Source organism: Magnolia sinica, chromosome 10 (genome assembly GCF_029962835.1).
Source record: "Magnolia sinica isolate HGM2019 chromosome 10, MsV1, whole genome shotgun sequence".
NCBI lineage: Eukaryota > Viridiplantae > Streptophyta > Magnoliopsida > Magnoliales > Magnoliaceae > Magnolia > Magnolia sinica.
Window position 1 is genome coordinate 40,085,252 of NC_080582.1, and position 72,089 is coordinate 40,157,340.

The 72,089-nt window shown below is 40.4% G+C and overlaps 1 protein-coding gene and 1 non-coding gene across 3 annotated transcripts; both read left to right on the forward strand.

Annotated features, from left to right (window-relative positions):
• Positions 1-15,872: 15,872 nt before the first annotated feature.
• On the forward strand, positions 15,873-43,357 carry LOC131258322 (glutathione S-transferase F11-like). 2 transcript variants are annotated; one of them, XM_058259565.1, is made up of 3 exons: positions 15,873-16,113; positions 41,307-41,348; positions 42,706-43,357. In XM_058259565.1, the coding sequence occupies exons 1-3, from the start codon at positions 15,964-15,966 to the stop codon at positions 43,144-43,146; spliced, it is 633 nt and encodes a 210-aa protein (XP_058115548.1). In that variant the 5' UTR covers positions 15,873-15,963; the 3' UTR covers positions 43,147-43,357. The 2 variants fall into 2 exon arrangements, with proteins under 2 accessions (XP_058115548.1, XP_058115547.1); XM_058259564.1 differs by having other exon boundaries at positions 15,878-16,113; positions 41,307-41,355; positions 42,683-43,357.
• On the forward strand, positions 27,826-27,932 carry LOC131217863 (small nucleolar RNA R71). Its single transcript, XR_009157450.1, has one exon. It is a non-coding gene; the product is annotated as a small nucleolar RNA R71 (small nucleolar RNA).
• Positions 43,358-72,089: the final 28,732 nt, after the last annotated feature.

Below are 72,089 nucleotides of genomic sequence, written 5' to 3' on the forward strand. Positions count from 1 at the left end.
GCCAAATGGAAGCGAACATCATTCCTAAGAGAACTTGCCGTCTGGACTATCTGTAGGAGGGCAAATGTAGGCAGACACAATTTGTCTCCCTGTCCAGCTCTATACAGGAAATCCACCATTAAGCGAGTGCATTAGGTACGGTTGCCCCACTTAGGGTACATATTATATGTGAAAATGTGGTGAAGCAGGCATAAATCGTTTGTCAACTCTGTCGACGGAAGGCTCCTGCCTTCCTTCCAGTGAGCTAATCAGCTGCAAAGGTAACGTGTGCGGCGATCTCTTTCTCGCACGTTCTTGAGATCCTTATATTAGCATGCACCTCTCCACGCGGGATTCCCATGACCTGGGCCACCAAATTCACATAAACTGTTACTTCCCGCCTTCCTACGGGAATCTTGAACTACAGAGGCTCCAGCGATGGGTCCCGTATATGGGCGTAGAAGGCTCGAACAGTGTTCTCACATGCATGAGACTTGCTCTCAAATATGGGACCCCACCCGTTGTCCTACCAGGTGATCCATCATTGGATACGACCCAAACAGCTTCTCGTCTACATGAGCTTCAAGCACAAATCTATCGCCACCAAATCGATCATATTCAAAGCCCGCCGGTAGAACTCTCTCGACTGGGATTTGGGGATGAGATCCCACTTCGACCTCCGCTCTTTGGCGGCGCTTGTACTAGCTTCGGCACCCGCCTTCTTCCTTGAACGGGTAAGGCAGCTAGGCCCGGCTTCATCCGTAGGAACTCTCTTCTTCCCCATGAGGGAAAGAAGTGTGGAAATGGAGAAAATCGCCACCACAAGCTCGAAAAGAGCCATTTGAGCGAAATAAGATGGGAGGATTGAAGAGGTTGTTGAACTTGAGATTTTTTTGATACACAAGGAAGGGTTGGTGCACTCAAATGAAAGGAAATAGGGAAAATAGGAGATGGATTCGAAAGGAATAGTGGGAGGTGCGTTTATGGTGAAGAAGATGAAGAAGATGTGAGACTAGGGGAGAGATTCGAGAGAGAATGATGGGGTTTTGGAAGATTTAGAAAGCTTAGAAGGAGGTAAAAGGGAGAAATGAAGTAAATGGGGAGGTTATAGGGGTTCCACATGATCTGGTGGGCCCCACAGCCATCCACATGCATCGGCCCGACAGGCCCGGGCGAACCCGGGCGTGGTGCACCACGGTGCCGCCGCGGTCGGCTAGACCCGGCGTGGTGTCGCCACGGTCTGCTGGACCCGATGCGGTACCGCCGTGGTTGAGCGGTGGCCATCCCCCTCTCGGGGTGCCGTATGTGTGCAAGGTCTACTTTGGATCCCCTTGATTCGCACCGTTTGGGTCCTTGAGTTCGTTTGAGTCGTTTCAGGTCCCCCTTCGCATGTATTCACACTTTCCAGTTTTATTTGAGTGTGGAATGGGCTGAATCAGGGTCTAAACCCATTAATCGACTACCTGGGGGAAGGATTGGGATCATCCCACATGATCACAGGTGCTTATAAGTCCGATTTCAATAGTCAGTTTTGCTCGTTGCGAAACTGGGAATCCTACGACTGTTTCTATGTTTCCTCGCTCCCTCCTAGATCAAAGTACGTCAGTGTGCGTCATGTTACCATAACCCAGGTCCAGTTTAATCTAAATCATGCTTTGATACCAACTTGTAACGCCCTAAAAATCAGGGGTCGAGCAGGAGCCCAACTCCCGAGTTCCTACACATCACTTACGCAACATAGATAATGATGATTAAATGTTGTCTGTATTAGTGCCTTAAACATGAATGGGATTATACCAAATCAGTATATCATACTCCAGAGACAATTAAATTATGCAAGCGGAAGACTGTGATAGATATATAAACTGTCGTAAGTCTCCAGAGTGTGAACATGATACCAGGTTAGATATATACATGTATACTCCAAAACTGAATAAAATGAATATATATGGGTGTTTCAAAGTGCAAAATGACAAGTGCAATGACGTCTAATCAGCATCCTTATAACCCTGTCGATCAGAACATGGTTTACATAGACCCGCCTGATAGCTGCATATAAGAGAACTCCTCCTCATCATCACAAAAGTCCGACTCCACTTCATAAGCATCGCCATCATCTGTAACTACAACAGGGTCTGGTTGGTGTTTAAAACACCATCCCAGAACGTGGGAGTGAGTGATCAATTACGTGGAGCTATAAAGCAAAGGTTAATATGTTATCAATTTAGTCAAGTAGTAATGATAAAGCAGTACAACACTCATGTCCTAAATACTCTTGTTAATGCAAGGATGATATGCGATAATATGTATGCCCTCGCCTGCACTCTCTCTGTGACTTCATCTCATGATCGAGGCATGCAACAATCCCGCTGTGCTCAACTCCAACGCCAAAGGCTCATGCAATGCGGTGCATGTGCAAGATTAGCTAAGTTCTTAATTAGGCATATTCATATAGTAAGTTTGAGAAGCTAAGGTACCTCCCTTTATATCATTGACCCAAATATTAATCCATCTAGGGTCGTCAATCCTAGTTAATCACATACGAAGAACAGTTCCAGGTCACTACGGAGCGGCTCGTCACCTCAGCGCAGGCCTGGTTTATACTTAAGGTCACTATAGAAAGGCTCGTCACTTTAGCATAGTCCTAGTGCATACTCGTGGTCACTACGGGCTCGTCACATAATCGTAGGCCGACAACTCGAATACAATGTCCCATACACCACCATATTCAGCTCATGAGTTTAGGTTAGACACTGGTCACTACAGGGAGGCTCATTGCCCCAGCGTAGGCCGACAGCTCGACCACGGTGTCCCATACACCACCATGTCCGGCTCATGAGTCTTAGCGGATCGAGGTACTAAGGTTAAACGGGCTTTTCACTAGTGAGTTTGGTACCTTAGATTCAAGCAGTAGCGTCCATACATGGTGAACAAACATCGGGCTAATTGAGTTAATTAACAAGCTCGACTAGTACGAGCGTACGTTGAATTAGTCGACATGGAGCGCATACGCACTCCTCGTGGCCTAGCCACTGTCGATAATCACCATACGACTCGGATTCATCAGAAGTATCCATCGTGGCTAAACAGTTCGGCCACCGTTCGTAAACCTTTACCGATTGCCTGGACTATATCTTAGCCCCAATCACACTCCAAACAACAGTATTCGTATGTAATAGCCAAAGATAACATGTGATAGCTAAAACTAAATATAAATCTTACTTGAGCATTTTAACAAAACACATACTACACAGGTTACCATACACAGACATTTCATTCACGACAAACATTGTAGTAGGATGGGTTACTTAGAGGAAACTGTAACCATAGATAAGGGAATTGAGAGTCCCATCTCACCACCCTCATTACATGCCTTTACACAAGCATTTTCTCATTCAAGCATTTTATTAAACACTTAGGCTACACACATCACACATATGAAATAAATTAGTAAAACCCATATTACGGCAAATCCCTTCACATAGGGGTTGCCACATGCACAACAATCATGTATTTACTGTTAATAATCATGGCGAGTACAAATCCAAATTCCATATTCATTCAAACATTTCAACAAACACGTGGAATGCGTTATAAATCAACATAGTCTATATATAAGCAAAATATATGAAAAACCTTGTATCTAAGCACATGTGATAGCAATCAAGCCAGTCATAAATCATTACTGACATTGAAAGCCTTGAAAACCATAACCTAAATGTTTATAGTCTACACCTTACGTCGGTAGACTCGTAATGAACTCAGTTCGAACACTAACTCTTCATCTACGGCACAATGACAACCTATAGTATGAAATAGATTAACTATTTCTCTGTATACTCTATTTTAATCCCTAAAACAAATTAGGGTTAGGATTTCTTACCCAAGAATAGGATCAGAATCGCTGGTATAGCGATGTAGACAGGCCGATTCAGATACGTGGAGCGATGGGATCGAACCCCAGGAACTCTCTCTCGCTTTCTCTCTCACTCTCTCTCTCTCTCTCTCTCTCTCTCTCCTTCTCTTTTTGCTCTCTTCTCTCCTAGGTTTCCAAATTCGTATGGAATGAGAGAGGGGTAGGTTAAGGCACTTATATAGGCCCAGAACTGATAGGAATGGCCCCAGGGCCATGGTATACTTAGGTTATAATCAAGGAGTGGCTGTTTCGGTCCAACGGAGCACATCTGGAGGCCCATTTTCTTCGTATGGTCCAGAGTAAGTCCCCTGACATTGGATCTAGGTCAAGTTAAGTTTTCGGTCCGATCGGATTCACAGATCGATTACAGAGGACCAGTTTCAGTTCAACGATCACCGGTACTTGATCAGGGCCACAAGTACACTAACATGTGTTGAAAATTTTTCCTAATCCGAGGGTGTGATTGGGTCAGGTTCTGACGGTCTGAAACCTTAGATTTGGCCTGGAAGCGAACGACTCAATTCACTTAAGTTTTAGTTCATTTCCTAAAGATATTTGTGTTTCTCACACATTACGCTCCGGGCTCAAGTTGTGCATTTCAGGATACTATCTGGACTTGATTTTTGAGATGGTTATTAAGTCCAGCAAGGTGGTCATAACCATATGGTCTCGCGGTAATCAGACTTTCGACGCGCGGTCTAGGTCCGATACGGAGTTTCGCGATGCTCCAAGAGCAACTGAGTTTTGAGATTGATCCTAGATTTTTAGGTAATGTAGCGTTAATGATTCTACTAGTTTTGGGCCTTGCAATTCGTATTTAATTCTTTCCAAGGTAATTCAACAGGTGATTTGGTTTAACACTCAATTAATCCTCGTCTAACTTCTAAAGGATTCGGTTCTTAGTGATTTCTGCCTGAGGTGGTACTCGGGTCTTCGTACGAATTTTTCCGAGACGTTACAATCCAATAAGTAGTTAAGGAAAATCTTGTGATGTTCAATATCTCGAAGAGAGCCTCGATATCCTCAAGTTTCAAATTTCGATGATATCGATGGTCTTCGATGATATCGGATTAGGGATACAAATTTGTCCAGCAAGCATTCAGTAAAATCGTTTAATTGTTCAAAGTATCGAGGATCATGCGATGATATCAATATTCAAATATCAATCATATTGAGACCATGTCGATGTCATCGAAATAGGACATAAATTGTCCAGCGAGTTTATAGAAAAATTCCTTGAAAAGATCGATGAATCGGAATTGGTATCGATATCATCAATATTCAAAATCAGATGATATCGAGGGATGCTCGATCATATCAATACCTATTAAGTTTCAAAGGTAAGTTTGCTCTCATGTTTTTAAATGTGGAGGAATCGAACCATGCGTCAATGAAATCAGAGTTCGAAATCTGATGACATTGAAGCATCTTCGATATCCTCGATCAGTTGGTAAAAAGGTTCAAAAGCATTTGACAATTTGAGTTTGTGTCATCGAGTGACCATTCGACGCTATCGAGAGTATGCTCTCGATGATATTGAAGATTGCTCGATGATATCGAACTTTATAAAAAATATGACTGTTTTATTTCCGTTGGAACTTTTTGCCTATTTAATGGGAGCTTTCCTTAGGTTATTAGTAGAGAGAAGATAGATAGAGCTTTTGAGTGTTTAATTCAGATCACCTACCCTAAAGCTCTTTTCTCTCATGGGAGTTCATCCTCCAATCCACCCTCCTCATTGATATTCAATAGAGTGGATTGGAGAATGAACTTCCGCATTCAAGGATCATCCAACTACCACCTTAATGGCAAATCATTAAGCTGAGATACCTTGAATGCTTAGATGCTTCGAATCACTCTATTTATAAAATAGAAAAATATTTAATAGAGTAGGATTCCAACTTAACCTTGACCCAACCTGTCGCCTTACATTGGAGCATCATCTATGTTGCGGTTCAAGGGAGCTGAAGATTCTTCATCATCAAAGGAGGAGATCTTCATCAATGTGCTTAATGGAGCTCATCTACTTATCTGTAAGTCATTAGAGTCTAGAGACCCTTTTGATCATTCCTCTTGTAGGATTGGGTCAAAGGTTCTTCTCACCCCTTTCAAGTCCTCATAGGAGGCCTCCGACGAGAGAATACGTGTGGGTGCTGTATGTTGACCCTTTCTCATTGGGAGCATAAACTCGAGGTTCCTTGTGTGGATCCTTGGCCCGTGTGGCCTAAAACCTAGGTGCTGTGTGTTGACCTTTGCTCTTATGTAGGGCATAAACTCTAGGTTCCATGTATGGATCCTTGGCCTGTGTGGCCTAAAATCTGGGTGCTGTGTGTTGACCCTTGCTCCTGTGTGGGGCATAAGCTTGTGTCTCGTGGAGACATGTTAGGTACCTTGTGTAGGTTGTACTGGTTTGAGGTGAACCTGATTTGAAACCTCTGTTAGTGAGATCCGGTACACTCAAGGGTTGAGTGCGTCCACCGGAAGTGGAGTAGACCATAGTTGAACCACTATAAAAATAACTGTGTTTGGGATTGCTATTTACTTTTAATACTTGTGTGATTTCTCTGAATATTCTCATAATGCTTGCTTACATGATTACCTAGAACTTATTAGAATCACATCTCACACACAGTCACATTCATCATAAACTATGTTCCTCATCTTGTTTATGTTTTGAATAGTCTCATGATTGGATCCTCTATTTGGCTTGGAGGCCATTAGAGTTACATTGAAGATATCCTGATACTTGCATATTAATTCAGGATAGGGTTGATAGGTTTTAAACCATAATAAAAATTTAAAAAGTCCTATTCACCCCCTCAAGGACAACTTAGCATATTCCCACTTCTATTAAAGCATTCATTACCACAATTTCAGTGTGATAGCTAAATGGTCTTGATTTCTTTGGCTGTTGGACATGTGTCCTCTGGAGACGGCCATTTTGGTCTCCCGAAGTTTCCTTTTGTAGATCCTAACAACTCTTAAGGGTCGGTTGGCACCATAGATTTGGGGGGATTAAAGGGGATTTGAAATCTCCTTAGTATATTTGGCACCATAAAGTAACTGTGGGGTTTCAAATTAGGGGATTTCAAATCCACAAATCCCCTCAAATTTGAAATCCATGGTGAAAGCCAGGATTACATCTAAAATCCTTCAAAGAGTCGCATATGTAACATGTGTGTCACTAGGCTACTAATCTATTAGACACATGACTCATGCATGATATCTTAGAACAATCAAATTATCAACTGCATCACTAAAATTACTTTATTAGGTGATATTTATGATCCAAACATTGTCCATGTAAATCAATTATTAAAATTCATTAGTTAGTCACTTGGATGTGATCTTGTGCTTGTGGCCCATTCGAGGCTTGAAATTTCATTATTTTTGGCCAAAATATATATTTATATGGCTTATTACCACCATTGTGTCAAACATTACATAGTACACTAGTTATTGATATTAAAATTAATTTAGTAATTAAATTTAAACCCTTGTAAATATATTAAACATAACTACTTTTGAATTACATAAATTCTAAATAAGGTGATGTTATGGGGAAATCTGAATAAGGGCAATCAGGGTCATCCTAAGCTATCCAAATCAGTTATTAAGGCCTTGAAAGGAGAGCATCATGCCAAGTGCAGAGAAAAAATCCGTAAGTGAACCGATCCTTTAAGAGGGGTTTGCTCAGTATATGTTAAAAGGTCTGCAAAAATGACTAAGGGTCGCGCTCCATTCGTGGGGGGTTGACTCTTTAAAGGGTCAATCCTTAACATTAACAAATCACAACAATCAACACATGTGAATATGCCCTCTACCAAGGGTTAAAAGATCATCATTCATCCAAAAAGTTATCATCAAAAAATTACCCATCTCATGTAAAATATATATATATAAAATATCTCACTCCCTCCGAGTAGAGGGATTAGCCACCGAGCTGGGGGGCTGAGCGTCAGGGGGGGCTTCAACGACAGGAGGGGCACTCTCAGGCTAATCAGCCACGACCGGTTTAGCGTCCTCAGCCTCGTCCATAACAAGAGCGTCGAGGTCGATGGCCAGATGAAGCTTTCGGACCTCAGTGAGGCAGGTGTCAAAGCCGGTGTTATAACCGAAGAGATACAGCTTGTCCAGTTCTCTGGCCCTCTCCGCCGACACCTTATATGCTGCCATTGCTACAACAATTTGCGAGGCTGCTCGAGTCTCGAGTTCCCCTCACAGCCTATCTTGATCCGTAACAGCCACGGCCTCTAGAACGATCTGCTACTGAGTCAACCCCCCAGCAACCTTGTGCTTCACCCTTGTAAGGACTTGCTCCAGTCATGTGTCATCACAATCTGCATCCTCAAGAGAGACCTCCAGCCTCCTAATAGCCTCCCGTAGGTGCTTGACTTTGGGGTCACCACGTCCAAGTGAGCTTGGAGTTGATTAACCTCACCTTGGAGCGCTAGCTCCCTCGCTCGACCCTACTCAACAGGCCTTCTCAGCTCCTCTCACTCCGTAGCCGACGCCTCCTAAAGCCTCTCAAGCTCGGCCCTCCGTGACTCATGCTAGGCCTTTTGAGCCTCGAGCTCAGCCTTCTACGTCTTGAGTCGATCCATCTCCTTCAACCTCTCTTTCACTTCTACCATCATTGGCAACGATTGATAACAGACCGTTGCGTAATCATTCATGAACTTGACGTGGCTTCGGGAGAGCATGTCAGCTATTTTCAACTCCGGCACATGCTTAGCCGCCCAAGGGTTCAGCAGAGCCACGTGATAACTAGAAGGCAGAGTCTCTGGAGTGGGCTTAGAACCTCCTCTAACCCCACTAGCTGCAGAAGCTTGGGCAGCCGCCTTGGGCATGATGGCGTATCCGACCAGGGCGTAAGTTTGGCCTGCTAAGATCTCAGCCTCAACAGCAGCGTGGTGGGCTACGAATTGTGCGGGGGCGTTAGTACCAGGAGTCTCCCCGACCACCTCTCTCCCTATCCCAGGAGGACCTGCAACCGTTGAAGGCGAAACCTCGGGGGCTTGCTCCTCTGGAGTCGACGTCGAGATGGTGATGGGCTCGACTCCGATCGGGACCTCAGCGGCTCATGCTTTGGGAGCAGGGGTCGGGGCAGTGGCGGGAACGACATGGGTTAGGGCTATGGTAGGTACGGCTTTAGCTGAGGCCATGATGGGCATGACTTCAGCTCAGAAGGTCATGGCTGCAGCTAGAACAGGCCTAACCTAGGAAGTCTTCCTCTTCTTCAGCGTCACCTTCATCCTCAACTCGAATGAGAGGACTACGTCCATCGAGGGGCGTGGCACGACCTACCTCCTCTTCGAGCCGCTTGCCTCCATTCCTGCCCTAAAAGGAAGTCAGCCAGAGAAAAATCTATTGAACGTCAGTAAAAAATCTCAGAAGACCCTTACCCCGCTTACCCAAAGCAAAAAGAGTGGGTTGAAGTCTACAGAAACCAGACGACACTAGGTTCTCCCCATTGATGAGTTCGAACCAGACGAGTTGGTCCTCAGCAAGCAATCTAGCTTGGGCAACCTGATGCCTTTAGAGAGGAGAGAGGTCTGGGGCCCCTTTCGGCTGAACTGCAAGCAGAGATGGAGCTCGAGTTAGAACACAGAAGGACAAATCAAGCATACAGTGTGATGAAAAGGAGTGCCTAACCTAGGTTGGAAAACTTTGTGGGGACCCGAACCCGCAGTCCGCTGAACTCAGAGGCAGGGGCTTCCCATTTCCCCGAGGACCAAAACCACTTCCCTTTCCAGTCCTTGTTGGAAGAAAGGAGTTGGGTTACCAGGCCCGGGATGCATGGAGGCCTAGCCGAGAGGTAGTACTAAGATGGCTCTGACCTATCATACTTGGCCACGTACAAAAATAGGAACTCTTCTGGCATCAGCCTCTAGCTCTCCATCTGATGCCAAAGAATAAAGGTGGAGACAATAATCCTCCAAGCGTTCGGGACTAGTTGACCCGGTGCCACTCTAAGCCGTGCGGTCAGCTCACGTATGAACAGATGGATGGGGAATTGAAGCCCGCATTGGAGGGCATTTATGAAGATGGCGATCTCCCCCTCTGGAGAAAGGCCTACTTGGTCTGTGGGGGCAGGGGCTCGGATGTGCACCGAGTCAGGAATTTGATAATCTTTGCAGAGTTGGGCCATCTGGGACTCGACTAGAATCGAGCCCCCGAGGACGAACGGCTTCGGCTTGCCTCCCGATGGGCTTATCTTTGACCGCCCCACGGGATCTCCGAGAGCCCTCTTCGGCCTCTTGCCACTGCCTTTAGCCCTCTGACTCGCGGTTCTCTGGGCTGAAGTGCCAAGTGGTATGGCCTCAAAAAGGCCTTCGGATTCTCCGGGTCCTGAGGTGGTGGTCTCTGGTTAGGAGTCAGAACCAGCTCCTCGGACCTCTTCTACTTCGTCAGAGTTGCTCGACATGATGCAAGGAAAAAGTCTTTAAGTAATGGAAGACTCACAGCGCTACAGGCGACTTTTTGATAGAGATTTTCTCAACTCCGGTAGCTTCTTCCGAGCAGAATTCCTTCTTCGATGGTCGGAAACCCTTTATCTGGTGACAAAAATCCCTTTTCCGGCAGAGGGCGATTTAAAAGGAAAAAGTAAGGGAAATGGAAAGCGAGAGAGCGAAAGATGCAAAAGAAGTGAATAAATGAGAATGGGAGGGGTTAATATAGCTCCCCATTCCTCAGCGTCATCATTACAAGCAGTTGTCCCCAAAGTTGAGGCGTCTCAGTGCTGACACCAAGGGACATGAGGAGGGAGATGATACGTACGAGCCCGCGTTCTGAGGGCAGAGTCATCTAAGTATTAAATGTCATTCATGGTGCACGTAGTCTCTCACCTCCTCATGGGCATGTGGCACCGTCTTCTTCGTTCTGCTGATTGTGAATTGTAACCATCGCCACGTGTCATCTACCTAGAGGTCAAGATCTAAACAGGAGCAGCCACTGTACGACACAAGGAATCTGAAGCACAATCGTCGCAGTTATTGCACCCCAGTTATCCCAATCGTCATCATGAGCCGAGGCATGGAGGTGTCGTTTCATTTCCCTAGGCGTTTACTCTCCAAGTCCGAGCTCGGACCAAGAGAGTAGGGGGCTTCTATTATGGGAAAATATGAATAAGGGCAATCAGGGTCATCCTGAGCTATCCAAATCAGTTATTAAGGCCTTGGAAGGAGAGAATTGCGCCAAGTGCAAGCCGGCCCCTGGATTACGACTATAAACGAGCCGAGACGAGCTTTCGTCTTCGTTCTTGTCATCTGAAGATGACATTCAATGAACAACCGAGCCATGAGTACGTACAAGCCCGAGGCAAATTATTCGACTGACTCCAAATGCTAATACTTGGCCTCAGGTCTAGATAAGATGAGGCCAAGCCTGGGTGAGGATACTCCGAGTGCCAAGTCGAGAGGGTAGCCTAAATACGGAAGTAACCGAAGATCTCGCCCAAGGATACGCATCCTTAAGACACGATACGCCACACGACCCAAAGATTGTGGATAATATCTCCATGATTACAATATTTGCGTGATTGAATAAATCGTGCTGAGATTAACAGACGCGATCCTCTCTACCTATAGGTATAAATACTAGAGGATCTTATTACCACAATTATGCAATATCTCACACCCTCTCTCTACATTACACAACTTGGACCCAGATTCCCTAGCCCGACGTAGGTACCAGAGGGTCCCCCAGCTGAGCTAGGGTCTCCTTTACTCACCCCTTTGTGTAGGACCATGTTTATTAAAAGTTCGTAACATTGAGTGGAGGCTGGTCCAGATTTTAACCTCAAAAGGTTACAAACAAATATAATAAGAAGATTTATTTCAAATCCAAAGGTTTTTTAGTCCAAAGATATTTCAAATCCACGGTGCCAAGTGAGGCCTTAGGATCTTGTGTCCTGGTCTTTCAGTTGGTGGTGCTGCCATGTGTAAGTTTTTATAAGATTTGATTGTTGGGATTTTGGCCTGCGAAATCACACAAATCTAGATCTAGGATAGTAATCCAATGGCACCAAGCACACACAAGAGAACACACAGATTTAATGTGGAAAACCCTTTCGGGAAAAAACCACGGCACAAAGCGACAGATCTCCACTATGAAAGCATCAATTACAAAGAGAGAGGACTTACCTGATTCGAACAACCTCGAATCTCACCCTTACTGCACCCTTTAATAACCCTAGAACCCTTAAGAATACCTTTAGGAAGACTTATAATACCTTAGAATAGCCCTAGGGACCCCTATTTATAGTTTAGGAAACTTTCCTTTTGCACCCTTGCGAAATCGCCTTAGATTTCCGCAGTCCGTAACCTCAACCGGTCAAACCGAGTCCGTGACTGGTTGAGAGACCCCCTCGACCGGTTGTGCCATCCCCTCGACCAGTCGAGCATCTCGGACACCCAAAACATGAGCTCGCTGGACTTTGAGTCGAGCATGCCTTGACTAGTCGAGCGGCCCACTCGACCGGTCGAGCTAGGCTCTCGACCGGTCTAGCAGCGCCAGATTGTTGAAGGCTTTAAATCTGAAAATAATCTCTACTAAGTTTTCAACATTCAACTGTGTAGCTTCTTGACCTCTTCTCTTATCTCTGCATCACATCATAACATCTCTTGCACACTCCGTCCTTCTTTTACGCCATCGCCAAGCCCAGAGAAGTTACACGAAACTTGAACTTCTCTACAGAAATGATCTAAGTGAGCATGTCTGTCGGATCAAAATCCACGTGCTCAACCACCTTTGCTCCTGTCTTCTCAAAAGGAAAGACGTAGTCCTCTTACCATCTCACTGCTACCCAATATTGCTTGTCGGGGTACTTGCTCAGAACACTGATAGCCTGTGAAATAACCGATGTAATCCAGACCATGACATACACTGCGAACTGCATTCAAATAAGGCTCATGAGATATCCTACTTTTCCTCATCTATTTTGGGACATGTCCTAAGGAAAACTTGAGGAGAGATGCATAAGGAACGCTCTCCGGCTTTACCTAGCTCATCACATCCTTGATCAATACCTACACACAAGGTATTCCTCCTGTGATTACCAAACCCTACTCCTCTTTCAGTCTCAACGCCGAGAACCATCTTTACAGCCCACCGATCCTTCATCCTGAATATCCCACTTAATCAACTCTTCAGTACATTGATTTCAGACATGTCATAATTGGCGATTTACATGTCATCAATTCCTGACTCACCATGAAGGAATCAAAGCACTGCCTAGGCGACAGGTCGAACCACGACCTCCTGCAAAGTCTTTTCTTAGCCCTTTTAACTTCGAACCGCTCTGGTTGCTTCATGCAGATTTGCTCTTCACTTTCTCTTGCAGAAGTGTAGACTCCACATCCATCCTTCCAACTCAAGATCAATTTGGCCAACTAGCGCCAATGACGGATCTAATAGATACCTGTTATACCATCGACGTGAATATCTCTGAAAAGCCGATCCCTCCTCTCTGAGCATAACCCTTCGCTACCAACATCGCCCTGTATCTATGCTGTATCCTCCTGAAGATCCACCTGCATCCAACCGCTCTCTGGCCCTTTGGAAGCTCCACCCGCTCCCATATGTCGGTATGGTATAACGAATCCATCATATTTCCTATATCACCTTTCACTTCTCAGCACCAGGCTCACATAGAGCCATCTAAATAGAAGATGAATCTTCCTGCGATATTGGAGTCGTCCATGTACTTCGCCGATATCCTACAATCATGCCATGTGATTCTTCTCACAGGTGGCTGCTCTACTTACTCTGTATCCCTGTCCGCATGGCTCAGCCTTCCTGCCCTGCCTGCTCTTGTGGCCATGCCCAATATGCCACACACGTGCAAAAGTGGAATCTGCTACATCCACTGCGACTCCACCTTTTGAAGTGCTCCCGATCAACCTGTACAAGTTACTGAGTCGTTGCACTTTCATAATTACCCGTGCTCCCTTAAATACTTTAAGAGCACCATCAATACTTGTGTACTTACATCCTTTTGCCTCAAGTACACCAAGAGATCAAATTCTGCTTCAAGTCAGGAACGTGCCTGACATCAGTAAAGGTACGCTTCACTCCATCAAACATCTTGATGCACACTAAACCAACAGCCATAACATTACAGGCAATATCATTGCCCATAAATACATGTCCACTATCGCACTCCCTGTAGCTGGCGAACCAACTCTGATGAGGAGTCAATTTGAAAGATGCCCCCGTGTCTAGCATCCACTAATCCTTACGATTATCATATGATCGTCTGAGCGAAGACAAAGATAAAACATCAGCATCACATCTACTCGATCTATCTGATGTGGCAGCATTGGCCTCCCTGTACGAAGCCTCAGAATCTTCTCTCTTCGATTTGGGATTTTCACAATCCTTCTTCACATGTCTTTCCTTCCTACAGTTCCAACACTTTATCTTTCCTTTGCCCTTGCCCTTAGCTTTGGATTTAGAACATGAAGAACCCGTATCTTGTTCAGAATTCCTACCCCTGTAAATACTGCATCGGAAGATGTCCTCATGTCATCATTTAGCTTTCTCATAGCCTTCCCTTAAAGGTTGAGATAATGGTGTTGACACTCAGAGTTTTATTTGTGCTGCACACAGTGTCCTTGAATGACTCATATGACGCCGGAAGAGAATTTAGCAACATACATGCTTGTTCTTCATCTTTCATCACTTCCTCCACATCCAGCAATTTGCAAACTAATTTATTAAAGTTATTGATGTGAGCCTCCAGATCTCGACCCTCTACCATCTTGAAGTTATATCACTGCCGCTTCAAGTGTAGGCGATTTTCAGAGAATTTTTTCGCATAGACATCCTCTAAATTCACCCATAACTTAGCCGCAGTTTTCTCTCTCATGGCGTTGTAGAGAACCTCATCCGTGAGACATAAACGGATCGATGATAAAGCCTTCTTATCAAGAGTATTCCAACCATCATCGGTTATAGTAGACTTTCGCTCCTCAAGAGCACCATCTTTGCCTTGCTTGATTAAAGAACTCATCATCTTAATCTTCCATAACTCAAAATTATTTTTCCCTGAGTACTTCTTAATCTCATACATAATACTTCTCATTATTACTAATCCCTCAGATTCAGATCTATGCCCCAACGATTGCTCTGATACCACTTGTTGGGATTTTGGCCTGTGGAATCACACAGATCTAAATCTAGGATAGTAATCCAATGGCACCAAGCACACGCAAGAGAACACACAGATTTAACGTGGAAAGCCCTTTCGGGAAAAAACCACGGCACAAAGCGACATATCTCCACTATGAAAGCATCAATTACAAAGAGAGAAGATTTACCCGATTCGAACAACCTCAAATCTTACCCTTGCTACACCTTTTGTTAACCCTAGAACCCTTTAAAATACCTTTAGGAAGCCTTATAATACCTTAGAATAGCCCTAGGGACCCCTATTTATAGTTTAGGAAACTTTCCTTTCACACCCTTGCGAAACTGCCTCAGATTTGCGCAGTCCGCACAAGATCCAGACTCGAATTTGCGTAACCTTGACCGGTCGAGCCGAGTCCTCGACTGATTGAGCCGAGTCCTCGATTGGTCGAGGGACCCCCTTGACCGGCCGTGCCATCCCCTCAACCGGTCGAGCATCCCAGACACCCAAAACATAAGTTCGCTGGACTTTGAGTCACGCATGCCTCGACTAGTCGAGCATGCGGCCCACTCGACCGGTCGAGCGACCGGTCGAGCCAGGCTCTCGACCGGTGGAGCAGCGCCAGATTGTTGAAGGCTCTAAGTCTGACAACATTGATAATGTCAGGTCACGTGTAAACAAATTGATGGACCTAATTTCACACCAGGTCATGGAATTGGTGTTGCCTATATTTTGAACGGACCGGATGTTTCAACAAAAAGGAACGTTAGCAGGAAAGGAATGGGTGTATGTCGCTGTTCACATACAGCCGGGGTGCATGTGATTATTCTCCTTTCCAGCGAGCATGTTAAATGCCAAGATAAAGAAAGCGTAGCGTCTTCTTTCCCTTATCTTCTATTCCAGAGCTTGAGTGATATCTCTGTCCGTCTTAAGATAAATGGGGAGCGTGAACGTGTACGGACCAACATTGTCGACGGCGGTTTCCCGCGTTCTAGCTTGTCTGATCGAGAAAGAAGTCCAATTCCAGCTCATCAATGTTGACATGTCAAAAGAACACCACAAGAAGCCCGACTTCCTCAAAATTCAGGTCCTTTCTCTACCTTCTTATTTATTATTTTACCACTCACCGCAGCGAGCGCATCTAAGCAATACCACAGCGACAAACATCCTTATCGGCGATTTTTCCTCACTGAAATTTTGATGTTTTCCTCGAGATATTATCAGGAGAATATTTCCAAAAATAAAAATATGTAAAGGTATTTATTTTGAATTATTAAAATAAAATTTAAAATTTAAAACGGTTAGGGAAATTGATTTTCGGACATAACCGCTTATGGCATTTCTCTAATTTTTAATTTTTGCTAACTAAACAAATTACCTACTTAAAAAAAAAAAAAAAAAAAAAAATTATTTCCCCCTATTCGACCTGCTCTTTTTATTTCTCTTCGTCGGAATTTGTTTCCTATTTATTTATTTTTATCAATGCTCTTTTCTTTTCTTTTGCTTCTTCCGCACGTAAACAACTGTCATGCATTCCAACTCCAGCCTACGGCCTACCAAACCCCTTCTCTGTCACCCTGACCGTAAGGTCCACATCAATGCATTCAATGTATATCCACGCCGTCCATCTGTTTTTTCCAGCTTATTTTAGGATATGGTCTCAAAAAGGAAAGCCAATACAAATTTCAGTTAGACCACGTACAAGAAACATTGGTCATTGAACTGCCACCATTTAAATCTTCCCAGCGTCCACAGTAATGTTTATTGACCATCCAACTTGTTGATAAGGTCACACAGATCTGGATGAAAAAAAAAGAAGCAAATATTACCTTAAAACTTATGGCCCACAAAATATTTTCAATGGTCATTAACCTGAAATTTGTATCTGCTTCATTTTTTGGGAACATGGCCTACCACAAACCTGAAAAACAGATGAACGGCATGGATATACAATGCGTATGTGGAGATGGGCTCCTGTGGTCAGGGCCTCACCTGCATCGCTGCTTCGGGTCTCACCCAGGTTGCGCTGTTCACCTTATTTTAATTTTTATTAAGACTTGTTTGTTGGGGGACCGCAGAAGCACACAGAGATGAATCAAGTGAAGTAATCCAATCGCACCAATCAAACACAGCGCAAACACACGAAATTTAACATGGAAAAACCCTTACAAGAAAAAACCACGGCACAAAGTGACCAATAATCACTATGAAAGTAGAAATTACAAGAGTAGAGAGAAGACCTGGTCCGAAGAAGCCTCGAATCACCCCAAACTATACCTTTGAAACCCAAGGAACGAATTGGAAAAACTCTTATATACTCGTAATTCTGATTTCCACCCATATTTATATCCATGGGAAGAATCCCAAATAAAATCGGAAACAAATTCTGCAAATACGCAACTCTGTGCAAAATTTGTGATACATTCGATGGCACCTTTGATGGGACTTCGATGCCATTAACTGTAACATCCTGGATTTTTGCTATTTTAGATTGTAAAAAATCTTTAAATTTTTTTTAAAAATTATTTATTATAACTAGCCCACATCGTTACTTACTAACCCTTGACGCTTGAAGTGAGTGTATATGCGGTTCGTACCGATAAAAAATCGTACAAATAAAATTGATTAACCGTAGAAAACCAAAAAATCTGACCGATCACTTAAACATCGAGTTTAGCCCCATGATTTGTTCACGTAGGGCCCAAATCTAGCCAACCTATCACTGACCAATCGAGATAACCATAACCAAATAAAGACATACCTAAAGCCAAGACAACTATGGGTCGGATTTTGATTAATAAACCAAATCAACCTCGTCACTCATTTAGCTCAAGAACCAACGATCTAGAGTGATCATGACCGAATCACCATTTTTGCTAATTTCGAATAAGCCATATTGTGAACTTAGTTAATCCAGACCCTAACAACTGCGCCCAAAAAATATCCCTACCCAATTCATTCAAAAAATGCCCCGATTACCCGAACGAGCTCTAGACCATTCGTTAGTAGCCCACTAGTTCCGAAATTATAGAATAATGTCCATCTCACTGGGCTTGACGTCCATCGCAGGTGGCGAACTAAGAAAGTGCTCAGAACTGCTCAACTTGGACCAAAAGCCAAGTGCTTGAAACACGCAAATCTTATAGGCTGAAATCTAAAAACTGAAGTGAAATAGACCTTCTACTCTTTGGCAAATTTGTGACATTCCAACCGTTGAATTGTAATCAAACTCGGGCCATGAGCCAGGGATATTTCCCTGCTCGTATCCGTATAACTGGGATCATGATGGAACATCGGTGACCATTAATCACAAATCAGGCTCCTGCAATCAATTGACTCATCCGTTTGCCACTAAACTTGAGACAACCCTTCATCTGACTATGGGACACCTATTCCATAGCGCAAATGGGCCAGGGGGCCACTGGGATGGCCCCAAGGACTAGAAATCTACCCACTAGGGGTATATATGTTAAAACAAGAGTTCCTAGGGCTATTTAAACAAATTTTCAGACTATATAAGTCCTAAAATCTCTCTCCTCCACTCTCATACGAATTTTGCTGCAAGGAGAGAGAGAGGAGAGAGTAGAGAGAGAGGGAGCTCCAAGGAGCTAGAATTTGGAGAATTTTCCTATCCACCGCAATCCCGCGTCAGAGCTCACAACTCCGCCCCATAGAAGCAGCCCACTGGCGATAGAAAGGTAACCCTCCGGCCATCTCCAAATTTTAGCATCATAGAACCTTGTGCATGAGCCCTTACAAGTTAATTCCATCGTCGCAGGGCCTCGATACGCCAATCCATAAGACAAGTACTGTATGAGCGGCATTTCGAACCGTCAAACAATTTTTAGGTGCGGACCATTATCCTTAGGTAGCCATTTATCGAACCTAGGCTGGAATTAATGATTGTGTGTAAGAATTTTGCTTTGCATGTTGGTTTTCAAAGGATCCATTACTAGATATTTTGTCTTAACCTGATTAAACTTGTTTAGAGTGAGAAGTGTTCAACTCCAAGCCATTATAATGTTGCCTTTTATTTTGATTTCCTTTCTATTATGAGAAATTGAGTATAATTCATCCCCAAATCTGAGGTAATTTGGGGGAAATGTGTTGTATGTCTCCTATGCATTTAAATTGGGACAATTAATTGCGAAATTATTTACATGCATGTCTGAAATTTCTGTAATTAGAAGTAGTACATGATTCTCTTACAATATTAGGCAACTTGAAACTCATTTACATGCTTGCTTAGATCTTCCTTGTAATTAGAAGTAATTCATGATCTCTTATGATTTTAATTAATTGAATCTTATATTTATGCATGCTGTTCACTCCCCAAGTATAGGGTTGTGATGTAGTAATAAACTCGGTGAGACCGAGGTCGAATCCCAAGGGACTGATACCTATACGTTACCTGAAACTAGGTAGAAATAGGACTAGCCTAAGATGAAATCTAAATCCAAGATAAAGTGATGAATAATGGTGAGAGATTAATCTAAACTTAAGGAATTCAGAGGAAGGAGACTAGGGATTCAGAGGATCCACTTGTAGAGATCAGGGAGATCTACGACCAATTCATGAACTCAACTGGACTTCGAGTCCCATCTTCACCCAGTTGGAAGATATACCTGGAAATCAATTCTGAACTTCATTTAATCTAGTTTTCAAGTGATCAGACAGGTGTAAATTAGAATGGATTCCATCACAAAACCATGCCCATGAGACAAAGCAAACAACAGAATTAAACCAATTCATAGCCGATCTGACTGATGTATAAATGTCAGGAAGAGTTCCATCATCCAACCATGTCCAGGGGGCAATGGTGAACAATAGGGTTTCCTAACTGCATAGTCACAATAAGGGAATGGATATACTCAAAGCCATCGCAAATATATTGTAATTTAAGTCACAATAAATCATTAAAAACTGGAAGCATTCCATGAAATCAACTAGCATCAAATCAGTTTAACATGAATCAAGCCATAAGAATACTCCCATCACGCCACAAGCTTCACCTCTTAGCCCTAGCTAAGAGGTTTAGTCAACTATGATTAGGCTAAATCCAAAATAAACAAAAAGAAAAGGAAGAGAAAAAGAAAGAAAACAAATACTCTACTCTCTATCTTCCTTGTGATGCACATCCAACCGAGCGCCCGAAACCGAGATTTTTTCCTCCCTTCTTCCTTTGTTTCTTTCTTTTTTTATAACCTAAGATAGGACACTCCTTCTGGATTTACGCAGCAACAGATTGGAAGGAAATCGTGCATAAGGCGTATGCACGTTACGCAGTGAAAGTGCAAACCGCGCTTGTGTTTGGACTGAGTTTTGGGGCCAAAGATCGTCCCAAACTCTGATGTTGCTTCCATGGTTGGGGTCAAGACTGGCCTGGGCTCCACATGAATGGTTCAGATCATTCATCCGACCAAGGATGATGGCCCACAGCCATCCGAAATTTTTGGATTTCCCGGACGCGAAACAGGGTGCGTACGCACTTACGCTGTTCTGATGGTGGGGCCCACATCGCTTTTGTTTTGATAAATCCACTCCATCTATTGAATGCATGTCGAAAAAACAACTGAAAATAGATGGTTTTGGCTGTCTCTTGATGCGGCCCACCTGATCTATCTTACTGCCGTTCGTCCGATGTTTAAACGATCAAAACTAATCTTAAATTGTATTGTGAAATTTCTCCACCTAGGTGATGGTTACAGGGCCCTTTGGAGTCCACGGACGGTCCAAATCGGACTGATCACTTCAAAGGGTGGCCTACAACATTCCTCCGCAAGCTCTGTTGCGAAACAGAGCTTACGGACCGCCGTTCTGATGCTTGGTGGGCCCCAGGATGACGTTCCATAATAAATCCGCACCGTCCATTAGAATCAGAACAAAAACATACTCAGATATGTCTAGTTTTTGATCTGCGTTGACGTGGCCCACGAAATCTGTAAAGCCACCGTCCGTTATACATTTGAAATTGCATCCGTGTGTATACACATGCATGGGAAGAGAAGGACATCTAAGTGAGGGTTACGCCCCACCTATTGAGTGAATGGATGGTCCAGATTTATCATCTGGAGAACAAGTGGGGCCCACTATTGAAAAACGGACGGACAGCGTCCGTTCGCTGTTGCTGCGGAAGAAGGAGACGAGTCAGCCTGTCTTTGACCGGGCTGACCGTCCGGTGCACGGCTGGTGCGTGTACACTATGTACACACACTGTTCATGTAGGGTCCACTGTGATGTTCGTGAGACATCTGCTCCGTCCATTTTCTGTGTCACTCCATTTAAGGCGTTGAGAAAAAAATTGAAGCATTTTCAGATACCAGGCGGGCCCCAAATCACTGATTTATGGGCTAATCTATCTGTTGGGCCACTTCCAGAGGGATCCAATGGCTGAAATTTGACGTGTACGGTTAGTTTTTGGTCCTCGAGCCATGTATAAAGTTTTGAGCTGAACAGATGATGGAAACCCAGTGATCTTGCATTCTGGCTGACTTTCAGGTCGCTTGAACTTCAGTTTCTCGATTTTCGCGGATCACTGGCGTATAATTCCGTCGATCTGGGTTCCTTGGAGTCCGTCCCTTGCCTTGGTGATTCTGGAGCGTCAAATCCATGCATTTAGCACCCTTTTTAAGTCCATGCTCGTAAATACACCTTGCATCACAAACACGATTAAACTCGTGCATTAAATAGTATCATGTCCATAAATTCAGGTAATAACTGGGGTCTAATATGCAATATTTGACCCTCAACACAACCCCCAACCAGTATTTTGCTAGTCCCGAGCAAAATATGCGAAAATTACTTTCAGAATAAAAGACAATTCCTGTAAACCCGAGTGACTTGTGAACAAATAGTCGAGATGTGAAAATTCTAAGATTCATGAATATTGGGTATAATTCTCTCCTAGACTCAAGCACATGGTAACTTCATAATTAAGTTCAAAATATTAATCTGTCAATTAGAACAATTCTAAACATTGAATTCCATGGATGTATAGTCGAATCTCGACTTATCAACATTAAGATTCACCTCTCTATTTAAGGATATCATTGTTAACCAATAAGAGAAATCATGTCCACCAAAACCTAAACCCAAAACCTGCCCCATAGATCAACCTACCAACTTCTGATTTTTCCATCGATGAGCAGGGGAATCGAATCTGTACCTATAGGGAGCAAACCCATGGTGAAGACTGTACACCCAACTTTTTCACATATCATCCATGGGGAATTAAATCTACACCTATAGGGAGCAAACCTATGGTGTAGACCATTCGCCCAATCCTTTCAAGCTTAGTGATCACCAAGTTAATCCTTTAATATCGAACTGAACCCTTAATGTGCAAGCGAGATGTGTTTTGTGAAATCATGACTCAATCAATATTTAAAACCTCTAACCATGGATTAATAGTTCGAACTTAACTGCGAAATCTAACAAATAGCTGAATCCAAGAGTCATAAATTTCCAACATCACTTGTCTTGTAATACTAACTCCAAGATGGCCACCAAAATCACTTCAAATTCTCAAGAAATTTTAGAAAATTTTAAAAATTTTCATAATTTTTGCTCAAGACCAAGAAAATACGGATTAGGTAACCTAATCTCCCACCCCCAACCTAAAATCTACATTGTCCTCAATGTAAAAGAAATAAGCATGCAATGCACATGGGACAACGAAAGTACAACAGGAGTGATGGAAAGATAGTACCTGGACGAAAGAATCAAGAAGCTTTCCAAAAATATCTACGTAAAAGCGGGTCAACACAAGAGAGAAACCAACAGAAGTAAAATAAAAATAACAAAAAATAAAATCCTACCTACACCACTTTCGCAGGTGCTCTCGATTGCATTTAGCATATGCAACAAGCCTTTAAACCCCTAGGTTGCCCCTAGTGGACGAGTTGTAGTCTTGTGAGGGTTTGCAGCAATGTTACCCACAAACATTTGAACTGACTAACTAGGAAAATGAAACGGAAAGAAAAGCTGGGTTGGCTCCCAGGAGCGCTAAGTTTACCGTCTATCCTAAAACAGCATAAAGGAAACTGTCCTAGTCCTATGAAAACAGGAAACCTACCTATACCTCCATCAGACTAGGAGATCAATCCTGGTAAACGGGATTAGTCAGAGGTATGGACATGTCCTCTGAATCAAATTTCTCGACAAATGGCTTTAAGCGATGTCCATTTACTTTAAACTCCTTGCCATTGTCAGGATCTCTTATCTCAACGGCCCCATGAGGATACGCAGTGACCACAATGCAAGGACCAGTCCAACGAGATCGAAGCTTACTTGGAAAGAGATGTAATCGAGAATTATACAAAAGGACTTTTTGACCAGGTGTGAATGATTTCCGTAGAATATGTTGGTCATGAAATGCCTTCATTTTGTCTTTGTAAATTCTCGAGTTCTCGTACACATCGTTCCGGATTTCTTCAAGTTCATTTAATTAAAGTTTACGTAGCGAGCCAGCGTTGTCCAGATTGAAATTCAGATTTTTGATCGCCCAGTACGCTTTATGTTCCAACTCTATAGGCAAGTGACAAGCTTTCCCATAGACAAGTCTAAAGGGCGACGTTCGAATAGGGTTTTAAAAGCGGTACGGTATGCCCATAAGGCATCGGTCAATCGGATTGACCAATCCTTACGATCAAGGTTAACCGTTTTCTCTAGGATATGTTTGATCTCCCTATTGGAAATCTCAACTTGTCCACTTCTTTGTGGATGGTATGGGGTGCTCACCTTATGAGAGATACCATATTTCTTCATTAAGCTCTCTAATGGTCTATTACAAAAGTGTGAGCCCCCATCACTAATGATGGCTCGAGGCGTACCGAACCGCGAAAGGATGTTCTCTTTTAAGAATTTAATGACCGTGCGATGGTCATTATTTCGGCACGGGATTGCTTCGACCCATTTAGTGACATAATCTACGGCGAGCAAAATATACAAATTTCCAAATGATTGGGGGAATGGTCCCATGAAATCAATACCCCAGCAGTCAAATGCCTCGATGATAAGAATGGGATTCAAGGGCATCATATTTCGACGGGACAACGCTCCTAATTTCTAACAACGCTCACAAGCTTTGCAAAACTCATGAGTGTCCCTGAACAAAGTGGGCCAGTAGAAGCCACACTGTAAAATCTTGGCCGTGGTCTTTTTAGCAGAAAAGTGACCACCACAGGCCTGTGAGTGACAAAAGGAGATGACACTCTGATGCTCATTGTCTGGTACACATCTCCTCAGGATTTGGTCTGGGTAATATTTAAATAAATAAGGATCATCCCAGAAAAAGTTACGTACTTTGGTGAAAAATTTCTTCTTATCTTGCGCAGTCCAATGTGTCGGTATGGAACCTATGGCAAGGTAATTAGCAATATCAGCGAACCAAGGCGAATGGGAGACTCTGAACAATTGTTCATCAGGGAACATATCATTGATATGGGTCGCGTCAGGGGAATCAGAGGTATTAAGGCGAGACAGATGATCGGCCACTACGTTCTCTACTCCCTTTTTATCTTTAATTTCCAAATCAAATTCTTGGAGTAGAAGGATCCATCGTATCAGGCGGGGCTTAGAATCATTCTTAGAAAGAAGATACTTAAGTGCCGCATGATCTATGTAGATAATGATCTTGGATCCGATCAAGTAGGACCTAAATTTATTCAAAGCGAACACTACAGCTAGGAGTTCCTTTTCCGTAGTCGAGTAGTTCACTTGGGCAAAATTTAAAGTTCTACTTGCGTAATGAATGACGTAGGGCCTCTTATCTTTTCTCTGGCCTAGAACCGTTCCAAGAGCATAATTAGAAGCGTCGCACATAAGTTCAAAAGGAAGACTCCAATTGGGTGGTTGCATGATAGGTGCAGTGGTTAACATGCCCTTAAGCTTGGTGAAAGCTTCCTAGCATTGCTCAGTCCACTCGTATGATGCATCCTTTTGCAGAAGATTACATAAGGGACGAGAGAGGAGACTAAAGTCCTTTATGAATCGTCTATAAAACACTGCGTGTCCTAAGAAGGATCGCACATCTCTGATATTCTTAGGTGGAGGTAGGTTAGAGATAAGATCGATTTTTGCCTTATCCACCTCGATTCCTTTGGACGAGATAATATGTCCAAGGACAATTCCCTTATGAACCATGAAATGACACTTCTCCCAATTAAGTACCAAGTTCTTCTCTTCACATCTTTTCAGCACACATTTAAGACTCTCTAAGAACTCGCTGAAAGATGAACCGAAAACAGAGAAATCGTCCATGAAAACCTCTAGATATCTCCCCACCATGTCAGAAAAGATACTCATCATACATCGTTGAAAGGTAGCAGGGGCATTACATAACCCGAATGGCATCCTTCTGTAGGCAAAGGTGTCGTAGGGATATGTAAATGTAGTCTTTTCCTGGTCCTCAGGGGTGATTTCAATCTGATTGTAGTCGGAATACCCGTCAAGAAAACAGTAATAGGAATGACCAGCTAGCCTTTCCAAGATTTGATCAATGAAGGGCAAAGGAAAGTGGTCCTTCATCGTGACGTTATTCAGCTTCCTGTAGTCAATGCACATTCTTCAACCAATAGTAACTCTAGTTGGCACGAGTTTATTATTGGCATTGGCTACGATGGTGATCTCGGACTTCTTGGGAACCACCTGAGTTGGACTCACCCATTGACTATCGGATATGGGGTATATGATACCAACATCCAATAGTTTAAGAACCTCGGCCTTAACCACTTCCCTCATGTTTGGATTTAGTCTACGTTGTGATTGCCGAGCGGTTTTCGCATTATCCTTAAGATAAATGCGGTGAGTACAAATCGAGGGGTCGATTCCCTTGAGGTCCGCTATCGTCCATCCAAGGGCTCCCTTATGCTCAATGAGAGTAGATATGAGCATACTCTCCTGTTCTTTCTCCAGGTGGGTGGAGATCACCACCGGGTATGTCTCATCTTGACCTAAATAAACATGTTTCAAATCAGAGGGTAAAGGTTTTAGGTCAAGCTTCGGCGGCTTGAGGTTAGACGGTAGAGGCACTACATCAGTTTGGGGTAACTCTTCAAATTATAGCCTCCACCGGTTAACTTCAAGTACTGGTGCAGTATCAAGCAAGGCACACGTCTCCCTAATCATGTCATCATCAAAATAATGGGAGTGAGCCAGGCACGTCTCTAGAGAGTCAGAGGATAAGGTCAGAGGTGTCGTATCTTCCACTAAAGAGTCAATCATGTTAATGTCGTGGAAATCGTCATCATCCTCTAAGTTTCTGCCGTTATTGAAAAAGATATTTGACTCCAATGTCATATTCCCAAAAGACAGTCATGACACCATTTCTGCAATTGATAATTACGTTTGAAGTGGCAAGGAATGGGCGACCAAGAATGACGGGGATCTGAGTGCTCATGTTATTGATGGGTTCGGTGTCCAGGATGATAAAATCTACAGGGTAGTAAAATCTATCAACTTGGACCAACACATCCTCAATTATCCCTCTTGGTACATGAACAGAGCGATCAGCAAGTTGTAGTGTGGTTAGGGTGGGTTTTAATTCACCCAAACCTAACTGTTTGTATACCAAGTAGGGAATCAGATTGACGCTCGCTCCTAAGTCAATAAGTGCATGATCAATTCGATGGTCCCCGATTACACATGATATGGTTGGGCTACCGGGATCTTTGAATTTCTGTGGCACGTCTTGCTTTAGGATGACACTCACTTTCTCGGTCAAGAAGATCTTCTTTTGAATATTCTGCCGTCGTTTGGTCGTGCATAAGTCTTTCAGGAATTTGGCATATGAAGGTATCTGTTTTACGACATCAAGTAGAGGAATGTTGACTTTCACTTGTTTCAACACCTCTAGGATATCCTGAGAGTTAGAGAGAGGTTTTGGTGCGACCAACCGTTGGGGAAATGGAGCAACTGACTTTTCTAGAAGTTCCGGTTCTAATTTTTGTGGGGCCTCACTAGATCCATCATTGTTGTCCTCTTCTGGTTCTTGAGGCTTTTCGGGCCTAACCGGAAGGGTTTTATCAATGATCTTCCCACTCCTAAGAGTGGTGATGGATTTAGCGTGCCCCATTTGATTTGAAGAGCTGGAATCACTTATCGCGTATTGCGGTTTAGGATTGGGGAGTGGTTGTGCAGGAAGCATCCCCTTTTCTATAACCGTCATACGTGAATCCATCTTTTGCATAAAGTCTCGCATTACATGGGTCAGCTCTTGCATAGAATTTTGAACTGGTTTTTCTTGAGGTTTCCCTTGATTTGAATTTTGATTGAAGAAACTTTGAGGGGTAGCAGTTTGTCCATTTCTCCAACTAAAGTTTCGATGATTTTTCCAACCAGGATTGTATGTATTAAAGGTTGGTCCATTGAAAGGTCTTTGATAATTATTTACGGCATTGGATTGTTCATTCAATAGTTCTCAAAAGGCGGGTATCGTAGGACAATTTTCAGTTGTATGAATGTTGCAATCACATATGCCGCAAACACTTTCATTAACCTTTTCCTTCTTTCCTTCCATGGCCTCAACCTTTCTTATGAGCGTAGTCACTTTATACTTAAGATCATCCCCTTCTTTCAAAAGATACAATCCACCTTTCTCCTTTAATTGAGTCGGCCTAGACGTGGTGTTCGATTTTGTGTAATAATCCCATGATTATGTTTTTCAGCAAGACTATCGAGGTAATCCCATACCTCATCGACATTTTTATTAATGAATTCTCCATTACACATTGTCTCGACCATTTGGCGCATGGAAGATGTCAGTCCATCATAGAAAAAATTTGTAATGCGCCTTGTTTCAAAGCCGTGTTGTGGGCATGAACTGACCAAATCCTTGAACCTTTCCCAACATTGGTAAAATGTTTCATTCTCCTTTTGGGTGAAGTTCATGATTGCTTTTCTAAGGGTAATTGTTTTATGATGTGGAAAGAATTTCTTTATAAATTCCCTTTGCATATCATTCCATGTGCCAATGGATCTAGGACGCAGTGAATGTAACCACGTCTTAGCCTTTTCTTTTAAGGAAAAAGGAAAGAGTCTCAGCCTGACTGTGTCCTCAGACACATTTTGAAAATATAAAGTGGCTCTGATCTCATCGAACTCTTTCAAATGTAGGTATGGTTCTTCAGATTCAAGCCCATGGAACTTAGGAAGGAGTTGGATAACCCCTGGCTTGATGTCCATATGTCCTGTATTTTCAGGAAAAATCATGCATGAGGGCATACTCACCCCCGCTGGTTGTAAATAATCACGTAAAGTACGTGGCGGGGGTACTTGATACACCTCATTCTCATCCTGAATGTCCTCCACCCTAGGTTGGGGTAGAAGAGGTTGGTTTTCAGCCATCAATTCAATTAACTCAGGAGATTTCGAGTCGTGTCTAGTCCTGCGATGGATAGTCAACCCCTCAACCAATCCTCCTTGAGTCAAGAGACGTCGAGTGTTGTCACGGGCCCACTTGGGCATGAAACACTCGCAGCCCTCAATCAAATTCGAAACCTAATCCTAAGAAAGAAAATCTAAAAAGAAAGAGAGGGTTGGAAAGAAGTTACCAAATTGGAGTCCCTAAGTTAAAAACCTGCAAAATAAAATAAATAAGTCAGATTCTAAAAAGAGAAGAAAAATCCTTAAAAAGAAAGATAGCAGTAAACTGATTTCTAAAAGAAGGAATTCCTAGAAGAAAGTAAATTACTAAAAGAGAACTGAAAAATAGAAAGTAGAGAGAGCTTATCGAATTAGAAATTTCTACCTTAAAAGCCTACACAATAGGAAAGTTAGTTTCTAAACAAAAATTCTACAAGTAGAAAATTTCTAAAAATAAATTAGGAAACAAAGTTAGATTCTAAAAGAGTTAAAATTAGAAAGTTTCTAAAAACAAAAGAGGAAAGTTTCTAAAAAAAAACTATTTCCTACAAATAGGAGAATACTAGAATTAGAAAATTTTTAAAATTTAAACCCTAATTTTAAAAGTAGAAAAAGTAGAGAAATTAGGAAGGAATTACCAATTTAGAAACTTATGTCAGGATCCTACAAAACAGGAAAACAAGTTAGTTCTAGAAATCAAATAAAAACCTAAAACTAAAGTTAGTCAAATTCTAATCTTAAACTAATTCTAAACCTAATTAATTTTAGAGAATTGCAACCGTTAGTCCCCGGCAACGGCGCCAAAAACTTGTTCACTCCCCAAGTATAGGGTTGTGATGTAGTAATAAACTCAGTGAGACTGAGGTCGAATCCCAAGGGACTGATACCTGTACGTTACCTGAAACTAGGTAGAAATAGGACTAGCCTAAGATGAAATCTAAATCCAATATAAAGTGATGAATAATGGTGAGAGATTAATCTAAACTTAAGGAATTCAGAGGAAGGAGACTAGGGATTCAGAGGATCCACTTGTAGAGATTAGGGAGATCTACGGCCAATTCATGAACTCAACTGGACTTCGAGTCCCATCTTCACCCAGTTGGAAGATATACCTGGAAATCAATTCTGAACTTCATTTAATCTAGTTTTCAAGTGATCAGACAGGTGTAAATTAGAATGGATTCCATCACAAAACCATGCCCATGAGACAAAGCAAACAATAGAATTAAACCAATTCACAGCCAATCTAACTGATGTATAAATGTCAGGAAGAGTTCCGTCATCCAACCATGTCCAGGGGGCAATGGTGAACAATAGGGTTTCCTAACTGCATAGTCACAATAAGGGGATGGATATACTCAAAGCCATCACAAATATATTGTAATTTAAGTCACAATAAATCATTAAAAACTGGAAGCATTCCATGAAATCAACTAGCATCAAATCAGTTTAACATGAATCAAGCCATAAGAATACTCCCATCACGCCACAAACTTCACCTCTTAGCCCTAGCTAAGAGGTTTAGCCAACTATGATTACGCTAAATCCAAAATAAACAAAAAGAAAAAGAAGAGAAAAAGAAAGAAAACAAATACTCTACTCTCTATCTTCCTTGTGATGCACGTCCAACCGAGCGCCCGAAACCAAGATTTTTTCCTCCCTTCTTCCTTTGTTTCTTTCTTTTTTTATAACCTAAGATAGGACACTCCTGGATTTACGCAGCAACAGATTGGAAGGAAATCGTGCGTAAGGCGTACGCACGTTACACAGTGAAAGTGCAAACCGCGCTTGTGTTTGGACTGAGTTTTGGGGCCAAAGATCGTCCCAAACTCTGATGTTGCTTCCATGGTTGGGGTCAAGACTGGCCTGGGCTCCACATGAATGGTTCAGATCATTCATTCGATCAAGGATGATGGCCCACAGCCATCCGGAATTTTTGGATTTCCCGGACGCGAAACAGGGTGCGTACGCACTTACGCTGTTCTGATGGTGGGGCCCACATCGCTTTTGTTTTGATAAATCCACTCCGTCTATTGAATGCATGTCGAAAAAACAACTGGAAATGGATGGTTTTGGCTGTCTCTTGATGCGGCCCACCTGATCTATCTCGCCGCCGTTCGTCCGATGTTTAAACGATCAAAACTGATCTCAAATTGTATTGTGAAATTTCTCCACCTAGGTGATGGTTACAGGGCCCTTTGGAGTCCACTTGTAACGCCCTGAAATTTGGGGGTCGAGCATAACTCAGCTCCCGAGTTCCAAAACATCACTTATGCAACATATTTAATGATGGATGTACGTTGTCTGTATTAGTGCATAAAACATGGAATAGATTAAGCCAAATAGCAAATATGATTCAGGGATAAGTGAATAAAGCAAGCGGAAGACTTAAAGAAATATATGTGTTCATGTGCAAATCTCTAAAATACATATACATACTAGGTCGTACTGACAAGTGTTACTATCAAAATTACAAGTATCAAATTACATCATTTAATTTCCAAAAGAAATCCCAGCATCCCTCGCATCAGAACAAGGCTCACTAGACCCCGTCTGAAAACTGCATAAAAGAGAAAGCAGCCTCATCATCCTCGATCTCCCGCTCTGCCTCAGAAGTCTCATCAACATCTGCAGCTAAGACAGAGTCTGGTGGGTGTTTAACACCGCCCCAGAACGTGGGAGTGAGTGATCAACTCAGTGGAACAATAAAGCAAAGGTTAACATGTTATCAGTTCAATCAAGCAGTAATGATAAAGCAGAACAATCAAACATGTCCTAAGTACTCTTGTTAATGCAAAGATATATGCAGAATGATGCGTGCCCTCGCGTGTACACCCTCAGCGTCTTCATCTTACGTTACGCATGACATCGCCTCAAAGTGCGCCACGTCTACAAAGCACATGCAAATGCGGTGCATGAACATGATTACCAAGTTGTTATTTGTCATTTTCATATAGCAGGATTGGGAAGCTAAGGTACCTTCCTCATATCACCATCCAAACAGTGATCCATTCTAGGGTCGTCAGTCCTAGACATCTCATACGATCATATGGTTGTAGGTCGTTGCAAAGGGCTCGTCACCAATCAATGCACGCCTATCATACCTTCGTTACTACACTAAGGCTCGTCACCTCAATGCGGTATCCAGGTATGCTCGAGGTCACTAAAAAGGGCTCGTCACCATTCAATGTAGGCCGACAGCACGAATACAGTGTCCCATACCACCATAATCGGCTCACGAGTTTAGTTGCTCACTGGTCACTACGGGGAGGCTCGTCACCCCAGCGTAGGCCGACATCTCGACCACGGTGTCCCATACCACCATGTCCGACTCATGAGTCTTAACGGATCAAGGTACCATGGTTAATAGGATTTCATCGGTAAGTTTGGTACCCTAGATTCAAACAGTAGCGTCCATACATGGTGAACGTACATCGGACAATCGGGTTACTTGACGAACTCGACTAGCACGAGCGCACGTTGGGTTGAACGACATAGAGTGCGCAAACACTCCGCATGGCCAAACCACTGCCGACAACTCTAATACGACTCGGGTTCGCCTAATCATGTCCTACGTGGCGAAAGTAACCTCAGCCACGCACTTAAGGCCGATTACCGATTTCCTGAACTATTCATAGTCCCCAAACACATTCCACTATAACAGATATTTATATCAACAATTTAGAATAGTAATGGAACAACAACTCAAATCATATGGTACATGAGCATTTAAAGAATATCAACTTAACATGGGTTTAAACATAAGTAAGACTTGGAATTAAGCAACAAGGAATGTAACTTGCATGAAGGAAATCATACACACTAGTGGGAGAGTTGAGAATCGCTTCTCAACGCCCGCAAATAGCATAATAAATTACACTTTAGATCATTCAGGCATTTCTACAAACACTTAGAATACATAGTTCCACATACATGACGTATGTTGAAATACATACATTTGGACAATTCCTTTTACCAAGGAGTTGCCGCACATATAACTAGCATAAGTACACGACAAATAATCATGGCAACCACATGTTCATATTTTATACGTATACGGTACTTTATACATACACGTAGAATACACAAATCTCAATATATCACATGCATATCAGGAACGCAAAATAAACATAACATTTGGCATATGAAATCTCATCCATAGAAAGAATAAACCATTCACTGGCATTGAAAGCCTTGAAAACCATAACCTATACGATTAAAGTCCGCACCTTAAACCAGAAAAGAACACCGAACTGATTTCAGATGATATGTCTTCGTCAACGGCGACAAGATAACCTAAAGCAAGAATAAAAATGAGCTACAACAACACAAAGACTATTCTAAGCTCTAAAACAGATTAGGGTTAGGTGAACTTACCCAAAGATGAACTCAGAATCGTCGGAATAATGATTCAAAAGTGAAGGTTTAAGGATGAAGAAGAACAGGAAAGAATCTAAGATGATTCACCAACTTCTCTCTCAGTTTCTCTCTCTTTTCCTCTCTCTTTCTCTGCTAGGGTTAGGAAATTCGTATGGAAAAGAGAGCTAGGGTTTTAAGGTCTATAAATAGGCCTAACATTGATGAAAATAACCCCACGGCCAAGGTATACTTAGGGTATAACCAAAATAGGCCTCTCTCGATCCAACGAAGCACTTCCGGTGGGCCTATTACCACGAAAGGTCGGACTTAAGATCACTGACCATGGATCTAGGTCAAGCTGAGTTTTCGTACCAACCAGATCTTCAGATTAGCCGTGGCGGACCACACTCAATTCAACGGTCACCGAATTTCGATCAGGTCCACAAGCACAAGGACATGCCTGGACCACCTTCCCTGATCAGAGGGTGAAAGTGGGTCAGAATCCAATGGTCAGATTGCTTAAAATCGTCGCGCAAGTGACACGACTCAGATTTCATAAAATCTTATTTAATTTCCAACCGTTCTCACACTCTTCACTCCGGACTCAATCAAATTGGCCCAGAACATCATCTGGACTTGATTTTTGAGGTGATGGTCAAGCCCAATATGGTGACCGCAACAGCCTACGATCATCGCTATCGGACTTTTGACGCGCGGTCCAGGTCCGATCCAGAACTTCTAAAAATTCCCAAGAGCAACTGGCTTTAGCGATGAATCCCAGATTTCAGAGTAACCTAGCGCTAATGATTCTACAGATTTTGAGTCATGCAGATCCAATTTAAAGTGATTGATGCAAATTTCACAAGCAATTGAGTTCAGCGCTAATTACCCCAAAAAGCTACTAAGGAAAGAATAGAGGTAGTACTCGGGTGTTGGCACAAAATTTTTCGGGTCATTACACCACTGGATGGTCCAGATCGGACTGATCACTTCAGAGGGTGGCCCACAACATTCCTCCGCAAGCTCTGTTGCGGAACAGAGCTTACGGATCGCCGTTCTAATGCTTAGTGGGCCCCAGGACGACGTTCCATAGTAAATCCACGCCGTCCATTAGAATCAGAACAAAAACATACTCAGATATGTCTAGTTTTTGATCTGCGTTGACATGGCCCACGAAATCTGTAAAGCCACCGTCCGTTATACATTTGAAATTGCATCTGTGTGTATACACATGTATGGGAAGAGAAGGACATCTAAGTGAGGGTTACGCCCCACCTATTGAGCAAATGGATGGTCCAGATTTATCATCTGGAGAGCGAGTGGGGCCCACTGTTGAAAAACGGGGGACAGCGTCCATCCGCTGTTGTTGCAGAATAAGGAGACGAGTTAGCCCGTCTTTGACCGGGCTGACCGTCCGGTGCACGGCTGGTGCATGTACACTATGTACACGCACTGTTCATGTAGGGTCCACTGTGATGTTCGTGAGACATCTGCTCCGTCCATTTTCTGTGTCACTCCATTTAAGGCGTTAAGAACAAAATTGAAGCATTTTCAGATACCAAGCGGGCCCCAAATCACTGATTTATGGGCTGATCTGTCTGTTGGGCCACTTCCAGAGGGATCCAATGGCTGAAATTTGACGTGTACGATTAGTTTTTGGTCCTTGAGCCACATATAAAGTTTTAAGCCGAACAGATGATGGAAACCCACTGATCTTGCATTCTGGCTGACTTTCAGGCCGCTTGAGCTTCAGTTTCTCGATTTTCGCGGATCCTTGGCGTATAATTTCATCGATCTTGGTCCCCTGGAATCCGTCCCTTGCCTTGGTGATTCTAGAGCGTTAAATCCATGCATTTAGCACCCTTTTTCAGTCCATGCTCGTAAATACACCTTGCATCACAAACACGATTAAACTGGTGCATTATATAGTATCATGTCCATAAATTCAGGTAATAACTGGGGTCTAATATGCAATATTTGACCCTCAACACATGCCTTTTGTTTGCCCATATTAGTTAGGATATCCTGAGGTACTGATGAATTTGGCTGCTTATTCTTGAGTAGAATTGTTCGTGGCATGCTATAACATTTTAGTCTAACAGTAATTGGGTTGGCTAGCAAAATCAGAAAGATTCGCAAGGGCAGCCCTACTGGATCGGTAGCCTTGGGCCAATCCGACCAATTCAGGCCGAAAACGAACAACTGACAGTAGTTGGACTATGCGAGATGCTTGCACCCAGTGCCGATTGCGCCTTACTTCACTTGAGTCAGCTAAATTAGTCCACCACTTGGCCAATCATGTGTGTTCACCATGTATGGTCACGCCTGCCTGAATCTAGAATACCCCCATACCCTGGAAAAGCCTACTGATAACCGTTAGTGATACGATCCCACTAAGACTCATGAGCCTGACATGGTAGTATGAGATACCGTGTCCGAGCTGTCGGCCTATGCTGGGGTGATGAACCTCCCCGTACTGACCAGTGAGCAACTAAGACTTGAGAGCCAGGCATGGTGGTATGGGACACTGTGTTCGTGTTGTCGGCTTACGCTGGGGTGACGAGCCTTCTCGTAGTGACCAGCAAGCATAGGAGGTGATAGGTCTTTGTTCGAATAGCTTCTGTTAAATTACCCGGCCGATGGTTCTATGCCAGATTACCGTTCGAACGACTCGGGCATGAATGTAATTAGGCGACGAGCTATTCTTTGTGGTGATTTGGTTATGTAACAAGCCCGCACCTCGGAACTGAGTGATCATACTTAGTGTTTGGGTGGCGACCCATATCGAGTTAATCCTCATACCTTTGGGTATTATGCCTTACCTCTGAAATTATTGATTTGTGAGATAGATGGATGATACCTAAATTTGGATCATGGATCGCAGGCTCAGAGCCCTAGGCCAAATGATCTGGATAAGGCCATTAATTAAATGGAGGTGTTTCAGCTTCTCCAATCTTGTTAGATGAACGGACTTAATTAAATACTCGGCCAACATGAACATTCATAGCATTATATTAGTTAGGTTTGCGACTCGGTAGTCGAGGTCGCCTTACGAGGGAGTGTTGGACATTGTGAACGTAAGATGGCGTCACTCGAGGGAGTCTTGGATGGTGAGGACATGCATCATATCATAATAACATGCATATGCATTAATAAGAGTAGATAAGAACTGTGTATTGGATGCTTTTCATTAATTACGCCTATGGAATTGATAACATGTGTAACTTATTGCTAATGGAACCCACTGAGTTGATTACTCACTCCCAGTCTGGGACGGTGTTTTAAAACACCAACCAGACACTTTTTTTGTTTTATTTTTAGATGTAGGTATTATGGAGTTTGATGCGTCAGAGGAGGAGCTCTCGTATTTCCAGCTCCTGGGTGGGCAATTATAGGTTGCCTTAGGGCTAGCGATGAGACTTTAGGGCCGAGACATCTCATATTTTGGAACCGTATGTATTTTGCTGGGATGCGGTCCCGTATACTGGATATATATATATTCTTGTTAGCTGTATTTTGAGTTTAAGTTACATTTATTTCAGTGTATGTTGCATGATCCATTTTAATTCCTCAAATGCTCACATGCCAAGTAAATTGAACCATAGAACTAGTTTCCGCAAAGCTTAAGTGACACCTGGGATATCGTGAGTCAAGTATATACTCGGCCCCCGAAATCCGGGGCGTTACATTGACAGACCGTCGATGTTATCGAACTATCACTAAAATAGTCCAGAGACAAAACATGGAAAATTAGATTTTCTCGATTGCACTTCGATGGGTCTTGATGGCATCGAACTTAAGTTTCGATGGCATCGAAACTAAGCTCGATGGCATCCAACAAACAACTGAAGAAATTTCAAATTTCTTGATGGGATCAAGCAGTTGTTCAGTGGCATCGAACAATGCTCGATGGCATTGAATGGTCTGTCAATGACATCGACAGACCTTGTTTCTGAATTGATTTAAGACATCAAAAACAATAATCTCCACCATGTCTTCAATCTTCAATCATGTAGCTTATTGTCCTCATCTCTTATCTCTGCCTTGCATCATAGCTCTATCATTGCTTCTCTTGAATACTCTCTCCTCATTTTATGCATTTGCCAAGCCTAGAGAAGTTGCACATAACTTGAACTTCTTTGCAGGAACCACCTTAGTGAGCATGTCTGCTGGATTCACGCTGGTGTGAATCTTCTCTAGAGTCATGCTCCTTTCTCAGGCACCTTTCGGATAAAATGGTGATGAACATCAATATGTTTAGTACGTGAGTGATAAACCAAGTTTTTAGTCAAATTGATAGTGCTCTCACTGTCACAATTAACCGGCATGACATCTTGTTGAAGCCCCAACTGATTTATCATCTATCTCAACCAAATACCTTCCTTGAATGCCCACCACAGATTAAAGCTTCGACATCCAACTGATTGCTCCATCCGCTAGCACAAACGAGTAACCTGAAGTCGACTTTCTAGTATCTACACTACTCTCGTAATATGAATCTACATACCCAACTAACTTGGCCCATGTTTTCGCAAAAGTTAAGACGTAATCTTTTGTACCTCAAATGTATCAAAGTAACCGTTTTACTGCTTCCCAGTGTTACTTTTTAGGGTTATACATGTATTTTCTCACAATACCAACCGCCTGTGAAATATCCAGTCTAGTGTAGACCATGACATATATCAAACTACCAACTATATTCGAATAAGGCACACGAGATATATCCTTCTTTTCTTCATCTGTTTTAGAATATTGTTTTGAAGATAGCCTAAAGTGAGCCGCGTGGGAAACGCTAACCGGATTTGCCTTGTCCATCTTATACTTGATCAATAACTTCTCAAGGTATTTTGCTTATGATAACCAAAACTTGCTCATCTTCCGTCTCTGTGTATATCAATGTCGAGAACTTTCTTTGTAGCCCCCAGATCTTTAATCTCAAATGTCCTTGATAACTGAGTCTTCAGTACATCGATTTCAAACGTGCTATGACTGGTGATCAACATGTCATCAACATACAATACTAGGATGATGAACTTGCCATCACTTAGTGTCTTGTAATAGATAAAGTGATCGTATTGACTCATAGTAAACTTCTGACTCAACATGAAAGAATCAAACTTTTTATACCACTACCTAGGTGACTGTTTTAGGCTGTATAACGACCTTTTTAACCTAAAAACCTTTTTTTTCCCCTTGTATTTCATAGCCCTCTGGTTGCTACATGTAAATCTGCTATTCCAATTCCCTGCCCAGGAATGCAGTCTTCACGTCCATCCATTCCAACTCAAGGTCATATTGGGCAACCAGTGCCAACACGAATATGATAGATACTTATTTTACAACTGGCGCGAATATCTCTGTAAAGTGATTACTTCTCTCTGAGCGTAACCTTTCGCTACCAACCTTGCCTTGTATCTATCATGTTTCTTCTTGAAGATTCATTTGCACCCGTTCGCTTTCGGCCAATTGGAAGCTCCACCAACTTCATATTTCGTTCTTGTATAAGGAGTTTATCTCATCATCTATCGCTGCTTTCTACTTTTCTGCATGAGGCTTTTCAAGTGCCTCCTGAAGAGTAGACGGTCCCCCTCATCTGTAACAAGGGCATACGCGATATTTGAATCATTCCTGTATCTTGTCCGTAGTATGCGATCCTACGGCGGATTCATTTCCATGGGTGGCTGCTCCAATTGCTCCTGTACCTCTGTCTGCACATTTGTCTCAACCTGAGTAACATTTATGTCAACCTGAACGTCTACAATCAACCTTTATGGTTCCTCTTGCTCATCTTAACTGAATAAGATCCTTCTTCAAATTTAATGTCCCTGTTAATGATGATCTTCCGTGTGACCCTGTCATATAGCCTGTATCCCTTTACACCACTACCATAGCCAACGAAGATGTACTTTTTGGCTATTTAGTCTAGCTTATCTTTCTCAACTGACGGTACATGGGAGTAAGCTTAACAATCAAACACACGCAATCCTGAATAGTCTACCTTCTGACCACTCTATACTTCCTCTGGAATTTTGCAATCAATCACTGTAAAAGGGCACCGATTTACCAAATAGCAAGCCGTGTTAACAGCCTCAGTTCATAGGTCTTTGCCCAACCCAATATTACTAATCATGCATCGGGCCCTCTCCAAGGGAGTCTGATTCATCTGCTTAGCCACATTGTTTTGCTCGGGCATGTGTCGCATTGTGTTGTGCCTTGTGATCCTTTCATTTTGCAATATTGATTAAATCCAGTTGAAGTAAATTCTCCACCATTATCTGTTATTAGAACTTTCACCTTTCGCCCTGATTTCTTTTCCACCATCGCTTTCCATTGCTTTAAATTGTTGAAAACATCGGATTTATTTTTCATGAAATAAATTTATACTTTTCTGGAGTAGTCGTCAACGAATGTGATAAACCATGACGATCCTCCAACGAAAACTATGGGTGCCAGCCTCCATACATCAGAATGCACATAATTAAGCACACCTCACATGCATGTTTTTCAGATTTAAAGGATAATCTTGATTGTTTACCATATATACAATGCTTGCATATATTTAAATAAAAGCTTTTTAAAATTTAGAATTAAACATTGATTAGATAGTACCTTTATCCCCCGCTCGCTCGTGTGGCCCAGACGTGCATGCTATATACGTGTAGATGTGAAATCCACTACAACCACTGTTGCTCCACCCATTGAAGTGCTCTCAATCAATTTGTAAAGATTTTTGTGCCTCTATGCTTTCATCACTACGAGTGCCCCTTTTGAAACATTAAGGACACCACTGAAACATGTGAATCTGCACCCAATCGCCTCGAGTGCACCAAGAGATATCAAACTTTTCTTCATGTCAAGAATGGGCTTCACCTTAGTCAAGGTACACTCCATGCCATCAAATATCTTGATGCGCACCGATCCAACACCCACCACATTACAGGCATTATTGTTGCCCATAAATACCTGGTCACCATCACACTCTTTGTAACTGGTGAACTAATTCTGATGGGGAGTAATGTGATATGAAGCCCCACTGTCCAAAATCCACTCGTCCCTATGATCATTGTCTAAGTTTTCGACCATGGACACGGACAACACATCACTTCGGCTTATACCTTTATTAAATATGGTGGTGTTGGCCTCCCTAAAAGAAGCCTCTAAGTTTTCTTTCTTAGCTTTAGGATTTGTATAATCCTTCTTGATGTGCCCAGCTATCCCACAGTTCCAACACTTGAATTTACATATGCCCTTGCCCTTTGATTTGGATCTTGATCGAGAAGATCTAGTGTATTGCTCAGAATTCCGCCCCTTCGTAAACAATGAATCGGTAGAGGCCCCCATGTTACCATTTTTCTTTCTTATCGCCTCTCCTTGAAGGGTTGAGATCATGATATCAACATTAAGAGACGTTTTACTGGCGCACAAGATGTCTTTAAAAGACTCATACGAAGCTGGGAGAGAATTCAACAAAATACATGCTTGATCTTCATCTTCAATCGTTTCTCTACATCCAATAATTTGCAAATCATCTTATTAAAGTTTCTAATGTGGACTTCAACATATCCTCCCTTTGCCATCTTAAGATTGAACAACAAAAGTTTCAAGTATAGACGATTTTCAAGGGATTTCTTTGCATGGATATCCTCTGTAGTAGGTGATGAAATCAATGTCTCCTTAGAAAAGAGTAGTGTGTGTGTGTGTGTGGTCATGCTCACCTGAACACCAGTTCTCACGAGAATTCGTGAAAACTTTTTGAGAACTTATCTCATATGATGTGAGACTAAAATCTGAACGGTCCACGTGATGCAACACCTGCATGTTCAAGTATAGACAATTTTTAATGGATTTCTTTGCATGGATATCCTCTGTAGTAGGTGATGAAATCGGTGGCTCATCAGAAAAGAGTGGTGTGTGTGTGTGTGTGTATAGTCATGCTCATCTGCACACCAGTTCTCCCGAGAATTCGTGAGAACTTTTTGAGAAGTCATCTCACGTGATGTGAGACTAAAATCTGAATAGTCCTCGTGATGCAACACCCTATGAAAACCCGGGGCCCAACTTTTACCTCGATCCAAAACTCTGGTATATATATGACATGCATGTGCACACCCTCACACCTTTTTTTACACACGCACACACACCCCACACACTCATGCCGTAGTGGAATTTCACCACCTATGGGTACTCGAACCCTTGACCAGGTGTTGAAACTCTTGAGAGTCTACCACCGGAGCAAGAGTAAGGATCCCACACCCTCCTGCCTACACAAGCCACAATGGGTACTTAAACCCATTACCTTACCGTTGAAACTCTTTTGAGTCTATCACTATACCATGAGTAGGGACCTATATATATATATATATATATATATATATATATATATAGTGTTAACACGTTGATGTTATCATGATAAAAACACGATATTTTAAAATATTCTGACATTTGAAAATATCACAATAATATCATCTAATGTATTTCTCCTGATATTATTGTGATATTTTCCAAATCTTCGTGATCTTTGTCTCACTTAACCTCTCCTTTTTTCTCTCTCTGTTGCAGCCCTTCGGCCAAGTCCCTGCCTTCCAAGATGAAAACATCTTCCTTTTTGGTAACTGATTACAATCCTGCACTCCAGGTTTACTTGAAATTAGGGATATAAGATGTCGAAACTTTAGCCATTGGATATGAGTTGTTTTCACTGAAAGGAAGCATTTATATGACAGGCCTTATCATGGATGGGATACCAAAAAAGAGTAGTTCTTGGTTTAAGTATTTAACCTTTTTATTTTTCAGGGGTTGAAATATTCCAATACAAGAGCTTTCATTTTTGGCCAGCCTCCATCTTAGGAGAGGCCCAACAGTTAAACGGCTGGGATCACTCGAAGATGGCCAAATCCAAAGAGTAAAGTCACCTCCCATGCCCTTGTCTTTGACTCAATGACTTGTGACAGTACTTGCACAGGTCGTGGCACGTTTGGATACATCTCGGACATCCATCAAGTGGGGCTCACTCATGGTCATACATGTATGGAAAAGAATTGAACGGTTAAAAAGCCTGCATTGAGAATAAATGCATGGTCCACATGACCTGATTCCTTGAGCAGGCCATCTCCATGGAATCTCCCATCTATGCTAACACATCGCACAGGAGGCCCCCATTTCGATCTTAGATGTGCAGTGTTGACAATTAGAAAATAGTTCATATATGTTTCCTCCTTTTTTTTTTTTTTTTTTTTTTTGCATTTAAATGCAATGCACCCATTTTATTCATAATTGTATAGAACCAACCAAAAAATATTTCTTTAGATATTAGCACCACATTTTGAGGAGTCTATTGATTTTACCACTTTCTGTCCAATCCAGGTCACTTTCATTATCTATTTTTGAAAAAGTGACAAAAATACCTTTAAGAAGTGATCATATATATCTTTGCATATATTGCAGGATTGGTTCAGATCGTTATCCACCATCTTGGAACAGTCCACATTACTATCTACCTACTTTTGAATGGTCTAGATCGCTTTCCAATGTCTTGGAATGGTTCAGAGTGTTGTCCACATACTTTTGAATGGTCTAGATAGCAGTCCATTTACTTTTGAATGGTCGAAATTGCTAACCACTTAATGTTGAATGGTCTAGATAACTGTCAACCATCTTGAAATAATTCAGATAGCTCTCCACCTACTTTAAACAGTCTACATTGTTGTCAATGGATACCACATTTTAGTCATTTTAAGAAATAGGCTAATGGCTGTTGTTTAGATTTAATGGAAAGTGGTAAAATAAAGAGCGCATCAAAATGTGGGTGGTTGGTTACATCTAAAGATTTATTATTATTATCATTATTTTGCACAATTCTGTCTAATTAGGCAAAAAATGGGTGGAATTTCATAAAGTTTCCTTTATAAGTTTTTATTTTTATTTTTAAATTATAGAGTCTCGGGCGATATGTCGATACGTTACGGAGAAATACGCAGAACAGGGGAATAAGGCCCTGTATGGGACAAACTTGTTAGAGAGGGCATCCATTGATCAATGGCTGGAGGCTGAAGGGCAGAGCTTCAACCCACCAAGCTCGACGTTGGTCTTTCAGCTGGCATTTGCACCTCGAATGAAGCTGAAGCAGGACCCGGCTGTGATAGCGCAGAGTGAGGAGAAGCTGGGGAAGGTGCTGGATGTGTATGAGAGAAGGCTTGGAGAAAGCAAGTTCCTGGCAGGGGATGAATTCACACTTGCTGATCTTTCTCACCTGCCAAACACACAATATCTTGTCCACAACACTGACAGGAGTGAGATGTTTGCATCGAGGAAGAATGTGAGTAGGTGGTGGGAGGAGATATCGGGCCGAGCTTCGTGGAAGAAGGTGGTGGAGATGCAGAAGAACCCGACTCCTGCTTAGCTTCTATTTCTACCTGCATTTTGTTTGTTATGTTTTTAGGTAAAGGTGGTTTTATTGCTCTGTTTTATGATTTTGAAGGATTTGTGTTTCAATGGTTAGATTGATGCATTTCAATTGGTTTTTATTTCTTGAACTAAATTGCATTTTAAAACATGATCCTGGTTCCTCTACCAAGTTCTAATAGCATAGGATTGTTCTGCCAGTGATTCACCTGTTTGTGAAAAATTGCTCACCTTCCAATTCAGCTGTTGGGCCATTTATGGTTGCAACTTGGGTTCTGGTCAAGCTGAACTGATTCACCCAACTCGAGTTTAGGTTGGGTTGGATCACGTTGCCAAGGTCCTTGGGATGGGTTTGGGTTGGTTTGGTGGAATTAGGAACAATAACATGTATTTGGGTTGGGTTTATTAATTACATTGGATTGGAATTCGGGCTGCTCGCTCACCTTTGGTTAGAATGTGGTTTGGATTGATTTCTCTTAAGGTTGGCTTGGATGGGGTTTACCCTCAAACCCAACACAATATAACTGAGCTGCAACACTTATTGCCACCACGTTTTGTAATCCATTCAAACTACATGCAATCCATCATGATAATGGAATAGTCCAAAATCAGGTCTATCGAGTAATTGGGTGGGGCCAAAACAATCAACAAACACACCTTGGCAGCCATGATGGTTGGATCAACCTAGTCAACTGGGTGTCTCTACTTTTCACATTGACGTGACCCTTTTAAATAGGTTGGATGCCAGAGCGAGTGCGCGCGCGCGCACACGCACACAAACCTGATGGGGCATTATAGAATAATCTTATTCTATAATAAGATGGTAAATTTTGGAAGGAGGCAATGGACTACCGAATCAACCCTTTTCCCCATAAGATCTCACTCTCACCTTTCTCTTATAAACAAAAATGTCTCCTCTACAAGAATAATAGTGAACAAACAGAGATTATCTTCCATAAGATTAAAGAAAGAAACGGCAATAGAGGCTGATGTTCCTTTTGTTTGTACCGTTGATAATGCTTCTCTGCTTTTGTAAAGCAACAACGAGAACAATATCACAAGGAAATAGTAGAGAGTATGGAGCAGTGGCAAACTTTTACTCTTCTAAATGGATGGATAGTAAGGCATTTTTGGATCCAACAATAATTTTGTCTAGAATATTAGGCACATGTGGCAATGTTGAAGATGGATATTGGCATTTGCTAACTGCTTGCAGATTGATCGTAGCATATGTGGCACATGTGAAGCTTTTAAAGATAGACTGATACATGCATCACATATGGTACATGTGGAGTGTTTAAAGGTAGACTGACACATGTGGCACGTGTACCGAATGACATATATTCCAAAAGGATGCTAAAATAGAAAGACAGCTTTAACAATTTTATTTTATTTTATTTTTTTATTTTATTTTTTATTTTTTATTTTTTTCATTTAAGAAGCTATTGTTAAGAAAACAAACAATGGAAGGTTAGAACAAGGTATGCATCTTTTTGTTAGTCTCTATGTAAGAACTATGATGACAAATAAGAAACAAGCAGTTTGCCGCGATAACCTATTAGGGACACAACTCTGCTTGCAACCAAACAGCCTCCAAGTCATTTCTGACCATGATGAACTGAGAAAACATTTCTCATATTTACTCATATTGCATCACTAACAAAATATTATATATATATATATATATATATATATATATATATATATATATATATATATATATATATATATGGGAAAAGGTATTATGCTTTCGACCTCATGATAAGCTCCCGTGAGGTCGAGCTGTGTGGGCCCCACCGTGATGCGTATCGACCATCAACACCGTGCATTTGATGGGTACCCTTTAAATTATGGGATATCCCAAAAATCAGCCGTATACGGAACTCAGATGGGCCATACCATCTGAAATCATGTGAAGACACCGTTAAAACATATAAAAGCACTTGGTGGGGCCCACCTGAAATTTGCATGCGCTGAAACTTGGTCTGAACCCTCATCCAAGTGGGAAACACATAATGGATGGGCTGGATTTGCAAACCACATCTCGGTGGGACCAAAAAATGGTTATGAATGTTTTAATGGTGCACGGCCCTCTCCACTTTTGTATGTGGTGTGGCCCACACAAGTCACAGATTGACTTGATTTTTGAGACCTGAGCCCATGATGGAATGGTGCATCTGACTGATGGGGTAGATGTTCGAAACGCATCACGGTGGGGCCCACACAAGAGAAATTTCAAAAATAAAAATAAAAAATTAATAAGTTCAAAATGTTCATATTTTTTTACTTGAAAACGATGCTCTGTTTCAATCATTGAACTTCCAACAAGAAAAATTTTAAAAAATAAAAAATAAAAAAATAAAAAAAATAAAAAACTCCAAACCAAGTATAACAGAATGAAGGAAAAACCATTCCAAAACTGGAAAGGATCGGCAAATCCTCTCAAGCTCTCATAATCAGCTCTGAAAGGGAATACAGCATTGAGTGTTCTGCAAGCCATACTTTAAAAAAGTACAAAAAAAGAAGAAGAAAAAAGTAAAAAGGAAAAAAGAAAAAGAAAGACAACTTGATGTCTAGCCACGTTGAGTAGACTTGAAGAATCTAACTACTTAGCACTCTTTAGTTGACTCAACTCGATATTTAATAATTAAATTAAGCATATTTTCATTTGGAATAAACAATTTGTAGCTACTTGTAACTAGAATAAATAGAATAGATAAAGTTAAAAGATTTCTATATGTACATTTTCTATGGTAGTTCTCCTCTCTGATACGGGTCAAGGGTTTAAAACTTGACCCTTTTATTTTATGAAGAATCACTCTTTGGCAATTGACTCAGTTCGAGTTAATGTAAGTTTCATTGAGTTGATCAAGTCAGCATTTCAAGTGTTGACTCAGTCCAGTTTAGATTCTAGTAACTGAGTTTTCAAACCATGCTACATCCATTAAATCCTATTCGCTTGAAGCAATTAAATTCAAACATACAGTTGGACTAAATTCTTTCTCTTGGTAATCAAAAGAATCACTTGAAAGTATGTAGATCTCTAATTCCTTCTCTTCTTGCTCAAGAACTCAGACCATGGGTTAGGGAAAACTACACCTTAGGCTAGGGACAATAAAGCGCTCACACAGTAGGTCTGGAAAGACTCCTACATTAAAAATATGAGTATCGACTAAGGACATCAAGGCTGGTATAAGGAATATGCACAAGCTTGGCAACAACTTTTTTATGCTATGAAGAATTAAGAGAGAGGCTTGAACTCTAAATAACACGCTTTTTAGTAACTCTGGCTTCAAGGTGTAGCTTGTAGAGATAATCCAAAGGAATCATGATGATTTTTCTTCATGTCAGAGTTGGGCACTTCAACTTGGTCACCTGAAATATTAGCTTAAAGAAGTCTTGTCAAAACCAAGACAAATAGAAAAAAAGAAAGAAAGAAAGATGGGAAAGGGGTAGGTATGCATTTCCCTCCATCCTTCGCGATAATACCCTAACTTGCTTTAAGAAAAGGAGGGTAAAAACAAAGAACACCAATCCTGAAATTGGAAAGAGGAGCACAATAAATTGCATTACTTTTTTTTTTTTTTAACAGTATGCAAGATGGTAGGGGGAATATTCCAATAAGCGGCAATAATAGTGGGCAAATCACTAACAACCCTCAAGAGATAATACACTTCATATTATCCTTAAAAATAGATTTAAGTTGAATTTCCTTACAAACTTCTTTTTTTTCCTTTGCCCTTCCCTCTGCCTTTGTTACCAGCAGGGTTACTTATCCTTTTGAGGTAACTATTTCTGCCATCACGATCGCTGTCCCTTTTCCACTTGTGAGAATTGGACTTGGCACTAGAGGAGCGATCATCTAGCTACTCTACATGCCTCTTTTGACATATCATATTATTGTACTTGTAGAGATCTCTAATTGTGTCAGCAACTTCAACTCATTTTATTTGAGTTTACTTATATTGTAGTTACCAATGAACCTATCATACATAGTTGTTAATGACATGAGGATAACATTTATAATGGTATCATCCCCTTTGCATGTCTAATGGTCTTAAGTTCATTGGCAATCTCTACTATTTTCTTTACATGCTCACTTACTTATGCACCCTACTTGAGTTTCATGTTGTAAAGTTTTTACTTAAGGGTTTGGACTTGAGCATCAATTTGGGCATCAAACATTCCCATCAAGTGTACATAAATGTCCCTGGCATTGATCATGTTCTGCAGCTGGTTGCAAAGTATATCTATTATGGAGGCCATGATGTACACTTTGGCCACCTTACTGTTTCTTTCCCACTTAGCGTATTTAATGAAGATGGCTAGGGTTCATTATTGACCTCAAAGTTCGGCTTGGGAGGAGAAGGCTTATGAATAACATACAAAACTCACTCCAAGATGAGTACTAAATCAAGCTTCTTGGTCCAATTAATGAAGCTCTTCTTAGCGAGCTTCTTAGATGCAACAATCTTGGATATTGCATTGAGTTTTGACATATTTTTATATGAACATCTAAGCCTTATAAATTATCCATGTGTCTCTTTCATATTTTTGCAAAAAATAAGTATGTTTTTAGGTACATGGACTCAGAGTCATTCTAGTCATGTCCCCAACACAATTGATGACTCTCACTACACTACATAGTTATTCCTCAGAATAATCATCCATCCACCTGCTATGATTCCATATAAAACATGCAACAAGGCAATGTGCCAATACAATGCCCTCCATTAAATACAACACAATCATATTTCAGAATAAATCAACATGTACCATAATCATATTCACAATCTACAAGGCTTTTGTTCAAATTTCATTGTCCTCCCTCACACATTGCGTAATACACCTAAAAATGTGATTGGGGCACCTTTGACATTTGTGAGGCCTCATAATACAACTTAAATAAACATTTACGGGACTACAATGCTAGGGTCTAAAACCAAATAACATGCACAATTATGAGCGAACCTAATAAAAGCACATAATCAGGCCTCCCACTGTTCAATTTAGACCAACAATAATGTTCAACATTTAGTTCCAGATAGATCTAATCATCGATAAAACTAATGATAGTAAGTTAGACACACACCCTCCAATCGCATGCTTACATGAAATAAATCTTCCCTGTACATTTTCAGGTCAAATGGACCTTTAGTTGGTGAGATCTAGTCTAATCTAGTTCTAGTGCGTGGTCACCGTCTAATTATACAAGCTCCACTAAGAAACAAGCTATTAGGCATCCACGACATGTAGTTTTCAGAGCTAGATCATCATCCCATTGACTTACATTGCATGACCAAGCTTGTGACCATGTGATCAAATGAAAATTTAACTTGATCAATCAAGATAACATAATCATGCGGGCATGCTCATTATAAGGAGGGCCCCACACAATCATCACAAGCCATACATGTTGCGCCACCATCCATCTAGGGTGGGTGGGCAGCACATGCCACAAGAGTGGACATGCAATTGATACCATGATCATGGATCACAAGATCATGTCCAAATCAAGCTTATCATCAAGTGTACGGTTAAAATCTTGTTGCACAGTGTCTATGATTTATTTTATTAGATATCCATAATTAGACCATCTTTTGATCAATATGAGCCAATGGACATTTTAAAGTATGTGACTTGGGCTAGGTAGCAAAATTATCAAAATAGTCTCACGTGTCATCGAGATCTCTGTTCATGAATTCTCCATTGCGCATCATCTTTACGAATTAGAGCATGGGCGAAGTCATTCCATCATAGAAAAAAACTTATGACCCGCCAAATTTCATAGCCATGATGTGGCCAAGCACTTAGAAAATCCTTAAACCTCTCCCAGCATTAGAAGAAAGTTTTTTCCTCTTTCTGCGAGAAGTTTATGATGGCCCTTCTAAGATCGTTAGTCTTATGAACTAGGAATAACTTTTTAAGGAACTCTCGGGTCATCTCAGCCCATGTCCTAATTGATCTCGGTTTTAAGGAATGAAGCTATGACTTGGCCTTCTCATTCAATGAAAAAGGGAGCAATTTTAATATCAGGGTATCATCTGACACATTGTTAAAGTGTAAGGTCGCTACAATCTCATCAAACTCCTTGAGATGTAGGTATGGACTTTCAGAATCTAGTTCATGAAATTTCAGAAGTAATTGAATCACTCTCAGTTTAAAATTCATATTTCTTGCATTATGTGGAAATATCATATAGGAAGGTGCGCTCGTCCTAGCTAGTTGTAAATAATCACGTAGGGTTCTAGCTGAAGGACCATTATGCACATCGTTCTCATCCTGTTATTCATCGGCATGGCAATGAGGTTAATTTCTTAGTCATATTCTTAGCCAATTCAGAGGATCTTACGTGTTGTCTAATTCGGCGATGTATAGGTAATCCTTCAACTAGTCCTCCATCACTTAAGAGATGAAGCGTGTTGTCACGAACCTACTCAGGCATGAACCACTCACACATCTAATTCTAAACCTAAACCTACTTCTATTAATAATAATAAAAAACTTTTACAGCAAAACAAAAAATCTAAAACAAACTAAAGCAAGAGGGTTGGAAGGATAGTACCAAATTGACAATCTTAGGTTAGATTCTACGAAACAAATGTACAATGTTAGTATCTAAATTCTTAGAAAAACTTAATATAGAAATGTAAAGAAAACTAATCCTAACCTTACACCAATTATAACCTTAGGTATTTCAGAAAAAAATGCAGTCAAAGTTCCCCATCAATAGCGCCAAAAACTTGTTGAGCAAACCCTAAGTGTAGGGTTGTGATGTAGTTTTAATTGGTGAGACCGAGGTCGGACCCACAAAGACTTATATTTATACATTTTTTAGTACTTTTAGAAATAGAATTTGAACTAAAACTAACTTATGGAATTGGGTTATAAGAAGTAATGATTGAAATTGAGTATTGTAAAGAAGAAAACAATAAAGTAAAACACCATAGCACTAATGATTCATTTCTTGCCAATCTTAATGTCTATTTCACTTGATTCAATTAGATAACTCAACTAGAATCAAATTTCTATCCTATCTAGCTGGATAATAAAGCGGTTAAATCATCATTCATAAACCAAAATAGATTTGAACTTTAATTAATTTTGTTTCTACATAAGATACCAAAGTATTGATCGTAGGGAATTCAAAGCATCTATTGTGTCTTTATTTTATGATAAATAAATGAATTTTACATATCAATCCCTTGTAAAATAAATAAGAAATTATTCTTAGCCTTCCTAAACATCCAAAGTGTCTGGAGTCAACAATGGATCAAAGAAAACTAAAAATAAATTTTCACTCAATGAATTGTTCAATATTCAAACTAAATACTTGAATCAAAATAAACTTAAAAATTCAAAAACCACTATAAGCCTACCTAAGAGATTTAGCCAACCATAGACATGATTGAACTAAAATCTATGAAAAATATGAAAAAGACCTTAGAACCAAAAGATTGGCGAAGAAGAATGGTTTTGTAAATGCTCTGCAACTCTTTGCTTTCTCTCCCAAACTCTAAATTGTACTTAGAAGAGCCTAAATCACCACCTTAAATAGAATTGATTCGTACTGACTTCGAATTGACTTTAGATTTAGCAACTGCATGCACTGTAGATGGGTCTTCAATGGCATTGAACTCCCCTCGAACACCTGTCAATGACATCAAAGATCTCGAGGGATCGAGTAGGAACATGAAAGCTATCTATCAACGGTTTTTCAAATTTCAGAAGTCCTTTGATGGCATCGAGTAGGAACATACGTTTTTATTTAACAAATGTCTAGAATTTCTTGATTTATACTCGATGGAATCGATCTCCCATCGAAGTCTACTTGATGGCATTGAAGATCACTCGATGGGATCAAAAGTGTATGAACTTCTTCTGTTTGCAACTTTACTTCGAATATTTGATTTTTTCTTTTTTGCGCTTGGTTCCCTTGATCATCTGGTACTTCAAATCCTTTTTCATGACCTTAGAATCTTTAATTCTTCATTGTTTTCTTTTGAGCTTTAATTCGAACACTTTAAGCATATTTTCATCACTGGGTCCCGAATCACCTTGCATGCATGAAACACACATAAGTATATTAAATTAACACTTAAATTCATGGAATGCGAATGAAGTTGAGAGGATAAATATACAATATTTAAGTCTAAACACAACTAAAATTTTTAGATAAGTATTTATAAATTAACTTGACAAGTTTGTATGTTAGCTGAGTACTCTGTGTCAAGAGTCAACTCTATTCGGATTGGTCGTGTGAACAAGTACAACAAAGGTTAGGTTATTGAGTTGTAGTAAGATGGTGTTCAAACACCCATGGGAGGAAAACTTTATTCTAACTAGTCTGAGGATTATGATTCATTCGATCATGGTTGATCATTTTGGTAATCAAAACACAAGCAATATGGAGATGGCCTTGAGTTCTCTTTTTATAATGTGGTTAGGTGCAATGTGGTCTTCATAAGTCCATGTAACTCATAGTGCGCAACCATTAGTGGGTAAGCCCGAGCACATTTTCTACCTCTTGTGCTCTCTCCCCTTCTTGGTTTCAAATTGAGGAGAGAGAGAGAGAGAGAGAGAGAGAGAGAGAGAGAGATTTTGGGCCATATATATGCTCAGATCTTGGTATCTAACTATCCTAATTGTGAATCAGAGGTGGAGTTCTATCCTCTCTCCGTCACAATAGATAAGAAAAACATCTTAACAAAGATGGTACATCTTCAGTTTTGTGGTACATGTTCATCTAGAGACATCTTAACAAAGATGGTACATCTTCAGTTTTGTGGTACATGTTCATCTAGAGACATCTTAACAAAGATGGTACATATTCAGTTTTGTGGTACATGTTCATCTAGAGTCATTAGAGTTCCATCAATCAAGCCTATTAATGACTTGAAGGTGAGAAATCGATGGCACAATGATGAAGGATTAACTCTAAACGTTGGCAACTATAACAAGTAGTCACCTTAGAAGTACTCTTCAAGTAACGAATGATCCACTTCACAATGGTCCAATGATCTCTACCCGAGTTTACCATGTGTTTACTAACTACTCCCACTGCTTACGTAATGTCTGGTCTGGTGCACAATATGGCAAACGTAAGGTTTCTTACCGCCGATGAATATGGTACTTAAGATATATTCGTTTTTTCCATTTATGTGCTAAGACACTGATTTAAAGATAACTTACAACTAATAAGGAATGAAGCACTGATTGGGTTAGAGTTTTTAATCTTAAAATTGTGCAGAACTCTTTCAACATAACCCTTCTGGGTTATCCAAACTTTCATGTTCTTCTTATCTCTAAATACGATATGTATCCTTTATACTGAAGGTAAAAGAAATTCCAATGTTGTTGCTTCTCATTACTCCATGTCATTTTAGATGACTAGCTCACAAAATATGCCGAATTTCTCTGTCACAAATAAGTTGCGTGCTACACAATACAACTTTTAATGTGTGGAACTTTTCTAGGCCCCATGATGATTTGTGTGTTAGATTCACACTTTCCATCAATTTTTCTAGATAATTCTAGAGCATGAGCCCAAAAATGAGGTACATTCAAAGCTCAAGTGGACCACACCACAAAAGGCAGTGGGGATCGAACAAACTACCACCGAAACCTTCCTAGGGCTAGCTGTGAGGCATATTTGCCATCTAAACCTATACATAATGTCACACATAAAATACAAATATCAGCTTGATTAAAGCCTTCCGTGTCCCCAAGAGGGTTTCAACTGTAACGTCAAGTCAATTCCTATTGTTTCCTGTAATGTGGCCCACTTGAGCTTTAGATATGTCTTGTTTTAGGGATCATATCCCAGGATGATCTGAAAAATGGATGGACAGTGCGGATCTAAGAAATGCATTATCACGGGGCCCAAGTAAATTTCATACCTTAAGAAATTCCATTGCTTGCTGTGTGGTGCAACACATTCCATGAAGAGAAGAAAATTGGAAGTGTTGACATATGGAAATGGGCCCATCATGATGTATGTATCCGATCCGCATTGTCCTTCCATTTTTTTCATACCCTTTTAAAGCGTGTGATAAAAAAGGAGATGCGGATCCAAGGCTCAAGTAGGCAATACTACACGCAAGAGTTGGAATTGGACACCCATCGTTGAAAAATTCTTAGAGGTCACAGAGGGCTATGATCAAACTGATATTTGTGTTTTCCCTTCATCCAAGTCTGTGTAACCTTATGAAGAGGTTAGATGGAAAATAAACCTCACTGTGGATCCTTTGGAAGGTTTCAATGGTAATTGTTCAATCCCCACTCCTTTCTATGTTGTAGTCTACTTGTGCTTTGGATGTGCCTTATTTTTTTGAGCTCATGCTCTGGAATGATCTCAAAAAATAAATTAATGGACCATATGAATCTAACACATAAGTCACAGTGATGCTTAAAAAAGTTCCAAACGTTAAAAGTTGGGGATGCGTAGAATGCAATCTCTCAAGGAGAAAATCGCGATGTTTTGTGATCCCTGACAATGTGGTTGAATTTTCGCGTTCCTTCATCATAGACATCCAAACTCAACTAGGACCAAAAAAAAAAAAAAAGAAAAAAAAAAGATCGATGTAAGTAGTGGGGCCCACCCAACAATTCCATATGCATAAACAAAAGTGAATCTACGAGCATCTCTCAGCGTTTTCCTTGTGTGATTGCCCAGGATAATTTTTTACTATAGACGCGACCTTCCATCCACCTTTCTTTTTTCGACCCCAACAAAATCTACTTATTAATATAGACCTCTACCCGTACTAATAATTCAATAAAGGTGAAAATATCCTTACTTTTTCAACTGCTTTTACCTGAAAATTAATGGGTATTTTTGTCCAAAACTTTATTTCCGTACCTAAAAAATTTACTTTTGTAGTATTAGTTTTCGGCCCCTCAGAGGAAAGAAAAAAAGAAAAAAAGAAAAAAAGAAAGAAAAAGTAAGCGTCTACTGTGCTAATTTTTTCATATGCCCGTATAGAAATATCTAGAGCCTATCGGCATCCCACCAAATCGGCATCCCACCAAGGAATTATACCCCTGACTCGTTCAACAGACTTTGACTAACCATAAATAAACAGCAGCATCCATATACATCAATCGAGGCCTATTGTGCATAGGGCATATATTCCAAAACTCCAGTAATTACACAAATTGCAATTGTTTCGTTTCGACCACCAACGACTTTTTGGCCGTACATTTGCTGACCACCACCTATTGAGCGGTCGGGATAATCAGATCAAAGCGGTTATGTTTACGTCGTTGCACCGTGGGCCCCGCAATTTATTAAGATGGGTTTTGATGAGGTACCTAAGTTACACACCACATCAATACATGTGGCTGACAATGATCCACGATGCCAGCGACTGCATCGTATTATCTATCATCTTAAATGCTGCTCGCTCCATCGAGATTTACCAAGGCCACACGCGGTTCATGTACACGCTGCACATCTGTCCTTGTGGAGCATGGGTGTAAGATCCAATACATTCAGCAGAGTAGTGCCGCTAGTTGGATTCCCTAGCCCACGAATCAGATCGGTCCACGCAATTCAAGTGGTCTTAATTTAAGTGAACAAAAAAAAAAAAAAAGCAAAATCTATTTAACCTGTCAACCTATTTTAATAACATGGTATATTACTGCTGAGCGGACGACCTTTATCTTAATTGGGTAATGAAATATAGAGGTGAGGCTGACCTGACAGATGGCTTGGATATTGCACCTGTTAGCCATGCTAGCATAAATGGTGGCGTGTATGTTAGCCAACTCGTAGCATGAGCAGGAGTGGTTTTGATAAGTATGTTAGGATGGTTGAGGCGACCACGTTGTGTCTTTGGCATGGAATATGGCGGACACACACTTCTAGAATACTAAATATTCCTTAATATCTCGACGGAACATATCGGACGCGGATTTCCTGCCAAAACCTTTGGCAGAAGTTCCTGCGCTGGAAACTTCGGTGGGCCCAAAGTGATGTTCGCTGAGAAATTCACCCCTCCATCAGTTTTGTGATCTCTTTTTAAGACTTGAACCAAAAGTAAGCAGGATCCAAAAACTCAAGTAGGCTGCACTAAAGGAGAAAGTGGGTAGGAAAATTCCTACAGTTGAAACCTCTAGTGTTGTTTCCATGCCATCTATACCATTCATAATGTCATTTCTACTGGGATGAACTGAAAACAAAAATTCAACTGTGGAAGTTCAATCTTCACATTTTCGGCTAACTTGATTATTGGATCCAGTCCTTTTTTGGCCTCATGTACTAAAATTATGTCAAAAAATGGATGGACAGAGTGGATTTCTCACAAACATCACAGTAGGCCCCACCTAGGTTTGCAGTGCAGGAACTTTTTTTTTTTTTCCAGTGTAGTGACTTCCTACAACAAAAGTGGAGTGGACCGAATTAATATAAAAATTACTCTTTTCGAAATTCCCATCACCTAATGATCCTATTAAGAAACTAGTTAAAAATGTATGTGGGAGAGAGGACGCCTAATTCTTATTAGTGAGACTTCACCTTCAAAATGAACAGTAAAGGAGTTATATTAATCCATGCTGCATGCAAAATATGGATGGAATTTCCCAAGCTTCCACCAACATGAACTTTTTGTAAGGTGAGGATACAGGCAAGTCACTTCATCTGAAAAAAGAAATAATAATAATAATAATAATAATTAAGAGTTGATTCCTCTAAAGCGGATTGTGTACTAAGTAACTTATCCACACCGTCCATCCATTTTCCAGATAATTATAGGGCATGAGCCCGAAATGAAAGCAAAACTTACTTAGTTGAAACACTCCACAGGATTTAGTGGGGATAATGACATCCACTGTTAAAACCTTCCTAGGGACCTCAAGTTTTCACCTGCAAGCATTCAATTCACATTTTTTCCTATAGAGTAATCCACGCAAGCTTTGGATATGCTTCAATTTTGAGATCATGCGCTAAATTGATTTGAAAAACAAATGGACAATATTCATAAGACACATATATACCTCATGGTGGGCCCCACAGAATATTCTTATCATACTCAGTTACTCGGTATGCAATTCACTTCCATAAATCACAAACAAGACTTTTTGTCCGAGTTGGGTTCCAAGGCTCAGTGGTAGAAAGACCCTGTTTCGGCAGTAAGTTCAGGGGATCAAGTGCCTATCTAGTGTGAGTGGGTGTGTTAAAACAAAAAAAGTTCATTGGTATACAAGCGTTGCCAAATGTGTAGGCACATCTCCACCCAAAGCAGTGGCAATTAAGGAATCATAAGACTTATAGTTGTTGAAAAAGGCTTCAATGGAGGTTCAAGTAATATTAAATTTATTAAGAGTAGTGGAAAATTTTAATTTTGTTAAGGAGGTTAGGTCTTAGTTTGAGACCATACTTACCTAACAATAAATAAATAAATAAATAAAGAGATAAGGTAGATTTGATTGAGTGGGTGTGCAAAAAAGATGTAAAATCTTTATACCAATCATCAATCTCACCATTTAAAATCAACAAAAAATTAATAGGAAAAAAAAAAAAAAAACATTAAGTTGATGACAATGTATTTGCCAAGTTAGGTACCTATATAACCCATATAGCTTTGCTAAGCGCATGCTTGGACAAGTTAGCCAATGCATATGCCGCCACATATACTAGCATGCTAGAGAGGTGAATTATCCCAACCATCCATCACGTGGATCTCATCGCGTAGATGTTACTGTCCAAAGATAAAGGTTGTCTATATAGTAGGTTATCCATGACAGTTTAAAAACCTTTGGCTGATTTCTTAGCAACCTTACATTTGCTAATTACGAACACCTGTCTATTGTGAAATTGGGGCTAAATCACTAATTCAAGTACGAAATTATATCCAAGTGTCCTGAAGAGGGGTGAATAAGATTTTTCAAAATTATTAATCCTATTTAATGTAACTATTAAGTTCTCAAACAATAACAGGCAAGATCAATGGATAAGTACTTCACAAGAAAAAAACTAACATAACGAAATATATCTCCGTGGCATTTTATCAAACATATAATGTGCGTAATTTAAAAATAGCATCTAATAACAAAAGTACATCCACAAACATTCATCCAAACGCAGTGATATATAGTGGTATATCTTTTTGAAAATGCTTGAAGCTTGCTGGATAATTTGGTTCACATTTTCGATGTCATCGAGCGTACTTCGATGTCATCGAATTTTGAATTTTGATGTCATTGAAGATTTAAATGATTTTCTTCGAGAAACTCACTAGATATCTTGGTCCATTTTTCGATTTCATTGAAGTCCAGTTCGATGTCATCGAATTTTAAAATTCAATATTATAGAACACAGTTCGATTCATTGAGCATTTTTTCAGATTTTCCTTTTGAGCTTCCTGGAACTTTGAGTCCTATTTTTCGATGTCATCAAGATAGGTTCGATGTCATCGAGAATATCTCAAGAAATATGAGTTTTGTTGCTCGACATATTGGGGCACTTTTTCAATGTCATCAAAATAGGTTCGATGTCATCGAAAACTGTTCGATGTCATTGACAATTCCAGATTTTTTATGTTCCTTTACATATTGACTTGCAACTTGGTTTTACTTCTTCCAAACTTACCAAGGTGTTTCCCTAGTTGGTTTTCAGAAAGATTGGATCATTTTAAAGGGTTTATTACCTGGAGTATTTTGGTCATGGGTTGTAAAGCTTAATTTACCTTCGGAAATGCCTCGAACCTCTTCTCCTTGTTGGGCCTTCAGTCTTCTAGTCTTTAATGTAGGGTTCACTTGAATTTACGACTCAACCGTCACGTCAATTGACAAACAAGGGCGCTTTCAACCTCTCCATTTGTCAATTACATGACAAAACACCTAGTAAACCCTAAATTGTGTATACAACTCAAAATTACACAATTTGACAACTCAAACACTATATATTTACAAAGACAGAACTTGTTGCCTGAGCTGCTGCTACTCCTATCTTCCTACATCACTAATCAAGACAACATGCACACGTCTCGGTGGAAATGGTTCTCCACCCTTTTGTCAGTCATTGGCAAAGGGTTAGTAACATAAACATCATGCCAATCAATACTGAAGTTGGAGAATCAATTACTTGTTCAGAATTGGAAGATAGATTAAACGATCACATAATTTGAAAAGGATAGGAATCAAATGCAAGAAATTATGCGAGAACAACAACAATCATGCCACAAAGATATAAAGATAACAAGAAAATGCCCAAGGATGGCATGATCATCCATAACATCAAAATATCCAAAAAATAAAATCATCATCCACACACATAAGCCCATGTAGGGTAGTAATATCCAAAAACAATAAACATACTCCCAAAGAAATGTATATCATACACACACACACACACACACACACACACACACACACAGAGGCTAGGGCAATAAAAAGATATATATGCTTGAGCCATGGCATAGACCCACTCATGCGAAAAATGCTGAAACTAGGGTATCGGAGCCGCATCCTGGGGAGTCATGTTGTCGCGTCGACATGTCAGTAACTCCACTATGTGGTGTGCGGTGCGTTGTAGACCCTCGACCATCCACTCGAGGCTAAAAATCCTCTCCTCGCTCTAGCTCATTTGCTCCTCTAGTCGTGTCTGTCCTCTTAAAATGGAGCTAATCCAATCCTAATGGCGCTTATGTCATCGAGTGCACGCCGAGTCGCGTGTACTTGGGATAATCAGCGACGGTCAGATCTCGTCATTGGTGGGAGTGTCCGTTTGAGCCTCAGTCTCGGCAGCCTCCGTCTTTGCGTGAGTATCCTCTCCATCCTACTGGGCTGATGCTGATGCGGCCACAAACTTGGTCTTCATGTCCATGCGCTGGATGTTGACCTTGGTGAATTTTGGCACAGGTCGCGGTCGGTCACCAGTGGCCAACAATCTGTACATCTGAGACAACAGACATATCAAGTGTGGAAAGGGGAGATAAGTCGGCCTAATGCCGTGGACAATAAAAGCAATCTGGTATAGGATGATGGAAGGAAGACACAGTTTAACACCAAATGCGACACTCTAAATGATTGCTAGAATGAACGGGGGGCTAGATCAACCCGATTGGTATTGCAAGGGTACACATTTGTGGTGAAAATGTCGTACAAGACTTGATACTTACGGATCATATTCTTGGATTTCAAGGTGTTCCCGTTATGCCAATGAACGTCTTTCTCACGGCAAAGATATCTCATGACTAATGAACCGACAGTGGGGGAATCCATGTCTAAATTAGATAGACCGACTGATGAAGAAGTGATACCTGGTAGGTGCACGATCATGCCAATCATAATAATTGTGGTGGTCTGTCCTATAGTGACTGACACAAATAGAGAATCAAGGACCAGAGAATGGCAGTATGTCAAGAATTGATAGATGTCCTTTGCACGGGTCATACCAGCAAATGACAAGAGTCGATCCCATTCGACCATGGCTAGAAGTGACTCGATCCCGTAGGGTCGAATACATTCCTTGTCCACCCGTCACTCCTAAATCAGTTTCCTCCCCTTGTATTTTTCCAATAATGACTCACTAGGAGGAGGTACAAGAGGGATCTGAACCTTTGGATCAGGGGCCTCTTGACGCGAGCACCGAGGATGCCGCTGACACCTTAGCTTGAGGGCGCAGGGGACATTTCTGTTTGTATCGTACGGGTCTCGATGATTCCCCCCTTGCCAGAGCTTTACCCATATCTTTCGGCATTGTGCAAGATACGAATATACCAAGAGGGATCAACAAAAAATGCACAATATCAAAGAAAACCCTAGATAATCTCTAAATCGGAATCCAAGCAAAAGAGAATGGAAAGGGAGATCAATGTCAGATGCCTTACTACAAAGGAGCAAAATGGATGAGTGATTTTGACAAGGAAACATCCACCGAAGCTCCACCGGAGGGAAGGGAGAAAGAGGAAAGCCGCACGAGAAAAAAAGAAAATAAAAATTACTTTTTTCACGTGCGCTTGGCTTATAAACTGTCAGGATTCTTCGATGTCATCAAAGAGGTTCAATGACATCGAAGGTCAGGCTTTAATATCATCAAACAGCTTTTCAATGACATCGAACTTCCTTTGATGCTTCAACTCCTATAAGCACTTCGATGACATTGAAATGCGCTTGATTTCATCGAAGGTGACTTCAATGTCATCGAAGGTCTCATCGAAATACTAAATTTTAACTTTTTCTGCATGCTTTGACTTGAACTAAGAGATGTACACAAGTATTTGCCTATAAATCATGCTTTGTACATGTTCACAACCCCAAGTGCAGGTAGAGCTGGGCAAAACAGACCTGATCCGGTGGATCCAACCCGATCAAAACCGAACCAACGGTCTGGATCGGAGTGGATCGGGTAGCTCCATCCAGATCCAAAATCTTTTCGGGTCGAGTTCGGATTGGCCCTGATTTGACCCGACCCGACCCGATAACCCTATCTGAATGGATTCGGACCGATCCGATCCTACCCGATCTGGAGTAGCTCTTATCGGTACTTTTACTTTTCCCTATGGTATGGTCCGCTTGAGCTTTGAATACGCATCGATTTTGGGTTCAACCACTAATATGATTTGCAAAAACGAATGTACGGCGTGGATAAACCACATGCATTCAAGGTGGGCCCCAACAGTGTTTACTATGTACAATAAGAAAATATTTGCTGGTGTACTGCACACAGCTATGTGCGGCTAGCTGTAGGTACATGTCGTGCCAAGATGACTCATCTTCAGTGCACTGACGCTCCTTGAGCTACGAGTTGTATGAACAGTTCAAAGGAGATCAAAGTTATATGGCCCTATAGTGATGTATTTGTTATATCTACACCGTTGATATATATTTAGAGATCATTTTAGAGCATTATCCAAAAAAATGGATCATATACAAAGATCATCTAGACCACACCACAAATAGCAACAGAGAATGATTTTTAGTGTGGTCTCACTGCTTTTTCCTATGTGGTCCACCTGATAGTCAGATCTATCTTATTTTTTGTCTCAAGCCTTAAAACGAGCTCACCAAATGGATGGACAGTTTGGATATAACACATATCCCATGATCAGACCTACATAACTTGGTAACATCAAAGTCATCATTTCGTGCGCAACACATTACAAGCAGCTGCCGTGCACAACACGTTTGCAGCTGCAACGCCTCGAGCTCCAAGTTGTACGAACAACTCAAATGATATCAACCTTAGATGGGCCCCACAATGATGTATTTATTATATCCATACCGTTTATCCATTTTTCATGATCATTTTAGATCATTTGGAAAAAATAAATCGTATCTAAAGCTCAAATGGACCACACCGAAAATAGCAATGAGATAATGATTTTCACCGTTTTTAATGATCCGAATCGTACCCAACCCGATCCGACTCGGTTTCCCTGATCGAGTCGGACTTGGTTCGGGTCAGGCCAACTGTGTGTCGGGTTGGTTCAAGTTCTATGTTCCGGACTCGGTCCCGGATCAGATCAGATTCGGGTCAGTCCAGCTAGATTTTAGACTGAATCCGGTTAGCCCTAATCTAATCCGATTCGGTCCGATGCCCACCTCTAAGTGCAGGGTCGCGATGTAGTAATAACTCGGTGAGAACGAGGTCAAATCCACAGGGAATGGGAACACTTCTTCCTCAAGAAATAACTCGGTGTTGAGGATATTTGGGATCAAGAAATCCCTTTTGTTGCTCAATGTACACTTCTTCCTTAAGTACACTATTGAGGAAGGCGCCCTTCACTTCCATTTGAAATAATTTGAATTGTAATGCACATGTAATGGACATGAGAATTCTTATAGACTCTAGGCATGATGCGGGGGCAAAAGTTCATCAAAACTGATGCCCTCAATTTGAGAATAGCCTTGTGCTATGAGTCTTACCTTATTTCTCACTACATTCCCAGATTCATCGGACTTGTTCTTAAAGATCCATTTGGTTCCGATACATTTGTTTCTAGTGGCTTGGGAACTAGCTGCCACACCTCATTTCTTTTAAAATTTTGCCACTCATCTTGCATTGCTATAATCCAATACTCATTTTTGAGTGCTTCTACAACATTTTTTAGCTCAATTTTATAGGTGAAGCAGAGATGACTAAATGTAGCCTCAAGTTGTCGCTGAGTTTTCACACTGGCTTTAGGATTTCCAATGATTTGATTAAGGGGATGATCCTTAATAACTGGAGTGTCACCCAATGGTTGAGACTCATGTGGAGAAGTAGATTTGTTATCTGATTTACCTATAATGCATGGTTCCACATCATCCTCCACATCAATAGAATGACCATTATTGTCATGTGGTTGGTCATCAACAATCACATTGACTGTTTCTTGAATTGTAAGGATCCTCAAATTATAGACTCTATAAGCACGACTATTCAAAGAATATCCCAAGAAAATGCCATCATTACTTTTAAAATCAAACTTCCCTAGTTGTTCCCAGTCTCTAAGAATATAACATTTGCTACCAAAGACATGGAAATATTTTACACTAGGTTGTTTTCCATTCCATAGTTCTTACAGATTTTTATTCAATCATTCTCTAAGGTATACTCACTATAGGAAATTACACTTTTACCAATGAATTTTTCACGGTTTATCATTGGCAAAATCGTCGGTAGAAGACCGTGGGTAAAGGCTTTTTCGGCAACAGTAGGACTTTTACTGACAAAAATTTTTGTAGGTAAAAAATGTTGATGAAACTTTTAGCTACGAAATATTTCGTAGCTAAAAATACTTTTACTTATCAAATTTGTCATAGCTAAAACTACTTTTACTGATGAATTTTTTCATAGGTAAAAAAATGGCCGAAACTTTTACCTATAAAATTTTTCGTAGGTAAAAAGACTTTACGGACGAATATTTTCGTGGGTAAAAAAGTAGCCGAAACTTTTACCGATGAAGTTTTTGCGTAGCTAAAAAAGTGGATGAAACTTTTACCTACGAAATATTTCGTCAGTAAAAGGCTAGGTTTTTTTTTTAAAAAAAAAATTTCGGCAAAAATCCCTAATACACACCTATTACAATAAATTTCATCATATTCACATTCACATCCATCCAAACACAAACCACATCCATACATACACAAATAATCTTAACCACATTATATTCATCCACGCACAAATACATATATAAGTTTAACATTCGTATATAAAATAAATCATAAATAAAATACAAAAAATCAGAAAGATGAAGATGGAGGTGGTGGGGTATCGGTGGGTAAGAGTGCAGTGATAGCCTGAAACATCTCCTCCATTTGTTGCTCATACTCCATCCGCATCTCCTCAATCCTCCTCTCCTGCTCCTCCCTCTGCCTCTCCAGCTGGTCTCTGATCTTGTTGTTGACGACCCATAGCTGCTGAACCTCTCTCTCTGCGATATCAGCTCGGCGTAGGGCACTCTCGCCAGCGACGGATCGACTGGAGGCAGCTCTAGCGGGTGTCATGAGCTTGGCACCATGGCCAAGCCCATGCACATATCTAGAATGGGTGCCAAGCACCTCGCTCATGATCTCTAACTCACTCCGCTGAGTACCATCGGGAGTGGGCTGACTGCGTATAGTGTCCATCACCACCTGTAATGAAAACATATGAATTTTCATAATGAATGACATTATTATAATTCAATGCAATTAAATTTTATAATGTAAGGATTTTTACCAAATTCTCGCTGGCTCTAGGATGTACCTAAGATCCCGTCGCCTGCCGACAATGAGTTCCTCTGTAGAGGTTTACTGGTCCGGGCTCCTGGCCAGTGACAGAATCTCGCTGCGCAATCGAAAGGACAATAGAGTTAATATAAATGCATGAAAAGATATCAACTTAAAAATTACTAGTAATTTCTTATTATATTGTGATGAAGTCGTACAAATGACTTTAAACCAGTTACGTGGTTCACTTCCAACTTTTCCTTGTTCGCAGAATTTATTCTGCTCCTCTTCTGAGCACATTATTCATAATACATTGTTATTAATTGTGAATTTAATTTTTACCTTTAAGATATCGTAAATATGTAAACATTAGCAGAAAAGGCTCAAATGAAAATCTCTCGCAAAGTATCCGCCAGTTGTCAAGGGTCACGTGCGGCAGTCCGGACAGTATGGCCTCCTCATGGCTTATGCACCGCTTGTACCACTGGCAAAAGTCACCGCGATACTCCTTTAACCACTCCTTGACCATGTCATCGATGCCATAGGAATTGTACGCAACACTCAAATCCAAGTCAAATTTATCCTGTAGTTTCATAAATAATAGATTAAGGTAATAAACTTATTAAGAAAATAACTTAACCGTAAATGAACTTTTACAAAACAAAATTTAATTTACTAAAATTTACTGTAAGACGTTGACAGATGAGCTGCCATACATCATCTGCCATATCTACCCAACGGGGGTGGTGACGGGAATCAGAGATTGGCATAAGACACTGACCTCCGACGTAAACAACCTGGCATTGTCCCCAATAGGTCTAAGGCAGTACTGTGGGAACTCTACCGTCACCCTACCCTCACGCGTAAGTCGCTCTAAAACTAACCCACGCGTGGGTCCACATCTTCATTGGCTGGTCGACGATGCTGTCGCAAAAGAAATATGTAAGTTTAAACATAAACAGAAGTCATTAAAAGAAATATATGTCTAGACTTACATGCAGTGCCTGGTGTATATGCGACTGGCAAATCAGATGCCTGTGATGGAAAAGGTGATGACGATGCTGTCTCCGTCGCATCACGAGTGCAAGGGGTGGATCCAGTGCACGAATAACGTGATCTCCCACCTGGTACCATTATTGAATATGTGCGAGCTACGAACTTATAAATTTAAATAATGTCAGTACAAGTGGAATATACTAAAACATTATACAAGTAGTATTGATGGTAGAATGTATTTGTGCTTTTGCTTAGAGAGATGATTAAAATATGATTAGACCATTACACTATAATGCAAGCAGAATATAATAAAACTGTAAACTTTAATATATAACCTTTGAAAATTCTATTACACATTGTCATTCTATATTAAATATACATATTTCGTTGTAATACGAAACAACTTTGAGGTGAACTACTCGAAGTACTTCCTGCGTAAGTTATCGTACGTTGCAGAAGTATATGTCAAGTAGTGTGAAGCACTCGACATTGTTATAACCAACATGCCAACACAATAGGAGAAATTTGGTCTCTCGGGACTCCATTCAAATATGCAAGTAATAAAACCGCATCTTCCATATAAAGTTTCCTGCGGTCATATTCCTCCATCAACTTTGAAATTTCTTTGAGATTGTATAATCTTTTATATGAGTCATCGTCGATATATTCCTCCTTACACTCATCGACCAGACCAGATATCTCTTTGGCCCTACCAAAAGAAGATAGGGCCGAAAAGTCCATCTGCAACAGCTGATGAAGTATGTTGCGTGCTTCCACTACGCTCTGGTTTGAGGAGGACATGATCAGAAATTGACTCAACTGCCAATGTGGATTATAAATAAGTCAAAAGGAATAAATCATGACTTGTAATTTTCACGTATACATGTAATACATAAATTATTTGAATTGAAAAATGACATATAAATCATGTGTACATTTAATAATCGTTGTCTGTATCACTATCGCCTAGAACTATTTCTTCTTCACCATCACTATCGCTGATCAGTATTTCCTCTTCATCATCTGTAGCGTCGTCATCAATGAAACCGCTATCATCTCTAACAATGTCATGTATTTTTGAGGCATCAACATGATCAGGTGTCACATAATCTTTGTCCAATTACACCACATCAATATCAACATTTGGATCAGTCCCTATATCCCCAGATGGCATGTTTTCTTGATATGTTTGTTCAACCCTAGACGTTTCATTTCTCCCGTCCTCGCTTTCTTCAACTTCTAGTACGAGAATGTCAAATACGTTCTTGGGCTTTATTTTCTGTACCACGTGCCAAGAGCCGCCTAACTTGGTGTCAGCGAGGTAAAATACTTATTCGACTTGGCTGGCTAGGACAAATGGGTCATCCTTAAACCACTTTCGAGATAAATTTACACTCGTAAAGTAGTTGTCAGTCTATATTCCCAACTTCTTATTTCCAATGTCTCACCAATCACATTTAAATAAGTACAACCGCTTTCTTATACAACAACTCAGCTTAATAATATCCATCAAAATGCCATAAAAGTCAATTTCAACCTCCTCATGCGTTCCCTTCGCAACCACCCCACTATTTTGTGTGGTCCTATACTTCTCATGTTCTTCAGTGTGAAATTAAATCTCGTTTACAATACAACCTATATATCTAGATACATGTCTATCAGGGCCACACACTAGTGAGTAGAGTACATCAGACGCATCCGTAGAGTTGCTAGCACGCAACGTCTTCATCTATTATCACGTACAAAATGTAATTGTTTAGGGATTTTCTTAAGTTTAAATATTGTGCAATACAACAAAATTCTAAGTGTAGTGATATACAATGTGAAATCTTACACGTTTTGCGAACCATTTTGGAAACTGATCCAAATGCATTAGATCATAATTTGTCGGGTATTGCGACTTCATCTCATCGATGTGTTCGCTACACATAATTAGCACGTCATCAGTAAGAAACATTAAGATCGTCGTATGCAGAGATACAATTATCGAGGGAAGACTTACTCTAAGTACGACTCTATTTCTTTACAATTATGCAACACATCCACCGCGCTTTTACTTGATCCCTAAGGTCCATATTTTGAAACGTTGGGGATCCTAAAGGACGGACGTTATGTGCGAATACAAATATGAGTTCTTGTTCATGCTCTTGCCCTTCATCGACATTTCGATCTTCTCGGTTGAATCTAATCTTTATGCCAAGAAGATACATAGAGCAAAATGTCAGGTACTCATTATCAATGTATGCCTCAGCAATGGATCCCTTTGGACATGCCTTATTCCTCACAAATCGTTTTAGTGTGTGAAGGTATTTGTACACAAAACAACTATGTTATACGTATGAAAATATGTATATATTTAGTTTATAGAATGAATAAAAATTTTAATAGGTTTTACTACCTTTCAATCGAATACATTCAACGATATTGTACTGGGCCTGCATGCTTCTCCTCATGCGGTAAGTAAATCGCTGGGTGTATCATGACATCGAAAAATGCAGGTGGAAATATTTTTTCAAGTTTGCAAAGGATTACGACAATATCCCTCTCCAGTCATTTAATAACCTCTACATTTAACAATTTCGAACACAAATCCTTAAATAATATCCCCAACTCAATCAGCGTCGTACTGATATCCTTACTCAGGAATCCACGAATTGCAAGCGGTAGTAGACATTGCAGAAGGACGTGACAATCATGACTTTTCATTCCTGTTACCTTATAGTCTGTAACATTTACGGGCTGAGATATATTTAACACATACCCATCGAAAAACTTCACCGATCTCAACCATTCACATAAACATTTTTTCTCTATTTTTATCAATGTGTAGCAGGCTACTAGTATAGTATATGAATTTTCATGTGGTTGCAAGTGCAACTCTTTCCTTAAACCCATTGCTTATAGATCCAATCGAGCCTTGAAACTATCTTTTATTTTCTTCTTTATGTTTATCAATGTTCCAAAGACATTGTCACATATATTCTTCTCAATATGCATGACATCTAAGTTGTGTCGCAATTTCAGATCACTCCAATAGGACAACTCAAAAAAATGCTCTTCATCCTCCAATTATAGTCCAATACTGTACGTTTTCTCTTTTTCAAGTGAGATGCCTTACCAAATCTAACTTCTCCAATGTTACTCAGTTCTTGTATCACATCTTCTCCAGACAGCTCTTTCGGGGGTGGCCTATGATCTTGTTTGCCATCAAAGATGATCGTCTTCTTACGCCAACTATGATCACTCGGAAGGAACCGACAATGGCCCATATAACACGTTTTTCTACCATGCTTCAATGACAATGAACAAGTCTCAATACTACATGTAGGACAAGCCAACTTTCCCTTCGTGTTCTACCCAGACAAATTTCCATACGTGGGAAGTCATTTATTGTCCACAAGACTGCTGCATGCAATCAAAATGTCTGTCTGCGTCATATGTCTGTACACCTTAACTCCACAAATCGTTTAACTCATCTACTAATAGTTACAAATACATATCAATGTCATTCCCAGGTGACCTAGGTCAATGAATAAGCAATGACATCATGAAAAATGACTTATTCATACATAACGAAGGAGGTAAATTGTAGGGCATAAGTACTATTGGTCACATACTGTACGAGCTATTTATATTACCAAATAGATTAAAACCATCACTTGCAAGACCTAGTCGAATATTGCGAGTATCCTCTGCAAACTAGTCATATTGCTTGTTAAAATTTTACCAGGCTTCAGAGTCCACAGGCGCCTTAGTGTACTATCATCATGAACACGTTTCTCCTTATGCCACCTCATATATTCAGCTGTCTTACAAGACATAAACAATCTTTACAATCTGAGTTTCAATGGGAAGTACCTTAACACCTTTTGCGGGATTTTCTTACGCTTGGCTTCGTCATACTTCCACCTATACTCTCCACATTTTGGACACTCTTCAACATTTTCATGCTCTTTCCAATACAATACACAATCATTTATACATGCATTTATGGGGATGTAACCAAGGCCCAAGTCTCGCATCAAGGATTTTTCCTTGTAATGAGACTTGGGCAATGTCTCACCGTCCGGTAATGCTTCTTTCAACAAGTCAAGCAACATGTTGAACAATTTGTTACTCTAATGATTTATTGTCTTCAAATGAAGTAATCTTGTAAGAAAATTTAACTTAGAGAAGTTCTCATATCCCGGATAAAGTGGTCATTGCGCATCCCTCAACAAGCTACTAAACTTTTCTGATTTGATATCACCCATAGGAGGAATATCTTGGCTACTACTTATCGCTGCAAAATCAGTATCCGCAATTATTCCCCTGAATACATCCCCTATAATATCATGCATTTCGTTGTCAATGTCTTCATCCTCATCATCCAGCACGATTAGGTTAGCAAGGAGTTCAGTGGGCGCAACTCTTTGGTGGATATCTTCACCATGATGGATCCACCAAGTGTAACCCTGGTCAATCTCAACTATGAACAAATCGTCTTCTACTTTGTCTAAAGTCTTATAAACTATGTTCTTGTATTTTTGACATAGACACCTAATCCTATTCCCTCGATCTTCCCGATTTTGCACAAATTCTATGAACTCTTGAACCCCTTATTTATGCTATGGGCCAAACCTGTTCTTAGCTCGCATCCAACTCTTATCCATCTCTACAATGAAAAGACTAGAGTCATTTTACGAAAATAGATTTAAGATTAGGATAGGGTTAAAGGTTTAGGATTGGGTGTAGGTTTAGGTTTAGGGATTTGAAAATACGTTTAAGTTTTAGGTTTAGGTTTAGGTTTTAGGTTTAGGTTTAGGTTTAGGTTTAGGTTTAGGTTAGGTTATAGGTTATAGGTTTAGATAATAGGTTATTGGTTTAGGTTAAGTTTATAGGTTTAGGTTAATGTTAGGTTATAGGTTTAGCATTAGGTTTAAGTTAGAGGTTATAGGTTTAGGTTAAGGTTTAGGTTATAAGTTTAGGTTATAGGTTTAGGTTAGGTTATAGGTTATAGGTTTAGGTTATAGGTTATAAGGAATTGAGAATAGGTTTAGGTTTAGGTTTAAGAATTCGGGTTCGAGTTTGGGTTATATGTTTGGGTTTAGGTGTAGGTTTAAGTTAAGTGAATTAAGTTTAGGTTATAGGTTTAGGTTAAGGTTTAGGTTATAGGTTAAGGTTATAGGTTGTAGGTTTAGGTTAAGGTTACAAGTTTAGGTTATAGGTTATAGGTTAAGGTTAAGGTTATAGGTTTAGGTTATAAGTTAAGGTTATAGGTTATAGGTTTAGGTTAAGGTTATAAGTTTAGGTTTAGGTTTAAGTTATAGGTTATAGGTTTAGGCTAATGTTATAGGTTTATGTTTAGGTTAGGTTATAGGTTATAGGTTTAGGAATTCGGGTTCGGGTTTGGGTTATATGTTTGGGTTTAGGTGTAAGTTTAAGTTAAGTGAATTAAGTTTAGGTTATAGGTTAAGGTTTAGGTTTAGGTTAAAGTTTAGGTTATAGGTTAAGGTTATAAGTTTAGGTTTAGGTTTAAGTTATAGGTTATAGGTTTAGGTTAGGTTATAGGTTTAGGTTATAGGTTATAGGTTATAGGTTTAGGTTTAGGTTATAGGTTTAGGTTTAGGTTTAGGTTATAGGTTTAGGTTATAGGTTATAGGTTAACATTTATGTTATAGATTAAGGTTATAGGTTATAGGTTTAGGTTAAGGTTATAAGTTATAGGTTTAAGTTTAAGTTATAGGTTATAGGTTTGGGTTTAGGTTTAGTTTAGGTTATAGGTTATAGGTTTAGGTTATAGGTTATAGGGAATTGAGAATAGGTTTAGGTTATAGGTTTAGGGATTCAGGTTCGGGTTCAGGTTCAGGTTATATGTTTGGGTTTAGGTGTAGGTTTAAGTTAAGTGAATTAAGTTTAGGTTATAGGTTAAGGTTTAGGTTTAGATTATAGTTATAGGTTATAGGTTTGGGTTAAGGTTATAGGTTTAGGTTTAGGTTTAAGTTATAGGTTATAGGTTTAGGTTAGGTTATAGGTTTAGGTTTAGGTTATAGGTTATAGGTTTAGGTTTTAGGTTTAGGTTTAAGTTTAGGTTAGGTTATAGGTTATAGGTTATAGGTTAATGTTTAGGTTATAGGTTATAAGTTTAGGTTAAGGTTATAGGTTTAGGTTTAGGTTTAGGTTTAAGTTATAGGTTATAGGTTATAGGTTTAGGTTATAGGTTTAGGTTTAGGTTTAGGTTAGGTTATAGGTTTAGGTTTAGGTTTAGGTTAGGTTATAGGTTTAGGTTTAGGTTATAGGTTATAGGGAATTGAGAATAGGTTTAGGTTTAGGTTTAGGAATTTGGGTTTGGGTTTGGTTTCGAGTTCAGGTTATATGTTTGGGTTTAGATGTAGGCTTAAGTTAAATGAATTAAGTTTAGGTTATAAGTTATAGGTTAAGGTTAGAGGTTATAGGTTTAGGTTAAGGTGATAGGTTTAGGTTTAGGTTTAGGTTTAGGTTATAGGTTTAGGTTGTAGGTTTAGGTTATAGGTTATAGGTTAAGGTTTAGGTTATAGGTTATAGTTTAAGGTTATAGGTTATAGGTTTAGGTTAAGGTTATAGGTTTAGGTTTAGGTTTAAGTTATAGGTTATAGGTTTAGGTTTAGGTTAAGGTTTAGGTTATAGGTTAAGGTTTAGGTTATAGGTTATAGGTTTCGGTTATAGGTTTAGGTTTAGGTTTGGGTTAGGTTATAGGTTATAGGTTTAGGTTAAGGTTTAGGTTTAGGTTAAGGTTAAGGTTTAGGTTTAGGTTAATGTTATAGGTTATAGGTTTAGGTTTAGGTATAAGTTATATGTTTAGGTTAAGTTTAATGTTATAGGTTATAGGTTTTGGTTATAAGTTAAAGGTTTAGGCTTGATGTGGTACACTTGAGTTTTTGGATCTGCATCATTTTTGGTAATACGCTCTAAAATGATATGATGAAATAGATGGACGGCATGAATATAATAGAAATACATCGAAGCTTTTTATATGCCATCTAATCCATTCATAAGATGCATCCAATTACCTGGATAAACATATCCCCGCATCATCATGCCATTCCATTTGAAGAGATCATTTTAGGGCATGAGCTGAAGAATGAGGTAGATCCAAAGCTCAAGTGGACCTCGAAACTAATTAGGGTCACAAAAGTTTTCGATAAAGCTGATATTTATGTTATCCCTTCTTCCGGTCTAGGTCTGTGTGAACTTACTAACAGGTTGGATCTCAAATAACCATCATGGTGGGTCCCAGGAAGGAATCAATGGTCAGGGGCACTGTCCCCACCATGATGTTTAGTTTTAGGT

Excerpts from the sequence above, each read along its gene's own strand:
- LOC131258322 (XM_058259564.1), top strand. The coding sequence starts at position 15,964 with ATGGGGAGCGTGAACGTGTACGGACCAACATTGTCGACGGCGGTTTCC. Across the intron at positions 16,114-41,306 it reads CCGACTTCCTCAAAATTCAG|CCCTTCGGCCAAGTCCCTGC; the intron begins GTCCTTTCTCTA and ends TCTCTGTTGCAG. Across the intron at positions 41,356-42,682 it reads TGAAAACATCTTCCTTTTTG|AGTCTCGGGCGATATGTCGA; the intron begins GTAACTGATTAC and ends TTTAAATTATAG.